The sequence below is a fragment of the Cavia porcellus genome, unplaced genomic scaffold, assembly GCF_034190915.1.
Source record: "Cavia porcellus strain 051 isolate PalLab524CR breed Dunkin Hartley unplaced genomic scaffold, mCavPor4.1 scaffold_8, whole genome shotgun sequence".
In the NCBI taxonomy this organism is placed as follows: domain Eukaryota; kingdom Metazoa; phylum Chordata; class Mammalia; order Rodentia; family Caviidae; genus Cavia; species Cavia porcellus.
Window position 1 is genome coordinate 52,151,781 of NW_026947491.1, and position 72,089 is coordinate 52,223,869.

General features: G+C 34.5%; 1 long non-coding RNA gene and 1 pseudogene across 1 annotated transcript; both read left to right on the forward strand.

The window, feature by feature from the left end:
* The first annotated feature begins 1,080 nt into the window (after positions 1 to 1,080).
* On the forward strand, positions 1,081 to 8,986 carry LOC134477169 (uncharacterized). Its single transcript, XR_010049080.1, has 3 exons — positions 1,081 to 1,752; positions 2,962 to 3,191; positions 7,601 to 8,986. It is a non-coding gene; the product is annotated as an uncharacterized LOC134477169 (long non-coding RNA).
* An 11,553-nt stretch (positions 8,987 to 20,539) lies between these two features.
* LOC100713309 (nucleolin-like) lies at positions 20,540 to 44,501 on the forward strand (annotated as a pseudogene).
* Positions 44,502 to 72,089: the final 27,588 nt, after the last annotated feature.

Sequence of the window (72,089 nt, forward strand, 5' to 3'; positions counted from 1 at the left end):
CCCAAAATTCAAAGACCCATTCCAAAAATGGACATCTGAGATGAATACACAGTTCTCAAATGAAGAAATACAAATGGCAAATAAATAAATAAATGAAAAAATGGTCAGCATTATTGGTCATTAAAGAAGTAAAATTAAAACCACGCTGAGATTCCATCTCACTCCAGAAAGAATGGCCAGGATCAAGAAAACTACCAAGAAAAGAATGCCGGAGAAGCTGTAGGGTAAAAGGAACTCTTCAGCACTGTTGGTGGAAGTGAAGACTGGTGTAACCACTGTGAAAGTCAGTCTGGAGAACCCATAAAAAGCTGGAATTGGAAGTCACATTTGACCCAGCTATCCCACTTCTGGGCATATTCCCTGAAAAACTGAAAACATCATACCACAGTGATATATGTGCACCATTGTTTATAGCAGCACAATTTGTAATAGCCAGGTTGGAAACAACCTAAATTCCCATCAACTGAGGAATGGATAAAAAAAAAATGTGGCATTTTTATACAATGGAGTACTATTCAGCTATAAAGAATGATCACATTGAGATATTTATAAGTAAATGAATACAACTCGAGACCATTCTCATAAGTGAAATAAATTAAACTGACATGTGTAAATACCATATAATCTCCCTAGTGTAAGAAATGGTAAGAGTATATAAGATACAAAAAACTCAATAAATACAGTGAAATGATAAGAATCTGCTTAAAGGGGAAAAATAATATTTCTGGGAAAATGAGGAAAAATGAAAAAGAAGAGAAAAGAAAAATATATGTAATTATATAAACACACTTAGGATAACTAAGATGATTGTGCTACAAACTGTAAGTATTTGGAACAAAACAGTTAACATTCGAGGAATTGCAACAATTGTGCATATTATTGTATGGTGATCTGAGGAACTCTTAAAGATCATTACGTAAAATAACAATCCTAGTTATGCTTCTACCACCTTGTTTGGAAGGCCTATATTGTCAGTGTTGTGGGCTTTTTGTTATTGTGATTTATTTTTCTTTTTTGTTTCATGTTTTTCAAGGAATTTGTTTTGTTTTGTGTTCCCCTCTAATACAGAAAGAACAAGTATACATATAGAGACTTCTCCTAAACAGTTTATGAGAATCGATTATATCACGCACAATGAAATGAACAGCTACTTTAAAGAAAAGGAGCCATTAAGGCACCCGGTGCTGATTCTGTAGCATCATGCTATGAAATCCAGCAATGCTGTTATTCTTTCCTCAGAGTGATGTGACTCTCTTTTGTATTGTTTAATTTCAGGAGACATGCAGGGAGGGAAAGCTAATTTGAAGAGAACACGAAGCATGACATGGCAGCCACTGTTGCCTTCCCTATTATTTGTTTTTGAAGTCCTAAAATGCCTCCATCATCCTGTTCTGATCAGTTTAATACTATTTTGTTTTGTATGAATTCATTGCATGTGAAGATATGGACACTATTTAAAGGAAAACAAGAGACAATATGATAGCCAGTGAAGATCTCCTGTTGTCTTGCTTTGAAATCTGTCTCTTACATTGTTTTCTTCTGATCTGTTTTGTTCTAATTAATTTTACCCTCTTTAAAATAAAATTTAAATTTAAATTTACTGACTGTTAAAAATGTATTTTTTTTTCAATTCCAGAGTGGCTTCAACTTTATCTCAAAAGAGAACACAGTCCTTCCAAAAAGAAAATTAGCAATAAGGAAGAATATTCTACCAAAAAAGGAAAGATGAGTACTGTGTTGCCTGGACAAATAGTAAGGCACTATGTTTAATTTGTAGGGAAATCATATCAGCTTCCAAAGATTATAATTGGAAAAGGCATTGTATGCAAAAACATGCCACCAAATTAGATGTACATCAGGGATATTTCTTACAGACTAAATAACAAAACTCTGAAACGGTTACAACTCACATGAATTCTCTTATAAAAGCTACTTATATGAAATTAAACCTGATTACAAAAAATACTAAAACCATTTATCAATGGTGGCTTTATTAAGTAATCTATAAAAACATGGCAACTATAATATGATCTGATGAAAAAGCAGATTACCTAGAAAATCACTTTGTCTTACTAGAATATTGCCAAGCTAATTAAAGAAACAGGAAAAATATATCAAAAGAGATTTAAAGGTAAAGCTTTAAATTTCTTATTTTGGGTTTTAGATGAAAGTGCTGATGCTACAGATACAGTGAACTTGCCATTTTTACTAAAGTATTGAAAAAAAAATACAATATCATTGAAGAAATGACTTCTATGATGACATTCAATAATACAGCTAAATGTTGATTTATATAAAAGTAAAAAAATACAATAAAGCTAAATTTCTTTGACTTTTGAAAACATAGCTGGTATAGCTACTTTTGGCTCCCTGATGATTAGTAAGAATGAGAAATTTATAAAATTATACAAATGATATAATTGCCACCTGAAGCTCACATTTGATGAAATATTGCATCATTCATCAAGAAAATTTATTTGGGAAAGTTTTAGGAGTGGATAATGCTGTGCAAATGGTCCTCACAGCTGTGATTCCATAAGGTCCAAGGGACGGAATTGTTTTTTCCAGGAATTCTTTCAAAGTATGGATGCTGACTATGGGGACACAATTTAGTTTTTTGAAGTTGAGCAGCTTGGAGGAAATGTTGAAAAGATTGTATGATTTGTGAAATGAAATCAAGTCATTTATGAAATCAAAAGGAAAATTTGTGCCAGAAATTGAAGATGAAAAACAGACTCAGATTTAGCTTTTTTGGTGGATTTGATTGCTCATTTACATGAGTTAAATATGTGTACTCAATGTGAAAATCAACTTATCTGTATCATGTCACAAACCAAAAACAATGTTCAAAGTGAAACGTGTGGCAAGGTTATGAAACACAATAAATAGTTGTGCTATTTATTTAATTATTAAATATTTCCATGTGCTATCGGAAATGGTACTTATATATTTTTTTCTTAGGTAACTTCTGAAGGATGTGCTCCCCAAATGCAAGGCTGCAAAGAAAAGAAAAACAAAACAAAAAAAGATACAATATTTGGGGCATGTAAGAAGAGTAAAGCCAGCTGAAATCGTTACAAGATAGATGTTGCTTAGACACAGAAAGCAAGTAGCACAGATTGGAAGAAAGGGATGGTGTTACCAGCATGAATTCTTTCAGAATAAGAAACAGAGAATTGAAGGGGTATCGGGTAAGTTTAGCTGTATGGAAGTATTGTGTTGAAAAATATTTACAAACTTATTTGTGATGTTAAGAAACCATACCTGTAGGTCCAAACAAAACTAAGCAAATAAAAAATAAAACAATTTTAACTTCAGAAAAAACAAAATGTTGCCATAAGAAAGTAAAATCAAAATGCTATATTTGGCATAGCATCAAGCCATAGTCATAATAAGAAAAAGGATAAGACAAAAATTTTTAGATCTTTACTATGGGAAAAGTTAAACATACATAAACTTAGAAAGGTAATATTTAAGGACTTTTCACCCAAATTCAGTAACTATCAATCTTTCAAAAATTTTCACTCCTTTAGAAAAAATGGACTACACTCCTATCATTGAACTACTCAAGTTGATAATTTTTTTTTTCTGTCTTTCTGTGTTTCTGGGGATTGAATTTAAGATATTACTCATCTTAGGCAAATTCTCTGCTGAAGAATTCTGTCAACACTAAGTCCCAACAGTATTTTCCTACTATTCTTGGTGTTCACAATTCTCCAGTCTCCCTTAGGAGTATTGCTTTCACTTTTACAGTAACTTTTAAGAACCAGAATCCAAAAATTAGTAATTCATTTTAATACATTAATGTCGTTATTTTTCTTCATTCTGCAGATTTCTCTTCCATTTCTTTTTTGTTCTTTTTCTTCCCATGAATTTTTTTTATTAGAAAGTAGATTAACTTTTCCAAAAAATGTATGAGAGTATAAATTTTCTTATTTTACCCCATGGCATTATTGAACATAACTGAACCATGCCAAATATGTTTAAATTCATGTGTTTCTGATGACATTAAAAGATATTTTATTGGTTATTTTGGGGGGAAACAAAGAAACCAACTCACTAAATTAAAAGCTAGTACATTAAATAATTAGCATCTACTATGAATTTTCTATTTAAACGATATGATAGGGAAACAATTTATGAAGGTAAATTTAACAATTAAATGTGTTTGAGGTAATAAATGAAGAAGCAGGTAGAATTAGTTCACAAACTTTTATGAATTTATGAATGTAGTTATTAACTATACAAAGAGAGCAAACCAGGCAGTACATCATCTATGAAGTCATTTTGGTTTTAAAAATAAAGTCATATTCGAATCTGAGTTTTAAATTTACTTCTAAACTGGGCACAGTGATACACACCTGTAATCCCAGCACTTGGGAGGTTGAGGCAGGAGGATTGCTGTGAGTTCAAGGCCAGGCTGAGCCATATTAATGAGTACAAGGGCTGCCTAAACTACATAATGAGACCACGTCTCAAAAAAAAAAAAAAAAAAAAAAAATCCACTTACACATACATAAGGTAAAATCAAAATAAATGACATACTAGCTAACTTAGAAATTATGACAAAGTCATCAGAGAATAAAAGGAAGCTTAGGAAAGGATTAAAAGTTCTCAAGTGTGCTGATTAAAAACAATAAATAAATACAATAAAAACAATAGCTGACATTAAGTGTACATATTATTTAGAAATATGGAGATAAATGTTAATCACTGAATGAATTTAAGGGGTGAGCAGATGAAGAAAGAAAAAGGTGGAATGGAACTTTTGTTCATTTTTGGTTTCATGGTGCGATCCGCAGTTTTTTGGGGATTTTTGGTACTGGGGATCAAACTCAGGACCTCTCGCTTGCCAGGCATGTGCTTGTGCAACTGCACTAAATCCCCAGCCCTTTGTAGTTTTTGAGTTACTCTAAAAAATAATTTTAAAATTAAATATCAGAAGAATAGAAATTTCCAAATTGAACGTCTGCTTCCGGTACCGCCCACAGTCGTTGCTCACCCCTTATTGCACGCAGGTTTCCTGCCTGTGGTTATTTTATGGCCGCTGGGTTGTGTTTCACGACGCGCCCCTTCTGCCCCTCAGGCAGTCCGCCGTGGGGGTGCTCCCCTGCTCAGCACCCCTCTCAGTCTCAGGAGGGTTCCCGCGAGGACAGGAACTCAGAACCACTCTGCAAGCACCTGCCAAGGGTTTTACTTCTGGGAACTGTTCCAAACTTCTCCAGCTCCCCAGATACTTCAAACAGAGTTGAAAAAAGTTTCTAACCCAGAGTTATTGGAGAGAGCCCACAAGTCACCGGAAAGAAGGGGTCCCCTTTGTCTTTTTAACTGACTCTTTCAACACAAATTTTAGCTCTGAGATGATGGATGAGACAAAGACCTAGACAAAGACCATACTGGTCATGAATGCATAAATATTCTTTGTCTTTCCCCATTACTTCCTCTTCAGTATTCTTTTCTGCATAGATTCTTGAAAATTAAATTATCATTTCAAATCCAATACCTTTTTCTGTTCATTTCTGAAGTTTGGAATTACAGTAAACACTCACTGGCATAAAGCCAAATGATTATTCATTTAATATCAGAGTAACTACCAACTTCTTTCAATGTTCTTGTCAGGATTTTCTTTCCTCCTTTCTGAATTATATAAACGTCAGGACACTCTCTTTTATTTCTCTCAAAGAAATACAGTGTCATGATTCTATCAGAAGCATATGTGTAAAAGTTCTTTTGAAATGTGAAAAGCTGTAAGTAGTAGTTATAATTTACTTCTTTTCAAACATATACAAGAAAAGATAGCAAAAGTTACCACTTCGTTATGCAAGTTTCATGACCTACAGCAAAGAGTTTATAGATTTCAGGGCAATCTGTGTACTGAGAATTTTGTTAAAGATTAGGTAATCTTCTAGTGATCTGCTGCTCCTAATTTTGTATAACATTTCAATTCTGTATGCTTAATACATTTTTAAAAATCAGTAGAAAATACCATTTTCCAAAATGAAGATAGAAAAAACATGAATTAGTCATAGGAGATGGTACAAATTAATGAGCTAAATAAACAGAAATTTCATAAACTGTGGGGTTCTGAGTGCACTATAATTTCAAGAAAATTATTATGAACAGAGGGCCAAGAATAATAACTTGATGGAACTCTATCATTGTCTCCTCTCTTTCTTTTCCCCCACCCCATTCTTTCAGATCTTTATTATTATATACTTTTCAAGTTACTTTTACATATGTGGTTCCTGTTTATCAGTCACTTAAACTGAGTGGTAATTGTCTTTCAAACCAAATGTGAATTTTATTTTCGTAAACTTTATCTTGGCAATCTGATTTTTATTTTTAAAAGTTCAAAAATGTTCTTGTTTGATTGGAAAGTCATTTACAGAACTTCTCCGCTTCTCTGAAAATGTAACCTTGTTCCTGTCAGTTGGCTTAATGCTCCACACATGTTTTCTCACTTAAACTTTGCCTCATTTGGCTGTGGTTTTTAAATGTAGCCTTTGAAACCATCTCTAATGGAAAAATGCAGCTGTGAGCAAGATTTCCTAAAATGTACATGGAATTAATTTTCCAGGCATTTCATGCAAGGGCCCTGATGTATCTAAAGGAGAAGCTGCGCCAAAGAGTTTTAATGCAACCAATGAAAGAGGGAGGCCGCCAGCAAGGAGGAGAAGGAGCAGACAGGACAGGACACAGTCAAAGGGAAATGGCGAGGAGGAAAAGAGATGGGTGTGAAAGCTGAGCAAGACAAAAGAAAAATAAATATACCCATGGGGAGGAAAAAGAGGAAATACAGGGAATGCAAGCGAGAGTTAGAAGAGCAGGTGATGTCATAGGAAGAAAAAGGGTTTTTCCTGAAAGTTCTCATTGCTACATTTACTTAAACTGACCAGTCTCTCAGGCGGTGGCACAAAAAGTTTACTTTATGTCAGATCAGTCTATTACTTTACATCAGATAGTCCATTACTATAAATAACTAATTTCAGTTAAGAGGGCACATTTTAAAAACATAACATTTCCAATATTACTGCTGAACTTTTTTGTAACTAAACTTCTCTCATCATATAGTGCTTTTATAGACACTATAAAGTTACAACTCAAAGCTACAGAGTTTGCTTTGCTGAAGTACAGCTGCGAGGTTTTTATGCCCAGGGGATGGTAAATGTATGGAACTGTGACACTGACGTCGGACTGTAAGGATATATTTTGTCTGTTCTTTCTATTTCAGGCTTTTAAAAAATCTTTTATTTACTCTAAGGTCTCAAAGTGGGTGACAAAAATCCTAAAATCACACAACAAATAAAATATATTTTAATACTCATGTAGAAATTCAGTGATGCATTTTCTGGGAACATTCTTAGGGAGAACACATTTACCATGGTATAACAGATTTTTAAATTTTTTTTTTATCTTAAAGAGAAAAAATTAAAATTTCAAGCCTAATATACTGCATTTTGTTATCTTTAGTTTCTCAGAGTACAAGATGTCTGCATTTAATTGTTCAAACAATATTAGCATAAAACTTGCTTTTCAATGAACTAAGAGAAATTAGTAGTATAACTATCTTACCTAATATCACATGTGTTATCTCTTTCAGACTTTCACCCTGGGGAGACAATACGATATTGACACACGGGAGTCTGACTTATGTCACCTATGAGCATGTTCTCTACTTGTATCTATTTACCTGTAAAAGTTTCAGGGTTATTCTTCTTTATTACTGAGTTGTACTCCACTGTATGAAAACTACCGTTTGTTTTCCCATTTTTAGATGTTTAGGTTGTTTCAAGATTTAGCTATTACAAACTGTGCTGCTATAAACATGGGTGCATATGTATTCCTGTGATATGATGTTTTTAATTTTTCTGGGAGAAAGTCCAGAAGGAGAATAACTGGGTCAAAATTTAATATATTAATATAGTGCCAATAAATTAACAATTTGCAAGTATATGAAATGAGAGGGCTCATTTATATATGTACGTGATCATTTCACATATATTTTGCTGATATAGATGATTTTAAGTACCAATTAGCATAATTCCTTCTTTCAGTATGAGTAAAGAAATTATTTTATGAGAATTGATGCTACGTAGTAACTGTATCAAAATTATTTAAATATTGAAGGCTTGTTTATACAGAACAAAGAATAAATCAAATAGCATGCCAATACCTATTTGAAGAAAAGATAAAAATCTTTACAGTAAAACCCAAATAGATCAGTATAGTAATAGCAAATGTCAAAAGACGATTTTATGGTTTTATACATGTTTTTCAATTCAAGTATACCTTAAATAACCCTAACATAATTAAATAACTGTAAAATGTAGTAACTCATTGCTATATAATTTGAAAAGATTTAGAGATTCTGAGATTAATTTAACAATTTCACATAAATAATAAGGCTGAAAATGTAAAACTTGCTGGACTTTTTTCTATTTTCATATTCCTGTAATAATTTCTTTTTATGTAGCTTTGCTTTGACTAATCTAATATTTTCATTTGGCTGTTTAGAAAAACTATAGTTTTGTGTGGCAAACAAATTTATAGAATCTTATCAAACGTGTGAAGATTTCATCTATATTATGAATCTTCTACATAATAAAATCTGATATTTTAGGAAGAACTGTTCTGGAACATTAGAAAAACACTGGTGTACTGAACACTCAACTAGATCCGTTTTAAAAACATATTTTCATGGTAGAGAGAGTAAGTACTGGGGCAGTCATATTAGAATTCCCACTGTTTATGACCTTGGGTATCACAGAACTTATTAATTAGACATCTTGTGTATTCTGGGACAATTTGGGCTAATGGAGGGAACTTTTAACAGAAAAACAAGAATTAGGCTTTTTATCCTATTTCTAGCATGTAGATTAATTAGTCATATAAAAACAAAGAACAGGAGAAATTTTTTCCTTTTAAAATAGCTCACATATTGAGAAAAAAAAAAACAGAAACAGCACTGTTGTTATTAAAATCATATTTAATTTTCACTCACCATTAGTGATATTGATGAGGGCATAAGGCAGCTTTTAACTGGAAAAACAAAACATCTAATATTAAAACAATATTTGAATGCCTACAACAAGTTCTCCTTTGAGCACCCTCTGAACATATTCAGTACCTGCCACACGATATGGTAAGGATTTCATCTATTAGCTCATTCAGTCATTAACTCCTTCTGATGGCCTACAAGGTTGTACGTGGTTTGTCCTTTGTGAGTTGCTCCAACTCTCTCCTCATTGCTGCCCAAATCTAGGCCCACAAGGGTGCTTACCATGACTCAGATGTACTAAGCACAATCCTCACTTACTTCCTTTGCTCTAGCTGCTCTTTCTTCCTGAAAAGTGTTTGCTCCCAGATATCTACCAAGCTGCCTTCCTCACTGCCTTCAAGTCCTTGCTCAAATGTTACCTTCTCAAGAAGACCTGTCATAACACCTGAATTAATGCTGCCAACTTCCGTCTCTCACCACTCTGCTTCCTAACTCGCCTCAGCCCCCCTTACCTGCCTTGCATCTTCTATCCCCTGTTGCTTACCAGCTTCTTCCATCCTGTGCAGTCTATTTCATTATTATGTTTAGTGCAGTGTCTCTTGCTTCCCATCCTCCATGACAATGGAGATTTTTGTCTATTTTGTTCTTGGATACAAGCGCCAGAACAACATCTGGTCCATAGAAGGCACTCAAATATTTGTGGAATGAAAGAATTTGGCAAATGCGTATCGAGTGTCTACTCTGTCTCAGGATTTTGTGCTTACCACTGGGAATAAAAAGAAGAACCAGACACAATCTGTAGCCCACAATAGTTTACGGTATAATTCCCAGGACACCTACCACAGTTTCTGGCTCAGTAGATTTTGGATGCAGCCTAGATATTTGCAAGTCTGCCTAACACAGCAAAGGTTTCAGATGTCCCCCATCCTCACCATGTCCTCCGGGGAGGCAGGGAAATTGTATTGTCATGAGATCTTTGACATTTAATACAAAACCTGAAACATACCGGGAACTGACTAAATGTTCCTCATTGATGAATGGATAATGTGATAAAAAAGATGTACTTTCCATCTTCTAAAAACTTATGAAAGGCAAAATTGGTACCAGTTCCTTGCTTACTATTTGCCAAAAGCACTTCTAACATAATAGAAATAAATGACCTATACATGGAACAGTTTAGTGATGAAAGAAGTGTGTGAATGTGGGAAAGATTCAGAGGAAGAATCATAACCTTCGGACCATTTTCTCTAAGGTGAGAATTGTTCTGGTCTTAAAAGTCACATCACAAAATTGATATTAGTGCTACCTTTAGATTTTATTTAAAAAGTCAATAAATATGACACAGTACATGCAGGAAAAAGTGGTGACATTTTTGGATAGAATGGACATTCCCGAGGGCTCTATAGCCATGTTAGACACTGCAGCTGCAAGTCACCAAGGACAGGCTGCCGTTACAAGTCCCAAGGTCCTCAGTGCCACCAGCAGAGCCACCTCTCTCCAAGAGAATGTGCAGCTAAGACTCTCACACTGATTGACTAAATCATAGCTTTGAATTATCACCATTGGAAAACTCAAAATTTTCCTGTCATCTTTTGATTCTGGAGCTGGGAAGTAAAATTGCTTAGCTTTATAGAAACTTTCATTTTGTTTGGAAAGGGAAGATTTGAAGTACAGCAATAAACTTTCACTATAGCACAGCTTGTCTGTGCTATAGTGAATTCAAATAAAACTTGGGTCTGTTATTGGGAAGAACAAAAAGCCTTCCATAACACAGATTTCATTCAGAACATCACAAGGATGATATTATGTTTACTCTGAGATGCAAGGCTATTCTCAGACAAAAGTTGAATGACTCTACTTTCTGTGAATCTAGACTTCTCTCTGTCTCTGTGTCTCTCTGTTTCTCTCTCCTCACTTACTACTTCAGATATCTAGGATTCTCATTTATCTCTCCTCTTATCTTGTTTATTTAATTAATTTTTAAATGTTGATTTGTGCATGTTTGCAGCACATAATAAACACATTCATTGTGAAGAGTTGGCAGATGCACTTAACATAGTTAAAATTTTTGTTTTACCTTTCCTTCCTCTTCTCTCCCCCACCATCTTTACATCTCCAGGTTCCCTTCTCATTTGTAAAAGATCTCTCTTCTTGCATCTATTATTTTTTATTTTGCTCTAAATTATTTATACTTTGGGGTTCTCATATAAGAAATACCATGCAATGTTTCCTGTATTCTTGGAGGATATACAAATAATATATCCAGATCAGAACACAATTTGAAGTTTTAAATCAAGGTAAACATATCTAACAGATGATCCAGAAATTTCACTTTCATTATTTTTACATAAGAGGATTAGAACGTTTCGCACAAAAATCTGTATGCAAATTTTATATCAGCCTTATTCATAATTCACACCAAACTTGGAAGCAATCCAGATGTTCTTCGACTAGAGAATGAATGATCTGTGTGATACATGAAAATGATGAAGTGCTATGTAATACAGAGGAATATTCTGCTCATGCAACATGGACAGATCTCACATGAATTGTCCTTCATAAAATACACTGGGCCCAGAAGGTTACAAACTGTATCACTGCATGTATACTTTAAACTTTAAGAAAATAAAACTATGGTGATTTCCAGGGGCTGAGATGTAATAAGGGATGGACTGAGCAGGGAAATGTGAGGGAATTTTTAGTTTGATGGAACCATCCCACATCTTTTGGGTGATAGTAGATACATGACTCTGTGCAACCATCATATGCAAAGTAATGTACAACAAAGAGTGAATTTCACTGTATAGAAGTTAAAAAATAAACTTACTTATGTAGTTCCTTTTCATATTCACTTTCCAGATAATAAAAGTGGAATGAAGGTATGTTAAAATATTTCGTCTTACATTTAAGAAACAGTTCCCATGGTTTAGTTGCAAAGTCACACCTGAACTTTTTTCATTAGATTTATTTTAAATGTTTAACAAGCACTAGAGTCTAAAGAAAAACACTTCCAGCTTTACAATTTTTTACATTGTGCCAAACCTTGCTTCTACACGTGTGTGCACACGCATATGTGTTTCAAGACCACTTTGTTTTATTAACAAGTTCTTTCTGAATAGAAATGTTTTTAGTTCCATTAATGGATTCCTCCTTCCCTCAGGTTATTAAGCTTGATAGAGATGAATGGTTTCAAATGCAGGTGGGCACAAGAAAATGACTAAGTCTTGAGGTCAATTCCCACCCAGGGTTGGCTGGCCCTTTATTCAAAATTATAGGCAGAAATTATGAAGGTGATCTCATACATGTGAAGGTGGGCCTGTGTTCTCTAGAACAGGTGCTAACAAAGAATTCAGACAATTGGAAAACTGAGTAAATCACATCTGTTCTCCTTTAGTGTGTACAGTTATCTGAAAATATATCAAGACTTTTTTGCAATACCTTGGGTATTATAAGTCATATTTAGAATTTTGAATTCTGGTTTTTTTTTTTTTTGTACCTAGGATCAAACTCACGACTTCATGCTTGCCAGGCAGGTGCTTAAGCCACTGAGATAAATTCTGGGTTCTAGCATTTTAATATAATCTAAATATAATCAAATCTAATATATATATTGGAGTGGTTATTCAAATCCAGATGATGGATTTCTCCTTTGCCTCTACCTCTTGGTGCTTGTGTAGCCTTTGGTAACCATTGGGTATTTTGGTAACCTTTGGATATTCAATGAATAATTAAGGAATGAATACAATGATGTTTTCTAGGTCACCAAATACGTGCTTTTGTCCAGATTCACTAATTCCTTGTGTGTCTTCTGCAGTAGAGAAATGATGTCTTGTATTTCCATTACATTGCAGGAATTTAGAATTAAAAAGTTAGTTACTTATGTAAAAATGGGAAATAATATGTAGGTGAGGATAATAGATGAATATAATATGACAATAATAACATATGGTGAGAATACTAACATTAAAAGTGATATTGTTAATTGTTTCATTTGCCTTTAATTTCACATAAATTCATTTCTGTAGATGTTCATAAAGGCTTCTTTACCATAGATTTTGATGGAGCCAAAAGGTAACTAGAGCAAGATCTGTTCACAGGGCTATAAACAGATGTGTTTCCAAGGAAATGAAATCCAGCACCATCAGACTTGAAGCTCATTATTTCACAACAGTCAAACTTTGCTTGGTAATAGAATCTTTAATTCAACTTGGGTGGGAGGTAGAGAGGGAGAAAAGAGGCAGGCTTAGAATAATGACTTGATTATTTATAAAGTCTCCACCAAAGGACCAGGGATTTAGCTCAGTGGTATAAAGGCCTGCCTGGTAAGTACAAGTTTATGAGTTTGATCCCTGGTACAAATAAATAAATAGTTGCCATCAAATCAATTCTCCTGTGGTGACTATTTCTCAACATCCTGATCCACCTGATCTGTCCACTGATTACATTTTCCTTTTGAGGGTAAGTTAGTCAATTGTTTAAAATATCCCCAATGCTATAGCTTAAAACTGAAAATAAAAAGAGCAACCACAGGGCACCTTGGGATGAATCCATTCCAGAGCCATGTGGTGTCATGTCCATCAGCCATGGTGACTGCCTTTGGTCACCTTCAAGCAATTAGAACATGCTGCTGTTTCTCTCTTGTTTGCATAATTTTACCTGGAAAATTAGAAAATCAAGCATTTCAGTTTCTAGATTCAACTGGGAACAGTTGAGCTGGCACCTGGAACAATATCCTTCAGGAAGGAATGTGATGATGATGATAATTATGATAATGAAATGATGGAGATTGCAATAATTAAGTAGGATTCCTTTGCTGAATGCTTTTGAGATGTCAGGCATTTGCTAGCATACTATATGCACTCTATGATTTATATCCCAAAGTTGTAAGAATTAGTTACCAAGTGATTCTCCTTCATTGTGATATGAGTTTCATGGCCAGCCACAGTCATCAATACTATTCCAGCTTTAGACCTTTTTCCTCTCTGTCTCTCTGTGCCTGCATACTTCATCTAAGCTTGGTGCCAAATAACCCACATGCACACAAATTTTGCAACAAATGCACATAGGCGCTTTCTTTGGGGGAACTTTTTATGCTCTGGTGACAATGGAAGCATTCAAATGACACTCAGACATTATAGTTATCTAAACTCAGAAAGCATTGTCAAAGAACCCACCTCAACCCCTCTGAATCATCCTCCTGATTCTTCGTGTTTCCTCCACCCCATCAAGAATGTTTGGAAAGGAGCCTGTCTGGACCCACAGGCTTATTATTTAACAGTACACTGTGGTCTGCTCCTCCGTTTTTTCCTAGGACCCCTTCGACAGTGGGACGCAAGGCAGGTGCTCACCACTCGTCAGCAATCACTGATTCTATAGTGGTTCCTATTTCAACCCCGCTTTTCAGTTTACAAAGTCTACACAGACTAAAAGAACACTGTGAAGAATAGGAGAAGGATAAGAGCTCTGCGAAAGAAAAAATAAGGGTCATTTCCATAGTCATTATATTCCTTTAAAATGATGTCTCCTAAGTCAGAAATTGTACTCTGATTTTATTCATAGTGTCTAACAAAGAGTAGGACCCTCGATACAAGTTTTTTTGAGTGAACTGTGCCAGTTCTGAATTACTCAGCAATTTCTAATATTTTGGGTTTTTTTTCTTTTTGGATATTTGTTTCTTTTAGTTGGCAACTTACAGTTATAATTCCACCCTAGTGCTTTCATTGAGTCTAAAAGAAATGAAATATGAATATGAATTCATTTTGCATAGGAAACTAATAAAAATACAGTTCTCATACATTATTTGTCTATGTGTTTTTTTGGAGTTGATACATGTATAAATCAGATTTTTGCTGTGAAATTCTATTTTAATGGTACAGTATTATTAGAAATCTCTAATTTAGCTATTAGGCATTTAGAAATATTGGGGAATAGCACAGTTGCATTTAATTTTCACAAGATTATACATGCAGTGAAAATATCTCCTATTATAAAAACTTCTTAACTATACTTTAGGTAATATTAGCTCATGCAAGAAACAGTTTACCATATATGGAATGCTTCAAAATATTTTCAAATTAAGTAATAAGAGAATTGAAAGTTATGTAAATGACTTGACTTACCATTGCTTACATTACAGCTTTTTAAAAGTTTGCTGCTATTAAAATGTACTTACATTTTCCTGAATGATTATTTACACAAATACTATTATTTCAGTATAATCAAAACATCTAAGTAAAAATTTTTATGAGGATGCAAAAAATTTCAATAAGTATATATTCTTTTTTTTGTTTTGCTCTGTAGAGTTGAGAAAATTTGTAGTGCTTCACAAGATAGTTGTGAAAGCAGCAGCTACTTCTAGTTGTTTTGAGTTTTTAAAAGAGGTATGCAGTAAAGGAATTCTTACCATCAAGAAGCATTAGTCTTTTAAAGCTAACCAAACAGATGAAAACAAAACAAAAAAGCAAAAACAGACTAGTATTCTAATTGTCTATTGAAGTTTCAGTAAGAATCAGACACTAATTCTAAAGCAATGGATCAAATAATGTCAATTTGTTATCTTTTAGCCATTTTCTCTGATTTTTTGAAACAAAAAATTCTAGAAATTTCCTCAAATATAACAGAAATTTGTGACACATTTTTAACTTAGTGAAAAATTTTCCATTTTGGAGACATTTGAAAGCTGCTAGGAGAAACATAACACCAAAATTTCTGGAATTTACACTGAATTGGAATTTTTATGATGCTCTTCCAAAATTATGATTGTTTCTCATCTATCATTATCCATTGGTCTCTCTTGAGTTTGATGGCAGTCTTTATAAAAATAGAAAAGAAGTCCAACAGCTTTATCATCAATTTATTTTAACTTTATCATATCCTTTAATTTTGTGCACTTATCAAGTATGTGAAACACTGGAAGTGTTATTGACAGGAAGGAAATTTAGAAGCTAGTCTAAGCCACTCATTCTCTGAATAGAAATATGGCATGCCCTGGGGGACAAAAAAGAAGACATGTCCTGATTAACTGAGTTTCCACATAAACACATTAATGCCATTTGCTAAGAGGAAGAGATCTTTTCAGCAGAGTGTTTCAGACAAAAGCAATACATATGAAAAACAAATCCATGATCTATCTAAAGGCATGGTTCTTTAGAGAATTTTACCCATGCTACTTATACAGTCTGAGATACATGGAATTATTTCATCCATTACGTGCTCTTTGTGAGGAATTCCTTAAGAAGTGTTGGTGACTTTACCTGAATGTTTGATGTCCAATGTGAAACAAAATTGGAGATTTGGACAGACATGGAAAAGCTTTGCTTGCTTTGCCTGAGCCTCTTACTTGGCGGGATCCTTTTGGGTGTGAATAAAGTTGCTGGTGGGTAAGAGTGGGACTTGCCTGTCCAATGCCACGCATTAGCTCAGGTATCCACTACCAGACATTAGCAGGATAAGTAAAACTTAATTTATTTCATAAATATCAATCCTGTTTTTCTCTTATGCAATTTTCCAGAACATTTTTAAAAATAAATGTGAAATTAATTTCCTTTCAGAAAGAATAACATGTTTAATTTTAACAAAATGTTCCTTCAAAATTGGATAATTTGAAAGTTATTTCAGCAACTCCAAAAATTCCCTTTGTTTTTCAATGACATATCCTTTCTGTGACCACATTAGGAAAGGCTTTATGGAGCTAAAAACATATTTGTGTCAGATGTTATGTAAAATGCTTATTTTCCTTAACTTATTCATGTACACTGAATAGATTTTTATCGATAATCTTTTTCTTTGAGTTCCCATAACACTGTTGATATCATCAACTGTTTTAAGAAGGAAAAATGTTTAATGCCTCACATTCAGAGTTTTGAGGATTTAATTTTTATTGTTTTCTTAAAACCAGTTATAAACTTGACTGTTACAGCATTTGTCTTATTACCTGCAAAGAGTTGGCAGCAAAAATGAGACCAATAAATTGTTGATTTTTTAATAAATTAAGTTCCCAAACTTTTCTTTTTTCTTTTTATGATTGTTTGGTAAAGATTTATAAAACCATGAAATTCTCAGGTGGCACCTACATTGTCTGCTATTTTTTTCCTTCCTATTATACTATAAGTAGCCTCATCTTTGCTATGAAGTTCACAGGTTCTCTTTATCAAATTAGCTTTCAAATCATCCGGGACCAGAACAGCCAATCAGCAATATCAGCACAAATTTAAATGTCATTAACTGTCTCTTCCACATCATATTCTTGGTCTTAGTCTTTACAAGTCTAATTATTATCGTATTTATATATGTATACTGGTGATGTTCATGTTGATTTTTATCAATATTTTCTTTTTTAAAATGTTTTTTGTTCTTCTGAAAGCATCAGTGCATCAGTCTTATAGAAGATGATTCACCATTTTCTTTTAGTTCCTCCCTATGTGACTACTGGTTATTTCTAGTATAGGTACTTTCAATGCTTATTCATATCTGCATTTCTGGAAAAATTTTGTTAATTATATATAATATTGAAAGATAATAATGTAATTATGACCAGGAATATCTTTGATGTTCAAAGAAATATTCAACAATTAAACTTACTTTCTGGATGATATGAACAAATAAACATTGTTATAACTTGGGTCTAGATGTTCTCCCAAGAGCTCATGTGGTCATAGGTGGACTTTTCAGGGGTGATGGGAATTAAGTGTGTGATGCTGGAATTAAGGGAGTGTGACTACTAAATCAGTCCATTGACTAGTTTGGCATAGTTTTGGGTGTGCATAATGAGAAGATTCCGCTTAGGAATGGGTGGTACCACCAACAGGACTGTTATCCTAGAAGGGATAAAAGGGAGTAACAGAGTTCTATTATTTCTTTGCTATTTCACTGCTTGCTCCACTGCTGCCTTCTGCCTGCCATGAACTGTTTCTCATCTTCAGAGCCCCTCTACCATGCCACTTTGCTTTGGATCTAGTCAACTGTAACCTGAAGCTTCTACAAACTGTGAACTACAATATATCTTTTTTCTTTAACTTTACATGTCACATATTTTGTCACAGTAATGAGAAAAGTCACTGATAATCATTCTCTGAATCTTGTGTAAGTCTCTTTGATGGAAACATTTCTTTGTTGTATTAATTCTGGGAGCAGTGAGGAAAGATTTTTTTTTATTCTTACCTCATTATGTGGTAGAATGAAGGCCTAATGAGGAAAGGACATTCCAAAATAAGCTTCAAGATTCATTATGAAGCCACATATGCAGGATGGATGTACTTTAAAATATATATCTCAATCTTTGAAGTAGTTTATAATCTAACAGGTAATATGGACCCTTGAAGATCAGCTAATTTGTTACTTTCTGATCAATGAGAATTTTCCTTTTGAAGTTAAACTCTGATTAAGACTTGAAATTTTAGATGAAATTAATTAAAGACAAACATACTTGTAAATATCTGGATTCAAATTTAAATGCTGTTCAGTGAGATTCCAAACTTAATGTGGTCCCTTCACGAACAGCTCTTAGAGATTGAGAAGGGATCTGTGCAAATATAAAGAAATGAATATATATGTGGAAAAACCAATCAGATGTGAGATATAGTATCAGAAAAATAACAAGAGTTCCTTACTTCAGAAGAAACGAAAACAGCAGCATCTGAGTGCCTCAATTTTCATTAAAAACTAGGTAATCTGGAACAATGAACTCAAAATGTTTGTATCATTCAGCTATTTTCTATAATGTTTCTAGGAGAAAAAATTAGCAGAAAGAAAATTTCAGAAGTCATAGCAAATATAATAGAATTAAATGAGAGACAAATATAAAAGACTCATGAAGTTATATAGCCCAAAGATTTTCAAGGATGAAGGTATTTGAAAGCTAGTAAATGAATATATTTCAGAAACACATTATGTGAAATATATTTTGAAATGAAATGTTGAGTAATTAATGCCAAACTTCCTGCTATGCTTAAATTTTTTGTCTTAATTTAAAATAATACTTGAGTTCAAAGTTAGTTTAAAAAATTGCCATGTGATCAACTATGATGAAAGATAGATTGGAAAAGTCTGAATAGGAATACATGAAGAGAAACAATTTTGATGATCATTAATAATATTTAAAAGCTAAGACTCTAAAACACAAAAAAGAAAACAATATTTCTGCAGTAGACCAGTATGGATGTACAAGATTTTCTATTTTTTAAGAAGTATTATTAATATACTTAAAGTATGGGTCTATTGTAATGTTTATAGTCCTTTTATATTTTATACTTTATTTTACAAAAAATATATATTTCCGTATTTTTACTGGCTAAATTTCTTATTCTTATCCTGCAATCATTATTTATTTGATTTCATGGATAATTATTATTACTGATGTTTGTTTTATCAAATAAAACAGTTAAATAATACTGAAGTGGTATTTGCATGAAATGTGGTTATAGATTTTGATACTTTTGAAAATGGATGGGGCTGAAAGAAGGACTAAGAGGTAGTAGTAGGTGGATGTCATCTCAGATGGTCTTAATAGAATATAAAACAAAGTTATCATGGTAAAGAATTGTGCTATTATTTGTTTTCCCATATTGTATCTCAAATGTCTGTAATGATCTCAGGCATAATTATGAAGAGAATCACATGTGAATTGTACTCAGAAGAGTCTGGATGTGAGGAATTGGAAAGAGCTTAGATGTTTCTAACTTTCCAGCCTGAGTCATCTTTAGAATTCTTGTCTGAGTTGTATACTGAAAACACAAGTGAATAAAGATTATAAAGTTGGTGGTGATTGAGTCTGCAGTACCTGTGATGTGAAGAAGAAAAATGTTAGGCCAAAAGGCATAAAATTCCCTGGTTTAGGAGTGAGGATCATGCTACCAGTCTATACATTGAGCTATCATGTGAAAACAGGAGCTAGGCTACAGAAGTACATGAGTTCATTGGACAGTGAGAAAAAGGGGACATGTAGGAAGACAGAGAATGACAACATTTATGAGGTGAACCAAGCAAGCCATAGAAATAAAGAATTAGTTCAAAAGATATCAAAGGAAAAGGTGGTCTTTTAAAACCACCTTTTAAGAGAAGACAGAAAAGTAACACTGAAGTCACCACAGAACTTAATACAAGTTTTCCAAAGCACAAGTGGCATAATGGATGGTGTGTTACTTCTTATTTCTTGCCATCTTCCATCACCCAAAAGCCATAGTAAGAGAAGCAACAGGAAACTATGTTCAGAGAGCTTGTCTCAGCCCTGGATATTCCAGACTTAAGTCTGAATTAATATTGAAAATTGTTTTGCCTGACAGATTAAGAATAGTAAAACCCCACAAGACAACAAAAAGAACAAAGAAAACTTCCAAGACAACAGAACCTAAATTTAATTATAAAGCAACATAATACCCAGATTGAGAAACAATCTATGAAATCATTGAGCAGCAGTCTTGAAAAATCTCACTGTTAGGAAAGACAAGGAAAGACTTCAGAATTCTTCCTGACCAAAAAGGCTTACAGTACATGACATCAGAGTAATGGGTTCAGCCAAGGTTTTCTTAAGTTTTTGGGTACACGATGGGACATGTGGGGGACATTAATGTTAATTCCCTGTTTTTGGTAAGTACACTATGATTGTGTAAAACATTCTATTTAGAATTTGATGCCACCATTCTCCAAGGGTAAGACAGATCTTCACTCAGAATTTGAACTTTACAATGCCAATACATTATCTGAGAAGTGTATGAAATGTTTATTGTTCACATAGTTGACGTATTTTAGCAGAACAGGGTAGACCTACCAAGTAGATCTAAGAGGTCAAAGACAAGAGACCAGTTCTGAGGTTTCATGTAGCCATGGGGTGAGATAAGCTAAGCATTTCCTACTTAAGCAGGGCACCCACAATTTTAATCTCCCAATGGTACCATGGAAAGAAGTATCAAACTCTCTTATTGTCTTGCTCAGATGTGAAGCATCAGGGATGTAGTTTAAAGCTGTCGGCAAATTCAAAATGGAGTTAGAGGGTTACCAACCAACTTAGTCTCAAAGAGATCTGAAAAAAATTAACATATATGATGAGGAAGACAAAGACAAGCAAATGTAAAATGGTAATGTTTGGGCAATTTGAATGAAGGCTTTCTACAGTTCTTTGATTTTTTTTTTTTTTTTCTGTGAGTGTGAACTAAGGCAGGCTACAAGGTATTCAGACTTTATTCTTAAGAAATAAAATACAAGTGACCTTCTTTCAATCCGGGAAATTGGGCAGCTGTAGAAGAGTGCCCATGCACCATCCTGACCCCCGGGAGTCTAAGGACATTGCTCCCATTGGCCAAGGAACTTCCCAGCTTCCTGCCACACTTGACCAACCCCGCAAGTCTTGGGCCTGCCAGCACCACCCTCAGTGACCCTTTATCAATCCAGGGAACTGGGCAGCTGGAATCCCAGGAGCTAAGGGCAAAGAAGAGGATTTCCAACAGGCCCAGGGGAAGCCTTGGAACAACACTTGAAACAGGGAAATATAGGAAAATGATAAAAAGAAAAATGAATATGCAATCTCAAACCTTCAGCCCATCCCAAGAAAGCTTAGGAGCTATATACATAGAAGAAAATATATGCCATACATCTGAAATAATAGCAATTAAATAAAGGAGCAACTCCAGGAAGCTTTAAAGAAATTCAAACTAGAAATAATCTCCCAGGTAAAAGAAGAAATGATAAAAGTAATGAAAGAAATGCTGAATATATCTAAAGAAGACACAGTTAAAAAATTAGAGGAACAAAACAAAAAGATAGAATCCCTGGATGAACAATATAAGAAACAAACAGAATACATGAAGTAAATTCAAAGAGATATACAGGAAATTAAAAATTCCATTGATAGTTGTCAAAACCACCTCAATGAAAGTGAAGACAGAATTTCAGATCTTGAAGACAAGATTGCAGCTAGTGAACAAGAAAGGAAAGATCTTTTAAAAATAACAAGGAATCAGGAAATAACAATTCAACAGCTGCAGGATTATGCAAAGAAAAACAACATAAGATTGATAGGCATAAATGAAAACAAAGGACACAACACAAATGATATCAAGAGACTATTTATAGAAGTAATAGCTGAAAATTTCCCAAACATGAGAATGGAAATCAACATCAGGATCAGTGAAGCTTATAGAACTCTAAGTAGCCATAATCAAAATAAAACTACTACACCCAGATATATAATAATCACCATCCCAGAAATTCAACATAAGAATAAAATATTAAAAGCTGTTAGAAACAAAAGACAGATCACCTATCGAGGAAAACCTATTAGAATCATAGCAGACTTCTCAGCACAAACAATAAAGTCAGAACAGCATGGAATGAAATATTTCAGATCGTAAAGGAAAATGATCTCCAACCTAGATTAATGTAACCTGAAAAACTGTCCTTAAAAATGGGTGGAGAGGGGTGGATCTGGGGTGCCTGCATCGGCCTCTCCGTGTGTTTAGAGGACTTTGGATATCTCTGCAAGCAGGGAGGGATCACAAGTTCCTGAGGCACCGCGGCCTGTGGTGAGTGCTCAGCACACTCTGCCCAAATCTCAGACTGTTCCGGACCCTCCAGGCTTCCGGGTGCAGTGAAGTGGAGTAGTGGGTTTGAGGCCTCTACATCTGCCTCCCCATCCCAGCTGCACTTGGAGAACTGCTGAGCTTCTGACGGGTGGGTGGGCCCACACTCTCCCGGGAGCCCAGCCTGTTTCACTGCTGCGCCTAGCCATCGGTGTGCAGAGGAGGGGCTGGGCGGATCTGGGGCACCTGCATCGGCCTCTCCGTGTGTCTAGAGGACTGTGGATATCTCTGCAAGCAGGGAGGGATCGCAGGTTCCTGAGGCACTGCGGCCTGTGGTGAGTACCCTAACCCCTGCGATTGGAGAGCTGTGGAGCTTCCAAGGGGCAGGTGGGCACACAGTGTCCCTGAGGCCCAGCTTGTCTGGAACTGCGGAGTTCTGAGCAGGCAGAAGAGGGCCATTGGTTCTGCAGGCCCAGTGGCTTAGGGTAGCGTGGTGCCAGAGTCTCAGTAGCTCCAAACATAGAAGGGGATTTTCAACAGATCCTGAGGAAGCTTTCAAATAACACTTGAAACACAGAAATATAGGAAAATGACAAAATGAAAGACCAAATTACAACCTCAAACCTCCAGCCCATCTCAAGAAACCCTAGGAGCAATGTATATAGAAGAAAATATATGCCATCTGCCTCAAATATCGGACACAATAGCTACTGAAATTGGCAAGCAACTCCAGGAAGCTTTAAAGAAATTCAAACTCAAAATAATCTCCCAGATAAAAGAAGAAATGATAAAAGAAATGAAAGAGATTCTGAATATATCTAAAGAAAACACAGATAAAAAATTGGAGGAACTAAACAAAAAGATAGAATCCCTAGACGAGCAATATAAGAAACAAACAGAATACATAATGCAGATGCACAGAGATATACAGGAAATAAAAACTCCACTGAAAGTTGTAAAAACCGCCTTAATGAAAGTGAAGATAGAATTTCAGACCTTGAAGACAGGATTGCAACTAGTGAACAGGAAAGGAAAGATCTTTTAAAAATAACAAGGAATCAGGAAACAACAATTCAACAACTGCAAGATGATGCAAAGAAGAATAACATAAGAATGATAGGGATTAATGAAAAAGGAGACAACATAAAGGATGTCAAGAGAATATTTAGAGAAGTAATAGCTGAAAATTTCCCAAGCATGAGATCAGAAACTGACATCAGGATCAGTGAAGCATATAGAACTCCAAATAGTCATAGAACCATATGAAGTACCAAAGCTAGATCAAGAGGATGTAAAACTGTTGAATAGCCCAAACTCTGTTAATGAAATTGAAAATGTAATTAAGGGGCTGGGGATTTAGCTCAGCGGCATAAGCACCTGCCTTGCAAGCAGGCAGTCGTGAGTTCGGTCCCCGGTACCGATAAAAAAAACGAAAAAGACAAAAAAAAAAAAAATGTAATTAAGTCCTTACCTACAAAGAGCCCAGGCCCAGATGGATTCACTGCAGAATTCTACAACAAATACAAAGAAGACCTAATGCTGACACTCCTCAAACTATTCAATGAAATTGAAAGGGAAGCAATCCTTCCTAAGTCATTCCTGGAAGCAAATATTACTCTGGTACCAAAACCTGAGAAAGACCCAACTAAAAAAGAGAACTACAGACCAATCTCCCTAATGAACACAGATGCAAAAATCCTCAATAAAATATTGGCAAATAGGATGCAGCAAATCATCAAGAAGATTATACACCATGACCAAGTGGGATTCATCCCAGGAATGCAAGGATGGTTCAACATACGCAAATCAATAAATGCAATTCACCATATCAATAAAGCCAAAAATAAGAATCACATGACCATTTCTATAGATGCAGAAAAAGCCTTTGATAAGGTCCAACATTTATTCATGATAAGAACTTTACAGAAAATTGGAATAGATGGTCTTTACCTCAATATAATAAAGGCCATTTATGACAAACCAACAGCCAGCATCATACTAAATGGCCAAAAGTTGAAAGCCTTTACTTTAAAAGCAGGCACAAGACAAGGATGTCCTTTATCACCACTCCTATTTAATATAGTACAGGAAGTACTAGCCAGAGCAATTAGGCAAGAAAGAGAAATAAAAGGGGTAAAGATAGGAAAAGAAGAAGTTAAATTATCATTGTTTGCAGATGACATGATACTCTACATAGAAGACCCCCTAAACTCCATTACAAGACTCTTAGATACAATAAATAAATTCAGTAATGTGGCTGGATACAAAATCAATACTCAGAAATCAATAGCATTCCTATACACGAACAACAAAATCACAGAGAGGGAAATAAGAGAAACTGGACTATTCACATTAGCAAGCAAAACACGAAATATTTAGGAATTACTCTTACGAAAGAAGTGAAAGACTTATACAGTGAAAATTATAATTCACTGAAAAGGGAAATTGAGGCTGATCTCAGAAAATCTAAAGACATCCCTTGCTCATGGATAGGAAGAACAAACATTGTGAAGATGGCCATTCTCCCAAAATTCTTATACAGATTCAATGCAATCCCAATAGAAATACCATCAACATAACTTACAGATCTAGAGAAATCACTCCTATATTTCATCTGGAACCAGAAGAGACCTAGAATCGCAAATGCAATTCTAAGCAGCAAAGACAAAGCAGGAGGCATCACAATCCCTGACTTGAAGTTATACTACAAAGCAACAGTAGTAAAATCAACATGGTATTAGAATCAAAACAGAGCTGAAGATCAATGGAATAGATTAGAAGATACAACCACAACTACAAACACACTCAACCACCTTATCTTTGATAAAGGAGCCAAGCAGGTTCATTGGAAGAACGACAGTCTCTTTAATAAATGGTGCTAGAAAAACTGGCTCTCCATTTGTCGAAAACTAAAGTTAGACCTATGTCTATCACCATGCACTAAATTAAAATCTAAATGGGTCAAAGATCTGAATATTAAAACAGAAACACTAAATCTATTGGGAGACAAATTGGGTAGAAACCTTGGAGACATAGGAGTAGGTAGAGAATTCATAAACAGGACTCAAAGCACACAGGAAATACTTTCCAGAATCAATAACTGGGACCACTTCTTATTAAAAAGTTTCTGCATGTCAAAAGAAATCTCCAGCATAGTGAAAAGAAAAGCCACAAACTGGGAAAAGATTTTAGTGAACTCTCTCTCAGACAAGGGACTCTTGTCTAAAACATATAAAGAATTAAAAAAACTCAGACCTCCAAAATTCAAAGATCCAATCCAAAAATGGGCATCTGAGATGAATACGCAATTCTCAGATGAAGAAATGCAAATGGCAAATAAATACATGAAAAAATGTTCATCATCATTGGTCATTAGAGAAATGCAAATTAAAACCACACTGAGATTCCATCTCACTCCTGAAAGAATGGCCAGGATCAAGAAAACCAACAACAAATGCTGGAGAGGCTGTGGGGAAAAAGGAACTCTCCTGCACTGTTGGTGGGAGTGTAGACTGGTACAGCCTTTGTGGAGGTCTGTCTGGAGATTTCTCAAAAAGTTGGGACTGGAAATCCCATTCATTCCAGCTATTCCACTTCTAGGCATATTCCCAGAAGAACTGAAAGCATCATACCACAGTGATATATGTGCACCTATGTTTATAGCAGCACAATTTGTAATCGCCAGATCTTGGAAACAATCCAAGTGTCCATCAACTGAGGAATGGATAAAAAAGTTGTGGTATTTCTATACAATGGAGTATTATTCAGCTATAAAGAAGGATCACATTGAGATATTTATCAATAAATGGGCACAGCTTGAGACCATACTCATAAGTGAAATAAATCAATCTCGCATGTGTGAATACCGAATAGTTTCCCTAATGTAAGTAATGATTCAAATATATAAAAATACGTGGTAATCATGATTCCCCATTATGTGGCCTTGAAGCCTTATAAAGTTTTCACTTATTAATTGGAAAGGCTTTATTCTGGGCTTCTTGATATGGAAATATTTGAAGCTATAGTATATGAAGTTTTATCCAAATATTTCAAGGAAAAAGACAGACACTATGGTAACTACTATTAAGTCGGGTTATTTGGTGGTGAAGCACTAGATTGCTGAAACAGTCATGCTTTGACCTGTATTGTTATATTGTTATGTCCTGTTTTATCTCAATCTCTCCCTTATTCTTTAAAAAAATTATTTAGTTATTTCTTATGTTTGTTTGAATTAAGGGGAAAAATTTTAAAAAATTAGCAGGATATATAATAGTAACTCTTTTTGATTTCCTATTAACTTGTTTTGAAGTCCTGTAATACTCCCACGATCTTGTTTTGACTGATTAGACTCTGTTCCAGTCTGTATGATAGTATCAAGTTTGAGGGTATAGGCAACTACTTTGAAGGCAATAAGATTCACTAAGATGCCCATTCTGGTTTGACTATTGTCTCCTTTGGAAGTCCTGTAATGTTTACAATGCCTAAGTTTTATTGGTCTTGTTCTCTACTGTTTTGTCCAACTTTATAATATCTAATGAGATAGACAATTCTTTTAAAGGAAACAAGAGACATCGTTGATAACCATTGTTGATAACCTTGTACTGTGTTTTACATCATGAGCTATGTCTATCCTTGTTTTTGACTGACAGCTTTGTTTTGCCATATTTGACTTTATTCTCTCCCCCCCAAAAAAGTAATAAGAACTAAGGAGTACTAAAATCCAAAATGTGTAAATTTTGTTGTAAAAAAGAGAGGGGAAAAAACAAGAGCTCTAACGGATATAACAGCAAGTGTGTTTAGGGGTGTTAAATAGCTGACTATATTAATGTTTTTGGATCATTGAACACAGCTGTTTGCAGTCTCTCTGTTTGAGTGTCCACTTTGTAATCTTTGATACTGTGATTTGAGCAACTATTTCTAAGATGATAATGTGTAATCTATTAACAGGTGATTTCTTAGTTTTTATTTTTAGTTCTGTATTACGTGTACCCTTACACCGCTTTGTTTTGTTTTGTTTTTTTCTCTTTTTCCTTTTAAATAAAATTTTAAAAAAAATGGGTGGAGAAATAAGATACTTCCATGACAAAGAATAGCTGAAAACTTCATGATTACTAAGCCAATCCTGCAAAAATACTGAAAGACAGTTTAGGTACTTAGTAAAAAAACCACTAAGCAAAGCAGAAAATTAAACAAAATGGAAAGATAAAGATGCAACAGCAGAAAGATAACTTGTCAACAATAAACAAACATAACAGTTATAACCATTAATGTAACTGGTCTCAATTTATCAATTAAAAGAAACAGACTGACAGAATAGATCAAGAAACAACATTCAATCATATGCTGTCTGCAAGAAACCCATCTAACCCAAAAAGAAACTCACAAATTGAAAGTCAAAGGATGTAAAATAATACTTCATGCAACAGGAACCCAAAAAGTGGGCGTAGCTATTCTGTTTGCCGACAATGTGAACTTCAAACCAAGAATGATCCAAAAAGACAGAGAAGATCATTACATACTGGTTAGGGGAAAACTTCAAGAGGAAGAGATAACAATCTTAAATATACATGTACCAAATTCCAGAGTACCCAGTTATACAGAGCAAGTACTAATAGAAATGAAAAATCATATTAGCAATAACACAATTATAACAGGAGACCTTAACATACCATTGACACCAAGGGACAGATCAACTAGACAGAAAATCAGCAAAGAAATAACAGAACTGAATCTCACCTGTGAACAAATGGACTTGATAGACATATACAGAGTGTTTCATCCAACATCAGAATACACATTCTTCTCAGCAGTACAAGGGACATTCTCTAAAATAGACCATATACTAGATCACAGAATGTATTTAAATAAATGCAAAAGAGTTGAAATTATCCCATGCATGTTATCAGATCATAGCGCCATGGAACTAGAAATTAATGACAAAAGAAACTGTAAAAATCCCACAAACAAATGGAAATTGAATAATACACTCGAGCAATCAGTGGATCACAGGGTAAATTAAAGAAAAATTTAAACAATACCTACAAGCAAACAAAAATACAAATACAACTTACCGGAATCTATGAGATGCAATGAAAGCAGTCCTCAGAGGAAAATTTATTGCACTGAGTTGCCACATCAGGAAAACAGAACTAATACAAATCAACAACCTGATGCTACACCACAACAATCTAGAGAAAGAAGAACAAGTCAAACCCAAAGCCAAAAGAAGGAAGGAAGTTATAAAAATCAGAGGAGAAATTAATACAATAGAGACTAAGAAAACAATCCAAAGAATCAATGAATCAAAGAGTTGGTTCTTTGAAAGAATAAAATTGATAAGCCCCTAGACAACCTTGTTTTTAAAAAGGGAAGAAAAAGGTCAAATTCATGCATGAAAGAATGAAAAAGGCGAAATCACTACAGACTCTGTAGAAATACAGAAGATCATCAACACCTATTATGAAAACCTTACTCTCATAGGTTTGATAACACAGAAGAAATGAACAGATTCCTAGAAACATAAGACATAACAAAGCTAGGTCAAGAAGATATAAAACTGCTGAATAACCCAATTTCTATTAATGAAATTGAAAAGGTAGTAAGTCCTTACCTACAAAGAAGTGTCCAGACCCAGATGGATTCACTGCAGAATTCTCCAAGAAATACAAAGAAGACTTAACGCTGACACTCCTCAAACCCTTCAATGAAATCAAAAGGGAAGAAATCCTTCCTAAGACATTCCTAAGAAATCCTTCCTAAGACATTTGGAATTCCTTCCTTAGGAATTCCTTCCTAAGAAATCCTTCCTAAGACATTTGGAAGCAAATATTACTCTAGTGCCAAAACCAAAACCTGAGAAAGACCCAACTAAAAAGAGAACAACAGGCCAATGTCCCTAATGAACACAGATGCAAAAATCCTGACTAAAATATTGGCAAATAGGATACAGCAAATCATCAAGAAGATTATACACCATCACCAAGTGGGATTCAATCCAGGCATGCAGGGTTGGTTCAACATACGTAAATCAATAAATGTAATCTACCATATCAATAAAGCCAAAAATAAGAATTGCATGATCATTTTTATAGATACAGAAAAAGCTTTAGATAAGGTCCAAAATTCATTCATGATAAGAACCTTACAGAAAATTGGAATAGATGGTCTTTACCTCAATATGAGAAAGGCCATCTATGACAAACCAACAGCCAACATCATATTAAATGGCCAAAACCTGAAGGCCTTTACCTTAAAATCAGGCACAAGACAAGGATGTCCCTTATCACCACTCTTATTCAATAAAGTACTGGAAATACTAGTCAGAGCAATTAGACAAAAGAGAGAAATAAAAGGGGTAAAAATAGGAAAATAGGTAGTTAAATTATCATTATTTGCAGATGACATGATATTCTCCATAGAAGACCCCAAAAACTCTGTTGAAAGTCTCCTAGATATAATAAATAAATTGAGCAATGTGGCTGGATACAAAATCAGCACTCAAAAATCAGTAGCATTCCTATACACTAACAACAAAATCATTGAGATAGAAATAAGAGAAGCCACACCCTTCACACTAGCATCCAAAAAAATGAAATACTTAGGAATTAATCTCACAAAAGTTGTGAATGACCTATACAGGGAAATGTATAATACCCTGAAAAAAGAAATTGAAGATGATCTCAGAAAATGGAAAGACATCCCTTACTCATGGATAGGAAAAATAAATATTGTGAAAATGGCCATTCTTCCAAAACTGTTATACAGATTCAATGCAATTCCAATAAAAATAACATCATTGTATCTCATAGGTCTAGAGAAATCACTCCAAAAGTTCATCTGGAACCAGAAGAGACCTAGAATAGCAAAGACAATTCTAAGCAGCAAAGGAACTGACTTGAAGTTATACTACAAAGCAACTGTAGTAAAATCAACATGGTACTGGAATATAAACAGACCTGAAGATCAATGGAATAGATTAGAAGATACAACCACAATTACAAACACACTCAACAACCTTATCTTTAATAGAGGGGCCAAACATGTTCACTGGAAGAATGACAGTCTCTTTAATAATTAGTGCTAGAAAACCTGGCTCTCCATATGCCAAAAACTAAAACTGGACCCATGCCTATCACCATGTACTAAATTAAAATCTAAATGGATCAAAGATATGAATATTAAAACAGAAACACTAAGTCTACTGGAAGACAAATTGGGTAAAAACCTTGAGGACCTAGGGGTAGGTAGAGAATTCATGAACAAGGAATCAAACTGCACTGAAATACTCTCCAGAGTCAATAACTGGGATCATGTCTTATTAAAAAGTTTCTGCATGTCAAAAGAAATCTACAGCATAGTGAAAAGAAAAGCCACAAACTGGGAAAAGATTTTAGTGAACTCTCTCTCAGACAAGGGACTCTTGTCTAAAACATATAAAGAATTAAAAAAACTCAGACCTCCAAAATTCAAAGATCCAATCCAAAAATGGGCATCTGAGATGAATACGCAATTCTCAGATGAAGAAATGCAAATGGCAAATAAATACATGAAAAAATGTTCATCATCATTGGTCATTAGAGAAATGCAAATTAAAACCACACTGAGATTCCATCTCACTCCTGAAAGAATGGCCAGGATCAAGAAAACCAACAACAACAAATGCTGGAGAGGCTGTGGGGAAAAAGGAACTCTCCTGCACTGTTGGTGGCAGTGTAGACTTGTGTAACCATTGTGGAGTTAAGTCTGTAGATTTCTCAAAAAGTTGGAATTGGAAATCCCATTTATTCCAGCTGTTCCACTTCTAGGTATATTCCCAGAAGAACTGAAAACATCATACCACAGTGATATATGTGCACCCATGTTTATAGCAGCACAATTTGTAATAGCGAGATCTTGGACAAGACCTGAGTGTCCGTCAACTGAAGAACGGATAAAACCAGCCATGAAGAATGCTTACATTGATATATTTATAAAAAAATGGACGCAGCTTGAGACCATACTCATGAATAAATCAAACTCACATGTGTAAATGCTGTATGGTCCCCCTAGTATAAGGAATGGTAAGAATACATAAAAGTATGTGGTAATCATGATTCCCCATTTTATTGCTTTGAAGCCTTATAATGTTTTAATTCATTAGTTGGAATGGTTTTATTCTGGGTTGTTTGATTTTGTTGCCTATAATGTTATGCACAGCTATTTTGAAGAAAACAAGACATTATAATAATTAGTGCTGATTTAATAACATTTATTTTGAAGTCCTACCAAGCTTTTGTTTTTCTGTCTCCATTAGTTTTATCTTGTATCTTACCGGATTTTATTATATGTAATACTATAAACAAAAATTTTTATGAGCAAGGAGATAAACTAGTAACCATTGTTCATTTTTTGTTAGTTGGTTTTGAATACCCTATAATACTTTCATTCTCTTGAATGGTTTTATACTATCTTGTTATGTTTGATACTATAGTGTATGAAGGTATACTCAAATATTTCAAGAAAAGACACACTGGGCCTGGAGATTTAGCTCAGCGGCATAAGCACCTGCCTTGCAAGCAGGCAGTCGTGAGTTCGATCCCCGGTACCGATAAAAATGAAAAAGACAAAAAAAAAAAAAAAAAAAAAAAAAAAAAAAGAAAAAGAAAAGACACACTATGGTAGCTACTGTTATGTTTGGTTGTCTTGTGGTGAAACACTATGTTGCTTCAATTATTCTGTTCTCATCTGTTTTGTTGTGTCCTGTTTTATCTTAATCTTTTTAAAATAAAAAAGAAATAAAATACTGCCACTTAAAATAATATTCTTGAGGAGAAAATGGCAGATTCCTAGTAAAGAATCAATCTTTAATATACTTCTGTTGTATTATTATTATTATAGCTGTCTTAATGAATAGAAATATAGCAGAGTAGTAGCCATTGTTGACATTTTAAAGGTATTTTTTCTGTGCCTCTGTACATGCATTCAATATATAAATTTTGTTTCTCTTTTGACTCATGAACACCACATATAAATGCTGTCACAAGTGTACACCAATGGATGAGTGGAGAAAGAACATGTAGTTCACAAACACAATGGAATACCAGTCATAAACAGGATGAAATCCTGCCATCTGCAGCAATGTGGATGGCATAACATGAATGAATGAAGTAACAAACACCAAAGAAGAACACAGCCGCTTAACTAAAAAGTGTGCTAAACCTTCCAAAGCAATCATACAGGCCAGTTAGAATGTTAGATAGAGGGAGAACAAAAAAAACCTACAAATAAAATCTAGATGATTATATTTTTCCCAATCTTTTTAATTGAGATGGTTTTAGAGGACTTTGGTTTTCACAAAGAATGAAATTTTTCTGGCAGAAGCTCATTTGCCAATTTAATTATTAATTAGTGATCCCAAAGGTTGACACTGAATGTCTATTAATTTTATGTTAAGTTTATTGTTCTTATCTAAAGGACAAAATTAATGAATATATTCAGATAGCAGTCACTACCTTAAAATATTCTAGCCAAGTGAAATATTAAGGAGATACAGCATCAACAACTTGAAATAACATTTAGATTCTCTATTTTATTCTATTCTACTTTTATCTCCTCTAAGCAATGTGAAATACTCACTTTTAAAGATGTTCAAACTTTCTATGGTGATTAGATTTTTCATACGTGAAATGACAGTGCAATACTTTGTATTTAGAGAAAGAATTACAGAAACAAAATAATTGCAGTGAAGACTTATTCTCATTAATGGGACTCCTTTTGCATTCTATAAGTGGCACTTTTTCCTAATATTTTAATGGATTTAGGGTACACAACCTTCATTGATAGATTTATCATTATATGTAGGTTTATATTAGAATCATAGTTTTCAAAAATGTTAGAACAAAGAATTTAGAGATAAAATCTGTAGGCCAAATATATTTCCGATGAACAAGTTCATTACATGTATGGACAGGAATATAGTATTTCAAAAGGAGCATGTCCTCTAGTTTTTACAACATTTCTATTTGAAGTATATGAGGATGTGTATCCTTCAACTGAAGAGTCCCGCCATGAACTGTAAGAAATAGTGGAGACCAGCTTTGTGCACTGTGCTGTGGGGGCCTTCTGGAACTGGTATTAAGGACAAGGGGTAGTGATTGTCTACTCTGGATTTTTCCTTTCATCTCTTCTTAGTGGTACTTCAGCAAAAGGGTATCATTTGCAAGGTCATTGTTTCTCCCACTGACTGCATTTCAACAGAATTAGAAAAAGAAAAAAAAAAGAAAAGACAAAACCATCCTGCAATCCAGTCTATTGGGATTCTTTGCTCTGGACTTCCATGGAGAACTCCCCTAGGAACATAACCATTTAAAATACTAAGGTACTTTCCAATGATTATACTCTACTTTCTTGAGTATTTCTGTTATGCAAAGTCCAAGATATTGAACAAAAAATAAGACATATTTTCTCATTGTTTTGGAATAAGTAAAACTGACATCTTCAGTCTCAGATCATACAGGACCTCCATATTTATAGGAATTATGCTGTGTGATGTAGAAACAAGATTTTCTAAATTAGGTTTCTAAAGATGGATCTAGTACTTGACATGGTTATTCATTAGTCATAATTCAATGCTTCTAAGCTATGTGTCTATCCATTTATCAGATGATTTTGTGTGTTTGACACACATGTACTATATTTACATAAAAATCAGAAGCAAAACAATGAAGATTCTCGCATCGGAACTGATTTGTACGTCTCATTTATTACAATGCCCATATTCATCTATTCATCGTTACTTTTACATAAATATGTTCACTACTCATTTTATCTCATTTCCTCACTCATTCAGTAAACATTTATTTCTCACACTTTCTTGAGGTAGGCAATTCTGTAGGGAGAAACAAATATGCAAAAATTACTTCCTTTATTTAGTTCTTATGCTTCATCTGCCACTTAAATGAATGCTTAGGAAGTTGAATTTTAACTACAACCATGTCTAAAATATAGGAGGTCTTGTAATGTGCAAGTTATGTCTATTATAAAAGTTTATATGATAATCAGAAATAACTTTCTCACAAGCAATATTCTCACACATACAATGAGAAAAAAAGATGCTGTGATGACTATATGATGCAGTAAGGTAGAAAAGGTAATAAAAATTGAAAAGAAAAAAATGTTCTCCATATATGTATATATTGAATAAGGATGTTCACAAAATAGGTTAAAGGAAAAGGAAGTAGATGGAAATATGTTAGATCTAAGAAGGACTTAAACACCTTACAAGTTTTAGAGGCTAAGACAATTTATTTTTTTTATCATACCCAATTTCAATCTGAAACATGGTTTTCTTTCCTTTGGTACTTAAATACGAAAAAAAGTCACTTTATATTTTATTTATGAAAAGAATAATAAGAAGAAGATGAGAAGAAATAAATATGACAATAAAAATTGGAAGAGGGAATGAAATGGATAGAAGGGATATGAAAAAAGATGATTCACTAAATTATGTTGAAAATCAGCCAAAAGCTATTTTCATCCAAAATGCGAGGGATAAGTTATGGTAAATACTACTGCATTAAATAGTTTATAGTTATATAGCAGGGTCTTCAATAAATATTTGCTAAACAAGCGATTGAGGGAACAAATGAAGTTTTCACATTTATTTATGGAATAAATATTTCTTGAGTACCTATTATCTGTCACATATTGTTTAAGACACTAGAGACAAATTGCTGAGAAAAACATACAAAAATTCCTGACCTGCTAGCACTTACATTTTACTAAAGGGAAATAGACAAATTAAAAATATGAGTTAATCTTCAAGGATGTCATATGGTTATAAGAAATGAAATGGAAAGGTTGAGAGAAGGGTCTGCATTTTGTGTCAGGAGATCAGGAAATGCTGGATAGAAAGATTTCAATGAAGTCACCAGAATGGTTAGCACTGAGAGAAGACAGGCCCTAGGAGATGCCATGGATGAGACTGGAGAGGGACAGATCACGGGCACCATTAAGCTTTAAATAGACACTTGCTTTTGAACAGTGAAGTGAGATGCCAGTAGGGAGTGCGAGGGGACCTAACTTGGGTTTAACTAGGTCATTCCAGATGCTGCTTTGGGAATAAGCATAGAGGGGTGGAAAAGGCAGGTGCAAGAAAATCACCAATAAAGAGACTTTCAGGCTCAGAATAGAGGAAGCTGTGAAGAGATGTCAAATCCTTAGCATATTTTGAAGGCAGGGATGAGTGTACTTGCTACCATATTGAATATAAGTTATGAAAGAATGATTCCACAGTTTATGTCTATAAGCAAAATGATTGGGTTTCCTTTTATCAAGCAAGTTGGGTAGGCTAGAGACCAGGGATTTCACTACAGAAGATTAACTTTAAAACGCTAGTTAGACATCTAGGTGAAGCAGTTGAATATGTATATTTCAGGTTCTAGAGAGAGGTCTGAGCTACAGCCATTTGTGAGGTATTTGTTGATGTGAAACCACACAATTGAATGAGATCTTCAAAGATATTCATATTGATTGGAAGGAAAAGACCTACAGACTGAGTCTTGGTACATTCCAACCTTAAAACATAGACGCTATGTCCTGGAAGGAGCAAAAAAGACTAAGAAGGAACAGTAATAATTTAGGGCAAAACCAAGGAAATTGTGCTGTCTTGAAAGCCAAGTAAAACAAATATTTTTCATTCACTCACTTAGGATTTGTAGGAATGATAAACAGAGTTTGCTCGCTTCTCCAACAAATAATTATGAACAGTTATTTTGTCAGAGCACTGTGTCAGCCACAGGGAATAAAGATGGAAAAGACTTGATTCACTGTCTCTATTCAATGAGGAGATGTGAATCAATAGTTGCAGTGTCACATAAAAGTCCTGTGACAGAAATATGCAGGAATGGAGGTCAGAGGAGGGACAACCGAATGGGTGGTCCTGAGGCTTCAAATCAAGAGAAAATTCCAGCTAAAAAAGAAGGCAAAAACAGGAATTCTTAAAGTTAAATTAGTACTTGTTCTCTTTTTCTCTGTCCCACATATTTTTATTTATCATTCCAATTTCTGTTAGTTTATGAAGATTAATTTATATTGTTTCACTAACCAATGATAGTTCTCTGAATGTGAATGTTTAGCTTTCACATATTTTATTGCCCTCTTAATTTTATCCTTTAGACTATTTTTTAACCACAGCATAGTGTTTATTTTGACCAATTTTTAAACCTAAAACATATTTTACCTTCTCTTTCAAAGCTTGATTTTGTAAAATACTTCTTCCTTATGAACTCCCTTCTACCCTAGTCCACAGCAATAGTGCAAACAAAACTTCTAAGGCTAAAACCTTTAGGAAATCCCAAGTAATACAGTAACCTCCATGAATATGTTAAGGGACCATATTCCAAGTGTTTTCAAATAGAAACAATGGAAGTAGACAAAATATCAATCATCAGTTTGCTCCTACTATATTCTTTTTCTTAGTGTAAACCAAAGCCACTTGCCAGATGCATAGTTCAGATAATGGTACCATCTCATATTTGGTAATTATCCCTATTCAATCTTAGCTTGCCTTATGATTTTCTTTGGTTTTTGTTTTTATTCATTTAATAGGCTACTTGTCACCAGTAGATGGCATCTAGAATCCTGAGAAATATTTTTTGTATATCTTGACTGAGGAAACATGACACTTTGAGTCATTTGATTTCCCCATTTTAAAGAATGTGCCAAAATATTATCTAATATATGGCCTAAGTGCCACTATTATTTTTTTTATTTAAAGGAAAAAAAACAGTATAAGGGTACAAGTAATACAGAATTTCAAAAAGAAAAACAGTAAGAAATCACTAGTTAATAGATTACATATTGTCATCTTAGAAATAGTTGTTCAAGTTACAGGATTAAAGCATACAAAGTGGACATTCAAAGTGGACACTGCAGTGAGACTGCAAACAGTTGTGTTCAATGATCCAACAAAAATTTAGTAATACGGTCATCTATCTTAACACACCTAAGCACACTTGCAGTTGTATCCTTTAGAGCACTTTTTTTTCCTCTCTTTTTTACAACATTTAGACATTTTGGGTTTTCTTACTCCCATAGTTGTTCTTATTTTTTTTTTTTTTGGAAGAGAATAAAACCAAATATGACAAAACAAAGCACACAGACAAAGCAAAGGATAGACATAGCATATGATGTAAAAACAGAATACAAGGTAAAAACAATGGTTACCATAATGCCTCTTGCTAACTTAAAAATAATTGCCTATATCATTAGGTATAATAAAATTGAACAAAACAGTATCGAACAAGACCAATAAAATCTAAACGTTGGAAATATTATAGGGCTTCAAAAGAAGATAATAGTCCAACCAGAATGGGCGTCATAGTGAATCTTATTGCCTTCAAAGTAGTTGCCTATACCCTCAAACTTGATACTATCAAACAGAACAAAGCAGAGTAAAATCAGTCAAAACAAGATGGTGGCAATGCATGACTTCAAATCAAGTTAATAGGAAATCAAAAAGTTACTACACTATATCCTGCTATTTTTTTTATTTTTTCCCTTAATTAAAAAATAATAAAAAATAATTTTTTTTAAAAAAGGGGGAGATTGAGATAAAAGAGGACATAACAACATAACAATACAGGTCAAAGCATAACAATTTCAGCAACTTAGCACTTCACCCACAAGATAACCCAACTTAATAGTAGTTATCATAGTGTTTCTTTCAAGAGGATGAAAGTATTACAGGGTATTTAGAACCACCTAATGGAAAATGAACAATGGTTTCTATATTATCTCTTTGCCTATAAAAATTTTTGTTTATACTATCACATATAATAAAATCCAGTAAGATACAACATGATAAAACCAATGGAGACAGAAGAACAACAGCTTGGTGGGACTTAAAAACAAGATGATATTAAATCAGCACTAGCTATTATGATGTCTTGTTTTCTTTAAAATAGCTGTTCATATCAGCACAGGCAATAATATCAAACAGCCCAGAATAAAGCCATTCCAGTTAATGAGTGAAAACTTTATAAGGCTTCAAAGCCACATAATGGGGAATCATGATTACCACATACTTTTATATATTTGAATCATTTCTTACAATAGGGAAACTATTCAGTATTTATTGATGTGTTTGATTTATTTCACTTGTAAGTATGGTCTCAAGCTGCATCCATTTATTTATAAATATCTCAATGTGATCCTTCTTTATAGCTGAGTAGTACTCCACTGTATAAAATATCACAACTTTTTTATCCATTCCTCAGTTGATGGACACTTAGGTTGTTTCCAAGATCTGGCAATTTCAAATTGTGCTGCTATAAATATGGGTGCACATATATTACGGTGGTATGATGTTTTCAGTTCTTTTGGGAAATGCCTAGAAGTGGAATAGCTGGGTCAAATAGGACTTCCAATCCCAGCGTTTTGAGGAGTCTCCAGACTGATCTTCACAGTGGTAGTACCAGCCTACACCCCCACCAACAGTGCAGGAGTGTTCTTTTTTTCCCCACAGCCTCTCCAGCGTTTGTTGTTGATAGTTTTCTTTATCATGGCCATTCTTTCAGGAGTGACATGGAATCTCAGTGTTGTTTTAACTTGCATTTCTCTAATGACCAAAGATGATGAACATTTTTTCGTGTATTTATTGGCCATTTGTATTTCTTCATCTGGGAAGTGTGTATTCATCTCAAATGCCCATATTTGGATTGGGTTTTGAATTTTGGGGTCTGATTTTTTTTTTAATTCTTTATATGTTTTAGACAGAAGTCCATTGTCTGAGGGACAGTCACTAAGACTTTTTCCCAGTTTGTAGGTTTTCTTTTCACTATGCTGGAGATTTCTTTTGACATGCAGAAACTTGTTAATAAGACATGATCCCAGCTATTGATTCTGGGAAGTATTTCCTGTGTGGTTTCAGTCCTGTTCATGAATTCTCTACCTACCCCTATGTCTTTAAGATTGTTACCTAATTTGTTTTCCAACAGATTTAGTATTTCAGTTTTAATATTCAGATCTTTGATCCATTTAGATTTTAATTTAGTACATGGTGATAGGCATGGGTCTAGTTTTAGTTTTCAAGTGCCAGTATTATTTTCATGTCATTTTAGTAATAATATATCTTGCAACAGGAACAGAATAGCAAGATGAATATTATTATATCAGCTTTGATTATTGAATATGACTTATTCACGGTGTTCATTTGCAACAGGGAGGTGGAAAAAGGATGACAGAACATTTAAAATTAAAATGTAAAAACAAACCGTTTATTATGATCTTATAGGAAACAATTGTGACAGAAGGAATCTGCTAGTGAGCTGCATAAAATCATTTCACATGCCGAAAAGCCTAAAGTTACTCTACAACTATTTTTTAAAGTATTTACATGCTCTCCAGTGATATATAACAAATAACTTATTTGTGAAGCGGTCTTTGTTCTTTGAAAATTAAAGAAAAATAGCAGTATTACAGGGATGACTACAGGAGAAGATAAATGCAGTCAGAAGTGGCAGTTCATATTGGTGTAAATTAGGTTAGTAAATCAAAGCTATTGCACTAGTGTTCTTTAAGCATTGTAACCATAAAAATATAATTTTACTTACTATTACATTTTACAGAGAAGAACAAAATTGTGATACTTAGCCAATCGACCTGTTGTTTAATAGAAATACTTACTGCATAGCAAAGACAGTTGATTTATTGTGAAATCATTGAATAAACAGGGAGTAGATTTGAAATAACAACTTTCCTGACACAAACATGTTGCTCCGAGTGAATTTTACAATCTCCACATAAACTAGGTACATAGAAATGCTATTGAAGTGAGAAATCATTTCTGACCACTGATGGAAGAAAGTTCTATTTGCTTTACCTTTCCAGAGGGAAAATCTTGTCATGGGGAATCTTTAATATAAATATTTTATGTTGCATCATTATCATTCCTCAGTATACAATCTGCAGTTTTGCTGTTTATGAATTGTTATAAAACATTAATAGTGGAGGTAGAGTTCACTTAAAAAACAATAGCATGAACAAGGGCTTATATCAGGTTGTATTCCCAAAATATAACTTTTCTATACTAATTGTTTGCACCTAAGGAAGATGACTCTAGGTAATTTAATCTGAAAAATAAATTGATATAAATGTTGAATTACATAATTTTGCTGTGCCAAATATGCACATGGCTTTTTTTTATTTTCTAACTAAGATCTTGGGCCATCCTCTGTTCCCATTACTAGTAAACCGAACGATCTCTCTTTATAGAAGCTCTCTACTCCATGGCTGAACTTCCTACATCCCCTGGACTCAGATCTACTTCCAGATGCCATCAGAATCTATCAGGAAGGTTCTCATTCTGTTAAACCTCAGTAAGTAAGGAACAGTGATTTTAGACTCTTTCTTCCCTCGGGCACTTTGTCCCCTCTCTAGAAAAACCTAGTCTGAAATATTAAGAGATAATAAGATCTAAGAATGACAGCCTCTGTTGATTCACAGGATATTTTTTTTTCTCTAGGGCCCTGGATGTCTTGTCATTTAATATATATATATATATATATATATATATATATATATATATATATATATTTTGTCTTTTTTCATTTTTATCGGTACCAGGGATCGAACTCACGACTGCCTGCTTGCAAGGCAGGCGCTATGCCTCTGAGCTAAATCCCCAGCCCCTGTCATTTAATATTTTTGTAATTAAGAAATAGCATTCAAGTGTCTGGGGGAAAATCTGTCCCAGGTGACTGAGTTTACTTGAAAATGCTGTAGTAGCTGACAGTTTTTCATATTCATGAGCAAACTCATGTGTGTGTGTGTGTGTGTGTGTGTGTCTTAGATACCTTTTTATCAATGACCTAACAGTGATTTATGGGATGTAGTGTAGTCAGGTTTCCGTCATTACCTGTGCAAGGATAATTTTAAGACTCTCTTTTATGTGTTCTATGCTCGTGCAGAACAGACTTTTCTGTTTGTTTTCTCTATTCGGTCAGTGAAATACATTTACAAATATCTGTTTTCTAATGTGTTTGGTTCACCTACCAATAGGGATGAATTATATCTTGGTCTTAGTCCTACCCTTTAAGTACAGTCAGTTTGTTGGAAGGGGAAATGAATTCATGGACCAAAAGGTATACGAGTCACTCACAACATTTAATTGGTTTCAGATTCCCATCCACAGAGCTGCCATGTCAAGTTGTTCCAGTTGTGCACTACATAACATCATCCCATCAGAACAATACTGACATCCCAAACATCTTTGTTATATTGTGACATGTCAGTTTTTTCTACTATACCTGCTGTCTTGACAGCTGGGATGCTTCCATATTTATACTGACAACTTTCTGATAGTCTTATTCTAGAAAAATGCACATATTATGGCAATTTTAGTATGAATAGAGGCAATAAAACACATTATCCTATGACTTATGAAAGAGAAGAAAGTTTGCTAATTTAAAAACTTTGTTGAACTGACCATCTCTAAAATATGCCTTGCCTCTAAATAAGATGCTATTTTTGCAGATGATATACTCAGTGAATAATTTTTAAAACTCCCTTGTTGGCACTACTACATAATTAAATTCAACATTTTATGATTTAGCTCATTTCATAGCCCATTATTTATTATGCTGGCTGGCATTATTGAGTTCTTTATTTAAACATACAAGTGTTTCATTACAGTATAATGCAAGAACCAATAGCCACATGACATTAATAATCTCCAAAGTATTGCATACATCTAAGTCAGAGATTTATTGTGTAATAAGCTACAGACAAATAATAGGCGCTTTTTTTTTTACAGCAAAGTTCATCAAATTTTAGTGGGAAAATTAATTCCTAATAAAAATTAGCAACTAATACCTGAATATACTTGAAATCGTTTTAAATAATGTGAGGCAAAGTTGTATTAAATATGGAGAAGTCGAGTCTCCAGCTGTAGCTGCAGCTCCAGCTGCTCCTGCATCTACAGTATCCGTGGTTGCCATCTGTGGAATGTAAGTTCCCATTAGGCTTGTCTGACCACTCACCCGTCACACACTCTGCCTCTAAACGGCCATTACTGTGAACCTTGGAAAGGCTAAAGTCGAGGTGACCCCAAGAAAATAGCATCTCCCCAAAGGAGGCAGAAGACAGTGATGATGAGGAAATGACAGACGATGAAGAGGTGCGGCAGTGGAGAAGAGGTTGTCATCCCTCAGAACAAAAGCCAGAAGGCTGCCACAACTCCAGCAAAGTAAAATAGTGGCTTCCCCAACTACAAAGCTTGCAGTTGTCACACCTACCAAGAAAGCAGCTGTGGCCCCAGGTAAAAAGGTGGCTGCAGCCACACCAACCAAAAGACAGTGACACCTGCCAAGGCGGGGCAGCACCTGGCAGAAGGAAGCCGAGCTTGGGAAAGCTCTAGGTGCAGCCCTGGGTAAGAAGGGTGCTGACAGCGATGAGGACGATGATGATGCTGATGAGGAGGAAGAGGAGGAATCTGAGCCAAAAGTGATGAAAGCTTTAGCTGCAGCCCCTGCTCAGAGGAGGAGGATGAGGATGACAAAGATGATAGGAGAATGAGGGTGTTGATGATGATGACAAGGAGGTAAATGACTCTGAAGCTATGAAAACCATACCAGCCAAAGGAAAGAAAACTCCTGCAAAAGCCACTCCTGTAAAAGCCAAGAATGTGACTGAGGAAGATGAGGAGGAGGGTGCAAAGGAGAAAAAGGAGGAGAGGAAAAGCCTGTCAAAGGAAGCACCTGCAAAATTAAAGAAGGCAATGAACAAACAGAAGGGAGCTCCTGAAACCAAAAAACAGAAAGTGAGCGGCACAGCCAGTGTTCAATCTCTTTGTTGGAAATCTCAATTCTAACAAATCTGCTTCTGAATTAAAAACTGGTATCAGTGACATTTTTGCTAAAAATGATCTCACTAATGTGGATGTCAGAACTGGTACAAATTGAAAGTTTGGCTGTGTAGATTCTGAATCTGCTGAAGACCTATAAAGGACTTGGAACTTACTGGCTTTAAAATCTTTGGCTGTGGAATTAAACTAGAGAAACCCAAAGGAAAAGACAGCAAGGAAGATTGAGATGCAAGAACACTTCTGGCCAAAAATCTCCCTTACAAAGCCACCCAGAATGAGTTAAAAGAAGTGTTTGAAGATGCCTTGGAGATCAGACCAGACAGCAATGTTGGGAAGAGCAAAGGGATTGCTTATATAGAATTTAAGACAAAAGTTGGTGCAGAGAAAACCTTTGACGAAAAACAGGGATAGACTGATGGGTAATCTGTTTCCTTCTACTACACTGAAGAGAAATGTCAAAATCAAGACGGGGCAGAAAAAACAGCACCGAGAATCAAAAACTCTGTATTTAAGCAACATCTCTTACAGCACAACAGAAGAAACTCTTCAGGAAGTATTTGAGAAGGCAACTTTCATCAAAGTGTACTAGAACCACAATGGCAAATCTCAAGGGTACATCTGCATACAATTGGCTTCATTTGAAGACATGAAAGAAGCTTTGAATTCCTACAACAGAAGGGAAACTGAGGACAGATGATTAAACTGGAGCTGCAAGGACCCAAGGAGTCATCTCATGCAAGCACCCGGTCATCCAAAACCCTGTTGTCAAAGGTCTGTCTGAGGAAACCACCAGAGACCTTAAAAGTGTCTTCTGACAACTTTATTGGAGCAAAGAAAGTCACTACAGGGAAAGTGGATTCTCCATGGGATTTGGATTTGTGGTCTTCAACACTGAGGAAGATGCCAAGGAGGCCATAGAAGATGGTAAAATCTGCAGAAACAGTCACCTTAGACTGGGCCACGCCTAATAAGAAAGGAATCATTGGAGGTCTTGGAGGCGGCAGAGGCTGCTAAGGAAGATTGAGAAGCAGAGACTGAGAAGGCTTCGGAGGGCCAGCTGGCTTCTGGGGAGGGGGAGGGGGGAGGGGGGGGAGGAGGAGGAGGAGGAAGACACCACAGACCACAAGGAAAGAGGATGAAGTTTGAATAGAGCTTTCTCTCCCTGTCTGTCCTTGTTTGTTGGAAAAAAAAGGACTCTGGGGTTTTATTCTGTTACCTGTCAATGACAGAGCCTTCTGAGAACATTCCAAGATGGTGTGCATCCATAGTCTACTTGGGAAGTGTAGAGCTGACCTTGCAGGAGAGATGTACCTGATACACCCTGTTGGTTTTGACAGGAGACTCATAAACCTTTTAAAGAGATGCGTGACAGAGCTAATACTGATCTGTAAGTTTTGAATTTATTTTTTTTCACGCCATGTACAGAACTATTTTTTCCTACAAATAGGTGTGTGTGTGTGTGTGTGTGTGTGTGTGTGTGTGTGTGTGTGTTGAGGAACTATAAAGGAAAGCATAATGTTTTATGATTTTTTTTGCTTCAATGACTTTAGGATCAATTAAAAATCCTAAACTCTGAATTATAAAGAAATAAGTACCAACAAGTTTTTTTAATGGTTGCTGTCCCAAGAAAGAAAGAATTATAAAAGTAAACAAAAATATTGTAATCACTGAATACAATTTTAGAATAAATATATGGAAGATTAGAAAAAAATGAGAAGCACCTCAGAGTTCCTCATGCAGGTAGAGCGGGGCCATAGTTAGAGAACAAATGAAGCCTGAGTGAATTTACTATGAATCTACATGAAAACTATTACTGTAAAATTGTAAGAAGAAGGAACCCAAAAATCATAAAGAATTTATTACACTGAACCTACTGTCTACTAATTGAAGTAAATAACCTGCATAAATAAGAAAGTTCAATTCTCCAAAATAGTTTTCAGTTTACAAAATAAGGAGTTTCCAAAAATCATCAATCACAAATTCTTTAAAAAAAAAAAAACTGGACATAATTGCACACACCTGTTATCCCAACAGGTGGAAGGAAGATAGCCTGGACTACATGGTGAATTTAAAGCCAACCTACAATACATTGTGGGGGCCTGTCCCTCCCAAAATAGACAGAAAGATGAAAACCCCATTGCATGCAGATTAGTTAATTATCTCCAATTATTCTTCAAAATTTCTATATTGCTCTTTGAGAATCTGAAAACCAACTGAAGTTTGAGACTGAGTATACCTTTGTTAGCATTTCCAGTATAGTAGTAAACATAAAAACTGTAATATTCATCAATAATATTATTGTTTATGAATTGAAATAATTTTACAGGTATAATTATCAGTCATATAATGAAGACATTATAGATTATACTAATCAGAAAAGTATTGGTACACTGTTTTTGAACTCATAATACATGATTTAATTATTGGCAAGGCAGTATATGTTCACCATTCAGAAAAAAAATACCAAGAAACTTTATGTGCATGACAATGAGAATTTTTCTCATTTAGCAGAAAACCAAAGCTTAACTGGGATCATTATAGGAGGTTTTCAGGCAAAATACAAACACTGAGAATAAGTAATGTTGCAATGTTGCAATTTATTTGGCAGATGAAATACCAAAGCATGATCAAAAGAAAGGATATATACATATGATAAATCTAGAAAATTTTATGAGGCTAGAACCTAAGATGTCTGAATTTCAAAATGTGGTGATCACAGTGATATACTACAAAAGATCCTTAAAGAAAAAGCATCTCTAAGACATTCTAGACTTTCTGTGCATGCATAAAGTTTTATGGTGTTGTTATAATTTTGTAATTTTAAGTTGTATTAGTACATTTTGTAATACATTCATCATGGGAATTTGGTCCATGTATATAACACATTCATTAAACTTGGTAGTAAACAATGAAGCAAAAAATGTTTTACTATCACTTAGCTTTTGCTTTGATACCATCATCCAAAGGCTATATCATTACTACTGCTTGGCTTCAATGAAATATTGAAATATTTCAAAAAAGCATTAATCAAATACAAATTTGAAACCATGACAGAATTCACATTGAAAAAGTCAGAATATTGTCATTACACCATTGCACCATATCAGATGCAATGTATGTTTTCACAGAAACTTTGGTGATAGTAATAAAGATGTAAATTACAGAATTCAAGCAAAAAGTATTTCAAAACTTTTTTTTTGAAAATCTATTTTGCAAGTTCTAATTTGACTGAATGTTTTTTGATGAAATAATGCACAATCATACATTCAAAATACAGTCTTTGAAAATTCTGTTACTCCATTTTAAAAAAAAATAGAAGTACAACAGAAGTAAAAATAATCAGAAGTACAGTCTGTGTCATGAATGCCAAAACATTGTATCTTTATATTGATGCCCATTGCTCCACCTGAGAAAATATTTAAAATGAGAAAGATTTTCCTTAACTTCAAATTCTACTGTTCACCTACAATTCAAAACTAAATTTCAAAATCAAACTTTTAAAAATTTTTGTACACTATATTATCTTAAATAAATAAGTATATGATTGTGAAAAATGCCATGGTCTTGATGACATTTGCTTTGAAGAATTAGAATGAAATGTGGTCAAAGAAAAATAATGATTTTGAGACACGGAGTAAACTCCATTATGATTTCTATATAACAGGAGAAGGAAAACCTGGTCTAACATAGAAGGATCAGGTCTGCAGGTAAGGTCTTTAGATTATCTGTTAAATAATAACTCTGGATCAGTTAATTGAAAAACACTACTTACTTATAAAAATAAACATAAAGACAAACATAGCAATTAAAAGAGCAGAAATCACAAGCTTAAAAGTAAAAATGATTAGTTTCCTTAAATCTTGACATTGTGAGTCCAGAATAGGTTGGTGAAGACCAGTTTTCAAGCTGTGTATCTCTGTATGCTTTTTCAGAACAATGTTGAAAGAAAGTTCAATTTTGCAACTGTTTTTTTACAAAAATAACAAATCAAGCATTGAAGCTGTCATAAAAACTTTGTTTTCTATGAAAGTGAGGTGTATAATTATTTTATAATACATCGTATATTATGATTCTGAGTTTCTAATTATTGACTATAATTTTTATTATCTATGTTTTTATTTTTACTACTTTGATTTGCATAATTCACATCAAAGTGATTTTACATTTGTTGTACTTTTTATTATGGATATATATTAAAATATAGAGCCTGTGTAAATTTTTACTTAAAGTTAAAAGAAACTTCTAATTCATATAAGCTCTATTTCAAATATTAGTGGTCCTGCTGCTACAGTCTCCACAGAAAATACACTTCATATTTAAAATAGTCAAAATCATGAAAACTGAGAGGAAAATGGTGGGAGTTGATGGATGGGTGGAGGAAATGAAAAGTTATTGTTCAATGAGTCTGAACTTTCAATTTGTTAAATGAGTAAACTAGAGAAATCTGCTTTATGACATTGTGCCTGAATGTATCAGTACTGTATTGTACTCTTAAAAGTTGTTAAAAGAATAGCTTTCAAATTAAGTATTCTTACCACGTTGCAAAAAAGAAAAAAATGATGAATGAAATAGTGTGGTTAGGTCATATTTTTCTATAAATTTCTATGTAGACATTTAAATAAAAGCTGATTAGTAGCATAAGTTCTGCTTCATGCTAATAAAGTAAAAATTGGGACAGGAAAGGAAATATCAATCACAGAAATGTTTTAAGAATTTTCAATGTCTTTCTAAACTCATGTACCTCCATACACTTTACCTTAATCTCCCGGGTCATCTGAAATATTGTCTAAAATTTCTTTTCTAAACATTAACTCTCATTTCTCTGCTGCATCTTAGCTGATTTGACATATTTCTTCATGGCTTTATCTACAATTTTGGAATGTCTTTGCTACCTCCTGCTTTCCCAAATCATAATTATGTCTTAGCATAAGACATAAAGCAGAGATCTAGACATTCACTGTAGGAGTTGGTGTTCATACACACCACATCCTAATCATTTTAACTTCCTCTTCCCACCCTTCCATCTTCTCCTTCCCATTTTCACAAGGTCCTTCTCCCTGGTTCCTGTCACCTAGCTTGTATTTTGTTCTTGACATTATTTGTACTTTGGGTTTTTTGTATAAGAGAAATATCGATCCTTCTTTGTCTGATTTACTTCACTTAGCATTGTGGTCTCAAGGTGCATCCATTTTCATACAAAGGACTCACATTTACCCTGCATGGCCAACTAGTGTCTGATGGGTACACAAGTGTATACCACACTCCACGTTTGCTTTCTCCATTCACCTATTGGATGCTTCCAAGATTTACCCATCATGAGTTGTGCTGCTATGAACAGCCATCCTATTTTTCTTGGTTTTAAAATAGCAAAAGTCCAGTGGGATGGTTAGCACTTGCAGTCCCAATCATTTGGAGACTGAGACAGGAAGACCCCTTGAACCTGAAGTTCAAGGCCAGCCTGGGCAACATACTGAGACCCCATGTCCAAAAAATTAGGTCTAAAGGGGCTGGGAATTTAGCTCAGAAGCACAAGGGCCTGCCTGGCAAGTGCAAGGTCATGAGTTTTATTCCTGCTGCCCCCCCAAAATAACTAGGTCTAGGAATTTAGTTTAAGGATAAAACATTCACCCAGCATGTGGAAGGCCCTGAGTTCAATCCCCAGCACCAAAAAATGAAAATAAGACCAGATGTAGTGACACATGCTTGTAAATGCCAGCACTCCAGAAGCTGAGGCAGAAGGATCGCCACAAGACTGACAAGTGACACAGTGAGTTCAAGGCCAGTCTTTCCTAAAAAGCAAGATGCTTAATAAAACAAAATTTAAATAAAAGTAAAATGCAAATTAAAAAAAATAAAAACCAGAGATCTAGAGAGTGGCTGACAGATAGTTCAAAAGCAGGTATCTTAAACAAGCCCTGTGAATGGTAAGAACACAAATGGAGACCTAAATTATATCTGGAAAATAAAGCATAAATAAAATGACAGGCTAAAAATAAATTCTTTTAAAAAGTATCAAGTGGAAATTCTAGAGTTGAAGAATATACTGATTGAAATGAAAAATTCAATATAGAGCTTCAATGGTATAATCAAATATAAGGTATACTGGCCATTTAAATTAACTACTCAGAGAGTCAAAAAGAATAAAGCATAAAGAAAACTATAGGACTTATGGGACATCATTAAGTGAAGCAATATCCATACTATAGAAAATCAATAAGGAGAAAATATATAGAGCACTTAATGTATTAAATAATGGCTGAAAACTTCCCAAAACTATACAGAGAAATGGACATACAGATTTATGAACACTAAAAGATCCCAACGAGGCTGCATTTAAAGAGGTCTACATTGAAAAACACTATTGTTAAATTGTCAAAAGTCAAAATCAAAGAAAGTTTGGAAGTAGCAAGAGAAAAGTTACTTATGTGCAAGGGAACTGCTTCACATAAGACTAACAGATTTCTCAATAGAAACATTACCGGCCAGGAGAAAGTGAAAAGATAGTTTCCAAGTACCAAAGTGGGGAAAACTGTCAACAAAAGATATAATACCCAGCAAAACTGTCCTTTAAAATAAATTAGAGATAAAGACATTCCCATAAGCAAAAACAAGGAGTGTGTCACTGTAGATCGACTTTACCAATCTTAAAAGGAATTCTTCAAGTTAGAATGAAATGATACTGAATAAAAATGTGAAAACATACAAAAGTACAAATACCTAGACAAGTTCAGAAAAAATGTAGTAAGCTTATGATGATGCATAAATCACTTAGCATAAAATCATTTAGTACTAAAGTTAAAAGACAAGGCATTAAGAATAATCATGATCACAAATTTCGTAAATGAATTCACAATATAAAAAAGTTAATTGGGGCTGGGAATTTAGCTCAGCGGCATAAGCGTCTGCCTTGCAAGCAGGCAGTCATGAGTTCGATCCCCGGTACTGATAAAAAGGAAAAAAGAATTAAAAAAAAAGATAAAAAAGTTAATTGTGCTTTATCAATAACATAATTGATGTGAAGAGTGAAAGATTTTGTTTTAGCATGAACTTTTAAATGTGATTTGAACTTATTAAACTAAAATAGACAGGTATAAGAAGCTTTTACAAGCCTCGCGGTGACTACAAAGAAAACCCTACAATAAATGATGAAAATACAACAAGAAAATAACCCAAATGCAGTTGTATCTCATTTTACTGTAATTCATTTAATTATATTTTAAGCATAACAGTTTTATTTCAAATCAAAGGCTTGTGGCAGCTCTGTATAGAACAGGTTTGTCAGCATTTTTCTGATACGATGTGATCATTTTCTATTTCCTTGTCACATTTTGATAATTCAAATCATTGCCTTTAAAAGTTTTTCATTATTGTATATGTAACTGTAATCAGTGACCTTTGATGTTACTATTGTAATTGTTTTGAAATGTCATAAGCTGTCCATAAAAGATGGCAAACTTAACTGACGGATGCTTTATTTGTTCTGACTGATGGGCTCATCTCTTTCATTCCCTCTTATGAGCTCATCATACTCCCTGAAACTCAATATTGTTAAAATTAGTTCAATTACTAACCCTAAAATTGATTCTTACTGTTCAAGTGAAAGGAAAAACTGCACGCCTCTCACTTTATATCAAAAGCTTAAAATGATTTAGCTTAGTGATGAAAGTATATCAAAGTCAAGACAGACTGTGATGTATAAGCAGTGAATGCAAAGAAAAAATTATTGAAGGAAATTAAAAGTGCTATTTCAATGACAACATTAACAATAAAAAGTGAAACACACTTAATACCGACATACAAAAAATTTTAGGTATCTAGATCGGAGAGCAAAACAACAGCCACATTAGGCCAAAGCCCAGTTCAGAGGAAGGCTGTTTCTTCGTTCTATGAATACGGCCTGTGAGAGGTGGAAGTTTATAATTAGCAGCATAATTCCTGAGACTTAATAATGAAGCTATCTCAAAATACATCAGTGTAGGGTGAAGTACCAGTTCTGATGTAGAAGCGCAGCAAATGATCCAGAGCATTTAGGTGAGGTCAGTGATGAAGGTGGCTGCACAGAAAGACATGTTTTCAATGTAGATGAACTAGTCTTGTCCTGGAGGAAGATGCCATCTATGATTTTCAGAGCTAGAGAGGAAAAGTCAATGCTCAGCTTCAAATATTCAAAAAATAGATTGACTCTCTTTTTAGGAGTCAACTCAGCTAGTAACTTTTAAGTGAAGCCAGTTCTTATATGCCATTCCAATAATAGGACACATAAGGAGGAGATTGTGCCTACTTTGGTAAGAGGAACAATAAAATCCAAATAGAGCACACCTGCTCGCAACATGGTTCATTGAGTATTTTAAGCCCATTGTGGCAATCTATTGCTGAAAAATAAAGATTTATTTCTGTCTTATTTACTTTTCTTGTTGCCAAGACAAAGTACCTGACACCAAAGTTAAAGGAGAAAAATTTACTTAGCTCACTATTTGTAGAGGTTTCACTCCATAGTCAGCTAGCTCCAAGGCAGAGTGGTGTGGTCAAAGACACAAAAAGCAAGCAATTAAGGGACCTTAACAGCATCTTTCTTCCCCTTTTGTACTGTATCTGGGCTACCAGGATTAGGGCAGTGGCAAATTAATCGGTGGACTGATTTAGTAATCATACACCCTTAATCTCAGCATTACATACTTTAGATTTTTCCACCTCTGAAAAAGCCCTATATATGATTACATAAGGCTGTAGGGAGACATCTAGACACAAAAAGTAAGACTTTTCAGATAGTCCTATTCATTTATAATGTATGTGGTTGCTCAAGAACTTTGATGGAGAGGTTCAATGAGAGTACTATTGCATTCACACCTGCTAATACCAGGTATGAATCAAGGAGAAGTTTCAATATTCAAGTTTTATTGATTCATAGGTAGATGTTAAGATATTAATATGAACAGGAGTTAGGAAAAAGGTGATTGCAATTTTCATGGATGACGTGAGTGGTTCAGGACCTCAATAAAGGAAGTAAGCATCAGCGTGGCAGAAATAGAAAAGAACTAGTAACAGTTTCAACATGATTAATCTGGAATACATATGCTAGGTGCTAAAATCCATAGACAGAAAGACAGTATCCCACAATAGCACTTCTATTAGAAATCTTAAATAGTGAAACTCATAGAAGCAGAATAAAATGGTGCTTTTATATGCAGGACTATTAAGAAAAGCAAATGTATTTGTCAAAATGTGCAAAGTTTCAATTATACAAGATAGGCACATCCTGCTTACTGTACAATGAAGTGTGTATAGTTAACAATATTCTATTGTATACTCAAAATTTTTCTAAGAGAATATATCTTACTATTCTTATTCTACACATACCTATTAACACTAGTAATAACAATAATACTAATAACAAAAATGGCAAGAGGAAACTTTTGGAGGATATGGTATGTTTATGGTATGGTAGGTTTATGGTTATAGTGATGGCTATACAAACTCATCAAGTTGTATCAGTTAGTATGTATAGCTTTTAAATGTTAATCACATCTCAATAAAATAGTTTTAAAGAAAGCTATCTATGACAGTCAATTTACAGGAAAATATTTTAACTCAAACAATGTGTAGCAAATGCTGTTATGAACACTATAGATAAATAACAGTGAATATTTTGAAATTAACTTACAAATGTATTTGACCCTGAGATATTATGAGTGCCCTAGTTATCATGTTGGTTTAAAAGATAAGAAAAAGAATGACTGAAAGCCCTCTGGAGTGGTCACGGAGAGGAGTCTTTGCTTCTTTCCTGTGTTACATTGGACTTTTCACCTACTGAGCTCATTTGAATGTTTCCTCATAAAGTCTCAGATTTTCTTGCAATCATTTTCTCTTCTTGAGGTTAAGGAAAACAAACAAACCAATCCTAAAATATGTTTGATCTTTGTGAAGAATTCACTGCATAAGGTTGTAATGAGTCACCTACCAGTTGAAAACTATGGGCTTGGCATACAGGAGAAATTCAATAAATCTTCATTGCATTAATACAGGAGTCATGGAATGAGATTGGTTTTTACTGTGACATCCTTAAATTTTGAAATTTTTGGACCATAACTCTGCTTTGTTTCCACTTTGCAAATACCTTGGTACTTTTCTGCTTTATTGCAGTTGACTTTAATTTTTTTCTTCCCTAAAGATCAGGTCTAGGGATGGCAAACCTTTTAGAGTTTTCAATGATAACAAACAGCCTGCTGCAGCACACTTGCTATAGGTTTGTCACCACTGACCTAGGGCACAAAAGCTCAGTGGTAGAGTATTTACCTTGCACATGTGGGACAATGGTTCAATCTCCAGCATGCTAAAATCAACCACCACCTAGTGTCTGATAATATCATTATTTTATCTATCAAATCAATCAAATGTTGTCATTATTTTATCTTTCATGTGTCAGAATAAAACTTGAAAAATGTAATTTATGATCTTATTGCAAAGGTTTCCATGAAATGCATCAAGAATAGATTATTTCATTTATTCTATTGACATATTAAATTTCAAGTTAAATATGCAGATATTCCATGCTTACTTGATGTAAGTTGGGATTAAGTTTGCATGCCATTTTTTAAGGGTAAAACTAAACATAAAAAAACAGAACAAAGCAGATCAGAAGCAAAACAATGTAAGTGACACAGATTTCAAAGCAAGACAATAGGAGATCTACAGTGGCTGCCATAATGACTCCTGTTTTCTTGTAAATAGTTGTCTATATCTTCACACACAATGAATTCATACAAAACAATATAGTATCAAATAGATCAGAACAGAGTAATAAAAACATTATGGGCCTTCAAAACCAGACAATATGAAAATTAGCAATGGCTGTCATAATGTCTCTTGTTCTCTTCAAAATAGCTGTCCATACCTTCATGTATTTGAATTCACGTTTTGTACGTTCCGAGAGCAGCTGAGTTAAGCACAGTTGTGCGGGAACAGTTCCAAGTTCTGCTTGCTTGCCTTGTCTGTGCCAGTTCTTAGGAGGAAATTCCCTCTGCTGCTCGTTCCTGTGACTGCCTTCACCCAGGAACTGTTTTCTCCCTCCAGTGCCTACTCTGCTGGATGTGCTACCTCAGCCCCTTGCTGACCCAGAGAATAGATGGATCCACAGCTCTTTAAGGCCAACTTAGCTAACTAGGGGGGACATCGTGCAACCCAGACCTCTGTTGAAATCCCTATTTCTGCCTCCAGGCACATTATTTTTTAAAAAGAAAAAGGAGGAGAAAGGAAAAGGAGATAGAAGTGGGACAAAGGAGGAGAAAAGGATGGATAATTATTTTTCTTCTGAAGGAGAGCAACAATACAAGCCCTATGCAACTTCATTGAAAAGCAACAAGGAGAACTTACAAATTTCAGTATGTTTGCCTTTGTATAAAGGAAATTCACTGCATGGGGAGGATTACTGTAGATCTTTGTATTTCTATGGCTATTCCACAATGATTCTTACATGGCAATACTTGTAGAGTAGCAGGTGGAAGATAGAGCATTTCCCATCCAAAGCATCATCCACAGAAATCCATAGCTCCACTTATTCCTCTCATGTCTATTGAATACACACTTTGATAGCATATTATACTAAAACTGATTTTACGATCTGATTTTAAAGTAACTAATCCTTTTTGATTTGGGTTTCTAAAATGAGCACACAGAAAGTAGTGTTGGTAAGTGTAGATTCATATCAGAGAGTACAGAATGACAGGCAGGAAAGGTGGGTGCACCTGGAAAATAGCATCGCATCTCCTTGCAGTAAGAAGCCTAATTCTACCGGTAAATGTCATGTTAATGCTCTCATCTGTAGTTCCAAAAGTTTAAGAAAACTGAATCTCTTTAAATGAATTATCTAAAAAGATCACTTTGAAAAGAGACTGAAAAAAACTTGATAATCTTTATCAAATGAAAGTTTACATTTTCTATGTAAGTGCTTAAAAGCAGGTGGTAGTTCATCAAAATTGCAAATTAATTTATACTGTCCCATTTGTTTGGCTTTGCCATTTCTTCATATAAAAGCCTATAAAGGAATGGACAGTTTACACTTCTAATTTAATGGACAATTTACACTTCTAAATCACCAGTGCTCATAAAAGCACTATAGAGCACGAGTCTGTTTTTATTCTTGCCTATATGAATCTTATACAAACACACACACACACAGCCATCTGACAGTTTAGATTATATATATATATATATATCTTTATATCTATCTATATATATATCTATATATATCTATATATATCTATATATATCTATATATATATATCTATATATATCTATATATATCTATATATATATATCTATATATATCTATATATATCTATATATATCTATATATATATATCTATATATATCTATATATATCTATATATATCTATATATATATATCTTTATATATATCTATATATCAGCCATCTGACAGTTTAGATTATATATATATATATATATCTTTTTGTATTGTGTAAAAAGTATCTAGAGTGTTAAACAGAACAATGAAACAATGTGTTCCTTGTATATGTTGGAAATAACAAGAAGCTAATTCTTCCAGTTTCCTTGATTGTTTAGCATCACTGTGCCTATCAAAGAGTTTTATTTTCACTCATTCACTTGGTCATTCATTCATTATTTTGTTTTTTATTTATTATCTTTGCTGAAAGCTGAGCATAGGTCAATAATTTTTGAGCATGTAGCTTGGTCAAGTGACCCAGGAAATAGAACAGAAAGACCAAGCAAGGAAGCAAAAGTGATCCAAGAATGTGTTCTCAGGTTCACCATTGTGGCCAAATAGGACTCAGTTTCACAAGTTTCTTCTAATTAAACATAGAATGTGCCTCAGAATAGTCAATAGAAGAAAGGGAGCTTTTATTTATTAGCTCCCAATTCTAGCTGATCAAGCATTGCTCTGTGGAGTGGTAGCTCTAGTGTGCTTCCATATTGTTCTCAAAAGAATAGAAAACTGTTTCTTACGTAAAGTGTTAAGTCCAGAGGCTGATCACAAGAGACATGACACAGAAAAAGCAGATTCCTGTGGGTTATGTCTGCAGAAATGGCTAGGCTGCTGAGGGGCATCTTGATATTCTCACTTAGCAGCTATTGAAAGTGATACTGCATAGTATGTTCTTGGACGTTTGCTATAAAATATCAAAGTAATGAAGTGAGATTAGAAAGGGCCACAAACTAGCATAAATGATATTTGCTGACAATGAAGAGAGTTTCCAGTGGAACAAATTTTAACTGATTTGAAAGAAGCAAAGTAACACAAAAAAAGCAAGGCTGAGATTGAATCAGTGTTAAAAGCAGGAAGACAGAAACAAGTGTGTTAATGTTGTTATGAGACATTAAAGAAGAAGGTACTAGAGAAATAAAACTTTAAGGAATTTTTCTGTAAATGAATTGAAATCACATTTGATGTCTTTCAAAAAACTATGATAGAGTACTAACCTGAAGGCAGGAACAATCAACATGAAATAGACAAAACCTTGTGTCACCAGTCTCACTAGTCCATATTCGTCTATTGATAGCTGTGCTGCATGCTGTGCAGATTGCTTGAGTTCTCCTATGAGAATGGAGACCTTGTTTCCTCAGGTGCTGAAACTGCAGTCAAAAAATCCATATCAGATGTCGTCTCCCTTCAGGAGCTGCCTCAGCTCAAAGTGCACCTACCCTAATCACACTGCTTTCTCATGGGGGCCTATGTCCAGTTATTAACCAGTATGGAAACAGTAAAGTCCTGGTTCCATCACTCAGTGAGTCAACTAATGAGTCATCCAACTTCAAAGCTTTGTAGGATGATAGGCTGGGTCTCCATCTGAGATATTTCCATGACTCATAAGTTTGTATTGGTAGTACTAATGCAAGAATATTAACTTTCCTTAAACATATTTTCTGCCATTTCTCTATTGAAATATCTATAATAAATGTTAGTTGCATAATGACAAAAGTTGTTTTTGTCTTTCCATATTCTCCTCTGTTTGGAGTCAACAGCAGTTGAACCTTTCTCTGTCTACTTTTAGAGAGCATCTTTCCCCCAAGCATCCCTTTCTTCCATGCCTCCTATACGTGTCAGGTAACTACTGCTTCCACATTCTTGTTCATACACTTCTAACCTGCCCGGTGCCTTTCCTTGACCCATATTTCTTTTCACCTTGCTGAAGTTCTCTTTATTCTTAGGGTCCACTTGACATTCTGCCTCCTCTGGTTTCTTTTTATGACCTTTCTTTGCTCTTTCTCTTCTCTGACATATATTGTAGACATTTTCTATGCTGTACAATTTCACTTCCACATTGTTTTTGGATTTTTATCTACTTGTGTGTAGACCTTGCCAATTCAAACTAGATGTAGACACAACTCAATGTTGGTTTTTAATATTCATTTTAGCGTTCCACTGTGTGTTGACCATTAATTATCATTTATTAAACATTTGATTTCTTCCAGATATGCCACTTACTAGTTTCCATGTTTTTACTCACTCAATGTTTGCAAATATCTATCGAAGTATATGTTAGTATTATCCTCATTTTATCATTGAAGAATTTTTCATTGAGGGATTTTACTTAGAATCACAGAATTGTAAGTAGCCAAGCTTGTTTTATCTCATTGCCATGATTTTGTTCTATACGATTTTTCACGTGCTTATATATTCAGGGAAGTATAATGGATCAGTTGATCAAAGTCTAAATCACAGAATATGGGATTTCTTTGTGAGAGCCTGAAAGATAACACGAAATATCACTCGCCTCAGATACAGTTTATTTTTTAAATGCTAACTTTAGTAACACCAATAAAAAAACAGATGTGAACAATGATAGCTAACATATGACGTCTCAAAGTCTCTTTTTTGTAGTAAATTTGGCAGCAAGTCATTCATTTATTTCCCAAATATGATCTGGCATTACTTCATGCATTTTAATTGTCATTAGGGGCATCAAATTATTAGTCATGCTCCTTGAGGAGCTTACATTATAAATAAAGGCAATAGGGACTTTGCAGTCATTTGTACTCTGCAGAGCTAACATTTCCTAGGAGAGTTGTGGTGCTGGAATCATGACTCATGTATTTAGAAATCACAGATGTAATTAAATTCATCAGTACTTGTTCACATTTGTTGTTTCTAGATCAAATAAAACTTACTGGAGAGGAAAATAACAATAATCTGAAAATAGTGTTTAGAAATGTATATTGCTCAAATTATCATACATCTGTGGGCCACTTGTGAGCATGGGATTTGTGTCACTACAGCTCATGAAACAGATTTTTGTTTGGTTCTAAAGAAGAGCTCAAAATTGCCATGGTTAGTGAAAGGAAATCTTTGTGATCTCCTGTTTATCTTAAAAACTTGTATAAATTTTATTTGGTATGTGCTTAAATTTTAAAAAAAATTAAATTAACATCAAAACCAAAAGACCTCAGAAGAAGTTATGTTCATGCCATTATCTAATAGATACTTTGCTGTTGTATAAAACTGCAATTAATTTTAGAAAATAATCGAACGACTCAAAGGCATTGCATACCAGATTCAGTATTTAAACAAATATTCCTCTTTACCATGGGGTCAGCATATTTTTCAATATATATGTAGATGTAAGTTGCATCATTTACATTACTTTCATTCTTGTTAACCATCACAGCTATTAATGAAGAGCAATTCCAAGAATATCATAGGTAGATGGTACAGCACATTTCTCTAAGTGGAAATTTTCATAATTTTGTCTCTTTCCCAGAAGGTCATTTCCCTTGTTCAAATCAAGAATTCAAAGGTCTTTAATCCAGTGGGTAGTCTCTTTTTCTGTTTCAGGGAAATATTTTTCAAATAACTATTCTAGTAAAGAAAGATGTAGGATGTTGTCCTTTATTTTATCTCAACACTGTAATTTTCATCACAGGTAAATGAACTAAGATTTTCAAAATTACGTATAGCTTCCACAATCAAGTCTTTTCACATAAGTTTCATATTTCATTTACCTCACCATGATCCCATCATGGCTGTGAAAACATTCATAATTTTACCTTTCAGTTGTTGGTTTAGAGGGTTACATCCTGAGGGGCAGAAGAAGCTATATAATCTAACTACACGAACCAATCTTTCTCATTCAGATAAACAATATATTCATATGTCCATGTTTTGCCCTTTTTGTTGGTATTATTTTGGCCAAGATTGGTTTTTTCCTCACTACAACAGTAAACTCTGTAGCTCATTCTCAAAACTATTTTATTTCACATTTGTCACAGGTGATAGTGATGACTGTTGGTTATTTTATGTTACCTTAGTCATTCCCTTGATTTACCATTTACCAGCCCCCTTAATGGACTCAGAATCTTGATTTACTTAGAAAAAATATGTTTTAAAACTTTTAGACTATAGCTTGTGTATAATGTAGCAGTTATACACATTAAGATTTTTTCCATATTGCAGAATTGAAGACAGCGTCACCTTTCTAATCAAATAAAAGATAGCAAGTATAAAATTAACCTTTTTATCATGAAAGGACATATACATTTAATGTTCTTATTTAATGTATCTTATTTAATGTTGCATCATATTTAATGTTCATTTGCAACACAGAATTGATATTAAACAGATATTTAAATCCTTTGAGGCAATCTTGTTGCAGATAATTGACTAATGGGATTTCTTAGACAGTATGGGACACTCACCCAGAGTCAAGAGAATGCTAAAAGACAACCCCAGAGTGCCTTGATGGTAGCAGTTGATAAATGGGTAAATATTCTCAGACACTGAAATAATTAACCCTTTTGTCTTTGTAATCACTTTGCATGCTGCAGAGGAGGAAGCTTTAATTTGTTTACCTCAGGTTAACTTACCTCACTCTCTTGATGTGGGAAATGTTAGCTGTGACCAGCGCTGGCCCTGCAGATGATGACAGTATGGAAGGAGCACAGGATGGGAGGACAGGGACCTGGATGAACCTCTATAGCAAAGCTATGCCAATCTGAAATGGCTGCTAGTAGGAGAGAGAGAAATGAACCCCTGCCTCATGTATTTTGAGGTTTCTCAATTAAATCTGCTACTTTACCATGACTACACATCTGACCTAGGCAGGCTAAGATACCAGATTAACTGACTGTCTTTAGCAGATCATTATTTCTTTGGAAGAATTGATGAGCAATAATTACCTTCGGAGATTAATTTTAGGCAGTCAAAAGAAAAAAAAAACATCCAGTGCAGTTTTCACAGAATAACAAGTGCCCTGTACAGTTTTTCTGGAAGCAGGCAATGCAAACCTATTGCTGTGTTTACTGCAGGATGGTTTTGAAAGCTTTGTTTGCTACATCACTCATGATTGCAATGTTAAAATGTCCCTTAAAACATTTTTTGGAGGTAAAGAACCAAAGAAGTCTTTATTCCTCTGGGAGAGAGATCTATTTTGATTTTGACAGAAAAGCTGTGCATGACAATGTTTTTCCATTTATTTGGTGCTAGGAAGTTTAGAGTCTGATTTACAGTGCATATTTAAACTTATTCAGTTTTTTTATGGTCTGCAAAGTAGTATCATTTGGGAGGACTTTGATTTTGCATTCCTAACCTTAGTTTCACTTTTTCAGATTGGACTTTTAAACTTTTCTTTTATATTTAGAATTTATTTTATTTTATTCTTTATTGCTACCAGACTTAATTACTATTTGAAGGCAAGCAGACTGTAACTGAAGGAGAAACTAATTCAACAATAAGAATGTTCATGTTTATAAAACATAAATGTTCTATTTTTCAGGAAACTATTCTTTTTCTATCTTTGAAAATTCCCTATTCTCTTTTCACTGTTTCTGTATATTTTTCCCATTCTGCATTTCCTAAATCTCTCAAATAAACCTCTGTATCTTTGATTATGGTGAGTTAGCCTCATTGGATGAGTTCAGTTGGGTTCAGGTTTTGTGGTGCCTAAAGTTTATACAATGCTGAGGACCCCCCTTTACTAAAAGAACAAAAAGATTCAATAGAGGAGAAATAAATCTGATCTAAAAATGAACTATAGGATCAGGAATGTAGCACAGTGGTATAGCACCTGCCAGGCAAACTCAAGGTCATGAGTTCGATTTGCAGTACCCCCTCCTCACAAGAAAGGATTATAGATCAAAACAGATGTGGCTCAAATATATATATTTTCTCTCATCAACCATGATTTTGTCATCCCTGAAGTACAGTTCATATTCAAGGCAAGATAAATGCTCAATTCTTTCTAAAAAAGTTATCCATTCTCACTCTCCCATTTATCTATCTATCTACTATCTATCTATGGAGACTATACATATAAATTCACACACACACACACACACATATACACTGATACAGTATATATACATACTATGTATACTGTCTCATCTGTATATGACAAAGGTTAACAAGTATGTGCAGTACTCAATATCCTGTAATCATTAGGAAAATTCAAAATAAAATTCACCTGATTGTGAAAGCCCACTCAGGACCCTTTTGGTCTCTATCCCAGAGAGTAATTTTCTTTTTCTCAATAAACCTGCTTGCAAGTTCCCATGTTGTCCCAATCTAGGGTCCTTTCTGTCTATCTCTCTCAGACAGAGGCTTTCTTTCCCTCAATAAATATCTTCTGCTCTTTAAAAAAAATTACCTGATTGCAGTAGAGATGACTATTATCAAAAAATATAACATAAGTAATGCTGGCAGGGATATGAGGCAAATGCAACCCATGCACAGTTTGAAATGCAAATTAATTCAGTCATTGTGGAAGGTAGTATGAAGTTTCCTCAAAAATTAAAAATAGAACTACCATATCATTCTGCAAACCACTACTAGGTAAATATCTAAAGGAAATGAGATCCATATGTGTTTTTTTTTTTTATTTTAAAGAGGGTAAAATTAAACATAACCAAAACAGAACATAAGAAAACAATGTAAGAGACATAAATTTCAAAGCAAGACAACCAGAGATCTTCACTATCTTATTATCTTTGTTTTCTTCAAAATAGTTGTCCATATCTTCACATACAGTGAATTCATACAAATCAACATAGTATAAAAGTAATCAAAACAGGATGATGAAAGTGTTTTAGGTCTTCAAGACCAGACAATAGGGAAGTCAACAATGGCTGTCATAATGTCTCTCATTCTCTTCAAAATAGTTATCCATACCTTTCGTTATGTTGAAATTAAACAAAACACAACATACTAAAATCACTCTGAACAAATAATAATAGTATTGTGGGATTTCACATCATGACACTACAGAGTCAGCACTGGGTACTGTGGTGTCTCTTTTTCTTCAGAATAGTTGTTCATTTCATCATGCATTATACAATCAGTTGTTATAGACTGTTTATAAGTTCTACACATGCATGAGTCTCTACATGTATATCCATCCTTTTTGTATTAGAGGGAAAAACCAAACAAAGCAAGATAAACTAAACAAATTCCTAGAAAAATACGCAGTGAAAAAGGCAAATAAAGCCACAATACCAGGTAATCTACAGTGGTTACTATGATGTCTCTTGTTATCTTCAATAGAATTGTCTATATCACCAAGAATAGTATAATTGAATATAGCAGTACATAACAATATTAATAAAAATGAAATATTGGAGACATTATAAGACTTCAAAAGCAGATAATAATCAAACCACAGTGGGTATCCTAGTGAATCTTGTCATTTTCAGTGTAGTTGCCTATACCCTCAGATTTCATACTATCAATCAAAACAGATTCGAATAAAATCAGTCAATACAAAACAGCAGCATAACAAAACAGATTCAAATAAGATCAGTCATAATAAGACAGTGTAAGTTAAACAGGGTTTCAAATTAATAGGAAATTAAGGATGATTATAGTACTACATCCTGCTATTTTCAAGATAGCTGTCTGTTCCCTCAAATCTAGTACAAGTAGACAAACTGGAACAGAATATAATCCATCTAAACAGAGTGATAAGAGCAGTATAGATTTCAAATCCTGATACACTATTAACAATATCCTCTGCCTTCCTTTTTTAGATGATTGTTCCCCTTTCACTCCCACAGGATGCACTGCACATTTTTGGTCCCACCAACTCCCTCAGTTTTTAGATTGGGCGGGGGGAGGAGGACCTGCTATTTACTTAAGTGGTTCCGAACTTTCTCACTCCTGGACTTGATGTCAAGTTGCATTCCTTTACATACAAAAGCCTGAAGGTTTTCCTTCATTATAGCTGAGTATTTCTCTATTGCACAAAAGTATCATGTCTTTCCCACCTATCTGCAGGTGCTGGTAGTTGCCCCTATTTCTCTCTGGTTCCTTGTCACGTAGAGCATTGTTTTCTCATATTTGACTTTTGGTCCACAAACCCTGTTTCAAGTTCATTATATTTCTTATACAGAGCATCTCGATGGACCCAACCTCCTGATATACTCTGCCTGTGTTTATTTTGTTAGTGTATCAAGGTCCTCTAAGTTAGAGATTATAGCCAACCATCTCTGCCTCATTTCTGCTACACTATTTTTCTGCTATTGATTGTCTACTTTTCTCCTTCATTCCATTGTCTGCTCCATTCATTGAGGCCTCTCTGCCACTGTTTCTGAAAACCTGGTGTTTTTTTTTTTCCTGTCTCTAGAATGTCCTTCAGTATTTTTTGTAGGCTTGGATTGGTGGTCACAAATTCCCCCAGTTCCTCTTTCTCATGGAAGCATCTTGTTTCTCCATTAATTTTGAGAGACAGTTTTTCAGGGTACATCAATCTAGGTTGGAGGTTATTTTCTTTCAGGGCCTGGAGTACTCCCCCAAGCTCTTTTTGATTTGATAGTTTGTGTCAAGAAGTCTGCTGTGATTTTGATGGTTTTTTTTGTATAGGTGATCTGTTTCTTTTCCTGACAGCTTTTAATATTCTGTCCTTGTGATGAATTTCTGGGATCTTGGTTATTATATGTCTGGGTATAGCTCTGTTTTGGTTGTATGAAGTTCTGTATGCCTCATACATCTGAATATCATCATTTCCTTTCCCTGTGCTTGGGAAGTTTTCCTTAATTATTTCTGTGAAGAGCCTTTGTAGTTCCTTTGTATGTACCCCTGCTTTTTCACTCACATTTTTTATTCTTAAGCTATAGATCCTCTTGTCAACTTCTAGCCTTTGTGTTGCTACTGCCTGTTTACTTGTTATTTTAAAAGAGTGTTCCTTTCACAGACATTGCAAACCTACCTTCAAGTTTTATTAATCTATCTCTAGTTTCTCTCCAGCAATTTTTGCAGCTTTTTATGGAGTTTTTAATTTCCTGGTAATATCTTTGAGTCTGTTTCATGTATTCTAGGTTTTCTTTATATTCTTCATTAAATGTTTCTCTCCTTTTTTGTGTGTTCTTCCATTGTTCCCTCTGTGTCTTCTTGTAGGGTGCTTAGCATTTCTTTTATTAATCTTCTTATGTCTTGCTTTACCTGAATTATTATTTCAGTTTTGAGCTCATCATGAGGTCACGAAGATATCTCTTTATGTCTGTTGATGCCATGTCTGGTATTGCATGTTTGCTGCCCTCAATCTCTTTTGTATTTACCTTTCTTGGATGAATATTTGCTGGGATGGGGGTTGGGGGCTGGGAGCTTTTTCTTATTTCTTTCTCTTGTCATATTTTTGGTTTCTTCCATACAGGTGTATAGTGGAGGTCCCAACCCCTTTCCTTGATGGCTATGGTTCTTCTGAAGCATGATGACTAAAGAATTCTGCCCTCTCCAGTTTTCTGTTGGTCATTGAGATGCAAGCAGGGGTAGCATATACGGCCTATCACCTCTAAGCCAGTCAGCCTGTGGGGGCCTTCACCACATTAATATGTGCCATGCATACAGAATCAGTTTGGGACAACTCACTTTGTCTTGGCCATGGGCATGAACAAGGTCAAGTATATCCCACCAATCTGCTCTGGGCAGGGAGCAACCAACTGAAGTCACTGCTATTCCTAGTTCAGGCCCATCCTGCCTGATTCTAACATGTCATGTAGTTGGTCACCCCTTTCCCATGGGAGGGTCTTATTCCGAGCACTTACCTAGGTTTAGTGCAGGTCTCTACAGCAGCTCCTTTCTCCACTGGGCTCACCGACCCCCAACTTCAGGGTGACCACAACTCTGGTGGTGAGTGCACTGCGATCATGAGTTTTGCAGGCTCCAGCCAGACCCTGTGGCTTTGAATCTGAGCTTCTTTGATGGTAGTCCCATGACCGCATGTTTGACCAGCTCTTTTTCCTTTAGTTTCTTTATGGGTCAAGAGGATCCATCTCCCTCTGTCTGTTCCTCTCCAAGATGTTTTATTCCAGCATCTGAGTTGTTTCTCTCAGTGAAGCTTTGTATTTTGCTGCTTACTGATCCATCATTTTTAAGCTCTGCCCTTGAGATCAGTATGTTAAAGAGATATCTATAGTTCCATGTTTATTGCAGAACTATTCACAATTTTCATGATAAAATCATCCTTAGTTTCCATCAACAGATGAATTCATAAAGAAAATATGGTACAAATACATAATGGAATGCTATTCAGTCATTTAAAAATGAGATCCTGTCATTTTCAACAATATAGATGGAATGGGAGATCATTATATTAAATGAAATAATTCAGAAACATAAAGTCGAGTACTGTATGATCTCAATGTGAAATCTGAAAAAGCTGATCTCAAAGCTGAGTGGTAGGATTAAGAAGTATAGTCGAATGGTACAACACTTGCATGTCTTGCCTGGAGGACTTGGATCTAATTCCCAACACACAAAAAAGAGGAAGTGGAAGGCCAAGAACAGGAAGTTGCTGAGAATAGAATAGTGTTACCAGAGGCTATGAAAATAGGAGAGAGGGAAGAATAGGGAAGGCTAATCAATGTTATAATAGATGATGTATAATGGGAGTTATAATAGAAGTAAGAAGTTCTGGTATGCTGTTGCACAGTGAGTTGAACAAAGATAAAAATAATGAACTATAAATTTCAAAAAGCTAGAAGAATAAAATTTGAATGTCTTCATCATTAAGAAATGATATTTGAGAAGGTATATATGATTAAGTGAATTTATTATTATTATCATTATTATTTTATTACTTTGAAGGTAGTAAAATACAACAAAACAAGACAACAAAGCCAATTGAGACAATGCAGTGAAATTAGTACAGAACTTCAGAGCAGGATACCAGTATAACAGTAATAGGTACCATAGTATATCTTATTATCTTCACAATAGTTGTCCATTCAATTAGGTATAGCAAAATCAAACCAAAACCAGAACATTATAATACCTATAAAAACAGAAAATTGAATACAGCAAAACAATTAATCAGAACAAAGCAAAACAATGAAAGCAGTATTTGCCTTCAAAGAGAAGAATGAAGGAAATCCCAAATATCTGCTATATTGCATAAGGTCATCCTCCCAAGAGATGCTCAGATCCCTAGGCCAGATCACATAATCAGCCGAACAACACAAGCATTTAGTTGCTTTATGTGCCTTAGTTGTTATCAACTCTGGATGTCTTCAACATCATCCAGTTGCTAACCAGGGTGGGGAGGGGGATAGGGAAGGTAGGATGGTACGTTTGATTCTCAGCCCAAGGGCCAGTAGGCTCACGGGAGACCCTGACTTGTTCTCTTCCTGGAGCACCCACTGCTTACTTGCACTGCTGTTGCTTACCAGGAAGGAGGGCATGTTGCTTTTTTAATTATAATTTTAATTTTATTTAAAAGGAAAAAGAGAAAAAACAAAACAAAACAGTGTAAGGGTACAAGTAATACAGATTTACAAAAAAAAAAAAAAAAAAAACAGTAAGAAATCACCAGTTAATAGATTACACATTGTCATCTTAGAAATAGTTGCTCAAGTCATGGGATCAAAACATTCAAAGTGGACATTCAAACAGTGAGACTGCAAACAGTTGTGTTCAGTGACCCAACAAAAACTCAGTAATATGGTCATCTATCGTAACACACCTAAACACACTTGCAGTTGTATCCTTTAAAGCACTTTTTTCCCCCTCTCTTTTTTTACAACAAAATTTATACATTTTGAGTTTTATTATTCACATAGTTCTTATTACTTTTTTTTGGAAGAGAATAAAAAAAATATGATAAAACGATACTGTCAGTCAAAACCAAGGATAGACATAGCACATGATGTAAAAACAGAGTACAAGCTTATCAACAATGGTTATCATAATGCCTCTTGCTTCCTTAAAAAGAACTGCCGATATCAGTAGGTATAATAAAGTTGAACGAAACAGTACAGAACAAGACCAATAAAACCTAAACATTGGAGACGTTACAGGACTTCAAAAGAAGATAATAGTTAAACCAGAATGGGCATCATAGTGAATCTTATTGCCTTCAAAGTAGTTGCCTATACCCTCAACCTTGATACTATCAAACAGAATGAAACAGAATCTAATCAGTCAAAACAAGATAGTGGGAGTAATACAGGACTTCAAATCAAGTTAATAGGAAATCAAAAAAGTTACTATAATATATTCTGCTAATTTTTTTGGTTTTTCCCCTTCATTAAAAAATAATGAAAAAATAAATAATTTTTTTAATGAGTAAGGGAAAGATTGAAATAAAAGAGGACATAACAATACAGGTCAAAGCATGACAATTTCAGCAACGTAGTGCTTCACCACCAAATAACACGACTTAATGGTAGTTACCATAGTGTCTTTTTCCATCAAATATTTGAATGTAACTTTGTATACTATAGCATCAAACATATCAAGACAGTGTGAAAACCATTCAAGTGGATGAAAGTATTACAAGGTATTTAGAACCAGCTAACAGAAAACAAATAATGGTTTCTATATTATCTCTTTGCCTATAAAAATTTTTGTTATACTGTCATATATAATAAAATCCAGTAAGACGCACATGATAAAACCAATGGAGACATAAGAGCAATAGTTTAGTGGGGCTTCAAAACAAGATGATATTAAATCAGCACTAGTTATTATGATGTCTTGTTTTCTTCAAAATAGCTGTTCATTTCATCACAGGCAATAATATCAAGCAGCCCAGAATAAAGCCACTCCAATTAATGAGTCAAAACTTTATAAGGCTTCAAGACCACATAATGGGGAATCATGATTACCACATACTTTTATATATTTGAATCATTTACACTAGGGAAATTATTCGGTATTCACACATGTGAGTTTGATTTATTTCACTTATGAGTATGGTCTCAAGCTGTGCCCATTTATTTGTAAATATCTCAATGTGATCCTTCTTTATAGCTGAGTAGTACACCATTGTATAAAAATACCACAACTTTTTTATCCATTCTTCAGTTGATGGATACTTGAGTTGTTTCTAAGATCTGGCGATTACAAATTGTGCTGATATAAGCATATGTGCACATATACCACGGTGGTATGATGCTTTCAGTTCTGGGAATATGCCTAGAAGTGGAATAGCTGGAACAAATGGGACTTCCAATCCCAGCTTTTGGAGAAATCTCCAGACTGAACTCCACAAAGGTTGTACCAGTTTACACTCCCACCAACAGTGTAGGAGAGTTCCTTTACCCCCACAGCCTGTTCAGCACTTGTTGCTGTTGGTTTTCTTGATCCTGGCCATTCTTTCAGGAGTGAGATGGAATCTCACTGTGATTTTAATTTGCATTTCTCTAATGACTAATGATGATGACCATTTTTTCATGTATTTATTTGCCATTTGTATTTCTTCATCTGAGAAGTGTGTATTCATCTCAGTTGCCCATTTTTGGACTGGATCTTTGAATTTTGGGGATCTGATTTTTTAAAATTCTTTATATGTTTTAGACAAAGGACCTTGTCTGAGGGGGAGTTCACTAAGATTTTTTCCCAGATTGTGGGTTTTCTTTTCACTATGCTAGAGATTTCTTTTGACATGCAGAAACTTGTTAATAAGAGGTGGTCCCAGTTATTGATTTTGGGAAGTATTTCCCGTGCGGTTTGAGTTCTGTTCATAAATTCTCTACCTACCCCTATGTCTTCAAGGTTTCTACCCAATTTGTCTCCCAATAGATTTAGTGTTCTGTTTTAATATTCTGATCTTTGATCCATTTAGATTTTAATTTAGTACATGGTGATAGCCATGGGTCTAGTTTTAGTTTTTGGCAAATGAAGAGCCAGTTTTTCCAACATCATTTATTAAAGAGACTGTCATTCTTCCAGTGAACCTGCATGGCTCCTTTATTGGATAAGGTGGTTGAGGGTGTTTGTATTTGTGGTTGTATCTTCTAATCTATTTCATTGATCTTCAGGTCTGTTTTTATTCCAGTACCATGTTGATTTTACTACTGTTGCTTTGTAGTATAACTTCAAGTCAGGGATTGTTATGCCTCCTGCCTTGCATTTGTTGCTTAGAACTGTCTTTGCGATTCTAGGTCTCTTCTACTCCAGATGAATTTTGGGAGTGATTTCTCTAGATCTATGAGGTGTGTTGATTGTATTTTTATTGGGATTGCATTGAATCTGTATACGAGTTTTGGGAGAATGGCCATTTTCACAATGTTTATTTTTCCTATCCATGAGCAAGGGATGTCTTTCCGTTTTCTGAGATCATCTTCAATTTCTTTTTTCAGTGTTTTATAATTTTCTCTATATAGGTCTGTCCCTTCTTTCATAAGAGTAATTCCTAAATATTTCATTTTTTGGTTTCTAGTGTGAAGAGTGGGGCTTCTCTTATTTCTCTCTCTGTGATTTTGTTGTTAGTGTATAGGTATGCTATTGATTTCTGATCACTGATTATTGATTTTGTATCTAGCTACCTTACTGAATTTATTTATTACATCTAAGAGTCTTTCAATGGAGTTTAGCGGGTCTTCTATGTAGAGTATCATGTCATCTGCAAACAATGATAGTTTAACTTCTTCTTTTCTTATCTTTACCCCTTTTATTTCTCTCTCTTGTCTAATTGCTCTGGCTAGTATTTCCAGGACTATATTAAATAGGAGTAGTGATAAAGGACATCCTTGTCTTGTGCCTGATTTTAAAGTAAAGACCTTCAATTTTTGGCCATTTAGTATGATACTAGCTGTTGGTTTGTAGTAAATAACCTTTATTATATTGAGGTAAAGACCATCTATTACAATTTTCTGTAAAGTTCTTATCATTAATGAATGTTGGGCCTTATTGAAAGCTTTTTCTGCGTCTATAAAAAGGTCATGTGATTCTTACTTTTGGCTTTATTGATATGGTGGATTACATTTATTGATTTACATATGTTGAACCATCCCTGCATGCCTGGGATGAATCCCACTTGGTCATGGTGTATAATCTTCTTGATGATTTGCTGCATTCTATTTGCCAATATTTTATTGAGGATTTTTGCATCTATGTTCATTAGGGAGATTAGTCTATAGTTTTCTTTTTTAGTTCGGTCTTTCTCAGGTTTTGGTACTAGAGTAATATTTGCTTCCAGGAATGACTTAGGAAGGATTGCTTCCCTTTCAATTTCATTGAATAGTTTGAGGAGTGCCGGCATTAGGTCTTCTTTGTATTTCTTGTAGAATTCTGCAGTGAATCCATCTGGGCCTGGGCTCTTCTTTGTAGGTAAGGACTTAATTACATTTTCAATTTCATTAATAGAGATTTGGTTATTCAGCAGTTTTACATCCTCTTGACCTAGCTTTGGTACTTGATATGTTTCTAGGAATCTGTCTATTTCTTCTGTGTTGTCAAACCTTTGAGAGTAGAGGTTTTCGAAATAGGTGTTGATGATCTTCTGTATTTCTATAGAGTCTGTAGTGATTTTACCTTTTTCATTCCTTATTGCCTGAATTTGAGCTTTTTCTTCCCTTTTTAAAATAAGGTTGGCTAGGGGCTTATCAATTTTATTTTTTCTTTCAAAGAACCAACTCTTTGGTTCATTGATTCTTTGGAATGTTTTCTTAGTCTCTATTGCATTGATTTCTGCTCTGATTTTTATAATTTCCTCTCTTCTTTTGGCTTTGGGCTTGACTTGCTGTTTTTTTCTAGTTGTTTGAGGTGTAGCATCAGGTTATTTATTTGTATTTGTTCTGTTTTCCTGATGTGGGATCTCAGTGCAATAAATTTTCCTCTGAGGACAGCTTTCACTGCATCCCCCAGATTCTGATAAGTTGTATCTGTATTTTGAATTTCTTGTAGATATTGTTTAATTTCTTCTTTAATTTCCTCTGTGACCCACTGATTACTCAAGAGTGTGTTATTCAGTTTCCATGTGTTTGTGGGATTTTTGCAGTATCTTTTATCATTAATTTCTAATTTCAAAGTGCTATGATCCGATAACATGCAAGGGATGATTTCAACTCTTTTGCATTTATTTAAATATGTTCTGTGAGCTAATATATGCTCTATTTTAGAGAATGATCCATGTACTGCTGAGAAGAATGTGTATTCTGATGTTGTTGGGTGGAACCTTCTGTATATGTCTATCAAGTCCATTTGTTCACAGGTGTGATTCAGTTCTGTTATTTCTTTGCTGATTTTCTGTCTGGTTGATCTGTCCTTTGGTGTCAATGGTGTGTTAAGGTCTCCTTTTACAGTTGTGTAACTGATTATTTGATTTTTCATTTCTGTTAATACTTGTTTTATATAGCTGGGTGCTCTGGAATTTGGTGCATATATATTTAAGATAGTTATCTCTTCCTTTTGGAGGTTTCCCCTAACGAGTATGTAGTGACCTTCTTTGTCTTTTCTGATCACTGTTGGTTTAAAGTTCACGTTGTCTGCAAACAGAATGGCTACTCCTGCTTTTTTTTTTTTTTTTTTTTTTTTTGGATTCCTGTTGCGTGAAGTATT